The sequence below is a fragment of the Lactuca saligna genome, chromosome 1 (genome assembly GCF_052625555.1).
Source record: "Lactuca saligna cultivar CGN05327 chromosome 1, ASM5262555v1, whole genome shotgun sequence".
Classification (NCBI taxonomy): domain Eukaryota; kingdom Viridiplantae; phylum Streptophyta; class Magnoliopsida; order Asterales; family Asteraceae; genus Lactuca; species Lactuca saligna.
In genome coordinates, this window is record NC_136417.1 from 112,878,248 (window position 1) to 112,950,336 (window position 72,089).

The 72,089-nt window shown below is 38.5% G+C and overlaps 1 protein-coding gene across 1 annotated transcript; it reads right to left on the minus strand.

Annotated features, from left to right (window-relative positions):
* Positions 1–35,180: 35,180 nt before the first annotated feature.
* LOC145010592 (uncharacterized) lies at positions 35,181–39,900 on the minus strand. The gene is made up of 5 exons (XM_078969117.1): positions 39,601–39,900; positions 38,898–39,153; positions 38,271–38,327; positions 37,315–37,895; positions 35,181–35,411 (listed from the first exon to the last, which is right to left on the minus strand). The coding sequence occupies exons 1-5, from the start codon at positions 39,898–39,900 to the stop codon at positions 35,181–35,183; spliced, it is 1,425 nt and encodes a 474-aa protein (XP_078825243.1).
* Between the last annotated feature and the right edge of the window lie 32,189 nt (positions 39,901–72,089).

Genomic DNA, 72,089 nt, shown 5'->3' on the forward strand with positions numbered 1-72,089 from the left:
GAACATATTTCCATGGACTTTATCACCAAATTGCCGAGGATTGCGAGAGGCATTGATGCAATTTGGGTGATCGTTGATCGGTTGACGAAGAGCGCTCATCTCCTTCCTTTCAGTGAGAGCTCTTCTGCTGAGAGGTTGGCAGAGTTATAAGTGAGAGAGGTGGTATCGCGGCATGGAGTGCCAATCTCGATCGTGTCAGATCGAGATGTGCATTTCACTTCCAGATTCTCGAAGAAATTCCACGAGGAGTTGGGTATGAGACTTCATTTTAGTACCGCTTACCACCCACAGACAGACGGTCAGAGCGAGCGGACTATTCTGACGCTCGAGGACATGCTTCAAGCATGTGTGCTGGACTTCGGAGGAAGTTGGGACACGTAGCTGTCGTTGGTTGAGTTTTCTTATAACAACAATCATCATTCGAGCATTGGTATGCCTCCTTTTGAGCTATTGTATGGGAGAAGGTTTTGGACTCCCATCTGATGGGGAGAGGTTGGGGAGCATGTGATGGGCAGCATGGAGATAGTGCAGCAGACGACCGAGCAGATTCAGCAGGTTAGGCTGAGGTTGGTGATAGCTCAAAGTCGCCAAAAGAGTTACGCGGATAGGCGACGATCCGAGTTGGAGTTTCATGTGGGAGATTTCGTACTCCTGAAGGTATCTCCTAGGAAAGGAGTGATCCGATTCAGGAAGAGGGGTAACCTGAGGGCCCGATACATTGGTCCATTTAGGGAGATCGCGAGAGTAGGCAGGGTAGCTTATCGGTTGGAGCTACCTGTAGAGTTGGGCTAGATTCATGATACCTTCCATGTGTCTCAATTGAGGAAGTGTAGAGCCTATGAGTCAGTAGTGGTACCGTTAGAGGATATCCAGGTGGATGCGAGCCTAAACTATGTTAAGAGGCCAGTTACAGTTGTAGATCAGAGAATCGAGGTTCTAAGGAACAAGGAGGTGCCCGTGGTGCAAGTCCAGTGGCAACATCGGAGAGGGTCCGAGCTGACTTGGGAGCCGGATTTGGAGATGCGTGCGCAACATCCAGAGTTGTTTGCAGAGTAAGACTTCGAGGACGAAGTCTGATTCTAGTGGGGGAGAATTCTAATATCTGGGTTTTCAGGTACTATATTTTATCATTTATTTTGGAGTTTAAGGGAAGGACTCAACGAGTTGATGCTTAGACTTGTCGAGTAGGATCGCGATTTGTTGACTGGATAAATGAAGGGACTCGACTAGTCGCTAAGGGTGGACTCAACGAGTCCACGCTGTGGGTTGAAACCCTAAATCCCCGGGCTTGGGCCTCTATTTAAAGGACCTTATAGCCCATCATTGCGGCTACCAGTCCAGAGAGAGCTACCCTATTTATCTTGAGCAAGTTGTGTGAGTGTTTGAGCATTTTGGTTCGTTTTTGGTGTGGAATACCAAGGGAGAAAGCACTTCCAGCAAGGGGAGCTCAAGAGAATCACTTTCCACTGGGTTTTCAGCTTGGATCTTCAGATTTGGGGTAGCTTTTCGATCCTCTTCTTTTGTTTTACTTAAGAGTTGTGAAATTAGGGTTTTCTATGTTCTTTTATGGCTTGATTGTGGAGTATAGTGTCCCATTGGGTGTGAAGCTCTAGATTTGGACCTTTTGAGGTCCTGAGAACCTTGTTCGTATGGATGTTTGTGTTTCCATGGGGGAAATGGACTTAGGTTGCCAAGTTAGGGAGGATTTTACCAAAACAAGCTTAGAGTCCCTTGCATGTATAGCAAGATTTGACCTTTACGTGCTTATTGGTCATGGAGAAGTCATATCTATAGAGTAGAGGAATAGATCTGACCTCAGAAGGTAAGATGAGTGTTGTCATGTGAGCAACTCGCCGAGTCCATAGGTAAACTTGACGAGTCGAGTCGGCGTTGCCACGCGATTCGTTGCTGAGTAACTCGGCGAGTGAAGAAAGGGACACGTCATGAATGGGAGGCTGAGAAGGATCCATAGAACCAATGGGGACTCGCCGAGTCACCCATGTGAACTTGACGAGTCTGGTCAAAGTCTGACCGTTAATCGGAGTTCACTGAGTTGACTTTTAGGGTTTAGTCCATGTTTGGACTTATGAGCCATTGGAGGGGTAGAATGGTATTTTACCCTTCTTAGGGGACATAGAGAGGAATTAGACTAGCTTTGGAAGTAGTATTAATTCGAGTAATTATCTATGTGATTAAGTGGAGGCTAGTGCTTTATTTCCGAGTTGGAAGTTACGAGATTATCCGAGGTTGAGTCTTCTCACTATACTTTACCTTGAGTAGGTAACCAGATTTGTATGACAGAGTATATTGTGTGCTATGAGTATATTGTGTGCTATGAATGTGATGTGTTGCACTGTATTTACTCTATGTGATATATAATGTGCATGTTATAGAGTTACAGAGTTGGAACCAGAATGTTCACAGAGTTAGGACCAGAGGGTCCACAAAGTTATAGCCTCGAGTGGCTAGTATTTGCTTTTATAATATTTTGGGGAACTAACTAAGCATTTATGCTTACAGTGTTTGTGATATGTGTTTCAGGTACCAGTGAGGATCGCGAGAAGGCGTCGGCATGATCAGTACACACATGTGGAGTTTTTGATACATTATGATCTTGGGTTGTGTTTTGTGAATTTATATGTAATATAATGAGATTTTTATAATATTATGAATGAAAGTGTGTTTTTAAAAGGTGAAAAATTGTTTCAAATTTTTATGGTGTTACATCATGCATGACACCAATCAACATGAAAAGTCTTGATCTATAATATATGATGAGCAAGAGACCTCAAAGAGTCACAAATTTGCGAACTTTATCAAAACACACCATTCAAATCCACATATCATGAAGGAAATGAGCTGAAAACCTAGTTCTACAAAAGATGAACCATAAAAGAACTGTAAGAGTTACAAAAGTCTAGAAGATGCACTATGAGATGGAGATTAGTTTTCTAGCTAATACTTTGCTCAATAAAGCCTTCCTTCAACCTTCAAGTGACTAAAACACCAACAAGAGCTAAATGACAAGAGAATAGGCTAGGGTTTTGAAAAGGAATGATGGAGGACGGAGAGGATGCCCTAACTTTGGAGTTAATGGCTTTAAATATGGAAGAAACCCTAAAAATCATGGGCATGGGCATCAACATCCACCACGTTGTGGCACCCCTCTTGCTACGTCATGGTGTTCATCAGAACAAGCTATTTCTAATTGTCATGCCATGTTGTGGTCATCCATGCACCACGTGATGAACTAGGGATTTTTTTCCTCCAAAAACCTCATCTTTGATCCCATTAAGTATTTGGCTGATATATTCTAGAAAATAGGTATTACAATAAAACCATAGTTGATGTAGGGAAACCTTACATGTAGCCCTCACCTATAATTTTACTCATAACCCCATTTGGTGTTTGCCTCTCTCCAAAATCCGGTTGAAATGAGAGGAAACTATAGTTGTTATTTTTACCTATGGTCTTGTCCCAAAAAATTGACATTTTTTTATATTATAAGGCAAAATCGTAGATAAGTACCCAAACGGTACCCAAATAGTAGTAATTTTCTCTAAAAAGTTTTATGTATGATGTGAAATGTTGATAACAATGAAGATGTGTGAACTAGGAAAAGTTAAACGCATCTGATTTTATTTCATTATTATTTTATGATTATCAAATAAAAAATGTTACTTTGCAATTCTATTGAATATACCGAGAAATATACATTAAAATGTTACATGAAATATTTGTTACGTTCCTAAAATGAAAAGGAAAAAAACAATTTTATTTAACGAGTTATGGCAACCACATTAGTGAGCTTAATTTCTTGGTTACGTTAAATTTTAAAAGATCTTGATGCATCACCAATGCCTATTTATTGTGATAATCAAACTACCTTACATATTATACATATTATGAACAATCTTGTTTTCCATAAATGAACCAAACATGTGAAAATAGATTGTTATTTCGTTAGATTTTTGATGATATTAATACATTTCCCATCAACAATGCTAACCAAGATGCATACATTTTTGCCAAATCATTTGGCACCGAGTGTTATGGGGAGTAAAAAAATTACCTTGTTAATTGGATAATGATTGAAGGGTTTTTATTATTTCTTTTATTTTTTTAACATACCTTTATTCTGCTATAAAATATGATCAACTAACAAGATAAATTACAAAGTAAAGAAAGACATGAGAGTAGAGAGAACTTTTATTCCAATACTTGTGATGAAAATCATCAACATTCTAATACATATGGCTCACTATTTATACAACCAAAATAAGATGAAAGATGAATGCACGTTATAATGGTGCATTATTACACTCATAAAACACATTAAAATGGTTGTTAATAATGCTAAATAATGATAAAGAGTTATGAGAGAAATGGGAATCCAATAGTCAGTCACAAACGAATATTTCATAACACTCCCCCTTGAATGACGATTGTATCATGCCTCGTTAAAACCTTAATAGGTCAATGATTCGTGTACGAGGCTAGGTTAGCGATAGAGTTGTGACTAAAGTGTTAATTAGAGATAATTATCATATGTGTTAAGCGGAGGCTAGGTAAGTGATTCGTGTATGAGATTTATTTTCTTGCTTACAAGGTGAGTCTTCTCACTAAACTTACCTAGAGTGGTAATCTTTGTGTGATTGGAGGGTCTTGTGTGCTTATATTGAGTTATGTGATATCCTGCATTATGTCTTTGTGATTTATGTTGTGTATTATTTTGACCTTACTGAGTTAGGACCAGAGGGTCCTGCCGAGTTGTGGGACTGGAGTGTTCCACTAAGACACATTGACCGAAGGGTCTTATTCAAGTATAGCCATGAGAGGCTAATGAGATGTGTGTGGTATTTTGGGGATCTCCCTAATCTTCATGCTTACCGTGTTATGTGTTATGTGTTTTAGGTACTTCTCAGGATTACGGGAAGGCGTCGGCTCGATTGTACACATGAGATGGAGTTATGTTTTGAGAATTCTGGATTTTATTCAAACAATCATGAACATGTGTTTTAATAATCTAACTTTCAGGGGATTTTGTGAAATGTGTTAATGAGATTTACGTCATTTTAAAATGAAAAATTTATTTGAAAATTTACGGTGTTACAAGTTGGTATTAGAGCCTTGGTTTGAGGGATTTGGATGTACCTTCGGTTATGTCTGAACTTGAACTGAGGATTTGAGAAAGATTTTCAAAAGAAATGATTTTTCTAAAAACGAGTAATAGTTTAAAGAGAAAACGAGATGAAGCAGTGTGTACAATCAGCCAGAGCCCGAATGGTGATTTCCCAAAATACCCTTATTTGTTCATGTTATGAGATATTCATGACATGTTAGGGATGCATGATAGAGGATAGGCTACGTATTTCGTATTTTAGGGCTAGAGTTGCCAGATTTGTGATGCCTTAGCCTAGGAGTTGCTGCTATCTGTTATTTCTAGTGGAGGAGAATTGTAACATCCTAAATTTCCAGATATTATATTTAAATGAGTTATTTTCACATTGGCAGAGCCATCGACGATTCGGATGCCCAACTCCTTGAGTATAGACGGATTGGCCACGTGAGTTTAATGACCAACTCGACGAGTCTGAGGGACCAACTTGGCGAGTTGGCACTGTGAAAGGAAAACTTAAATATCCAGGGGTAGGTCCTATTTAAAGAACCTTAAGTTCTCATTTCTGCCTCACCAGGCACTTTCCTCCCTTGTGTGAACCCCTAATCGTCTATAGTTAGCTAAGAGAGAAAGACAGCTAATCTTTGGGCATTTTAGTGCACTAATTGAAGAGAAGAGAAGAGTATCAAATCAAGGAACGAGAAGGGACTATTGAATCTGGTGTTATTTCATTTATAGCTTTTGTTGAAGGTAAAAAGTCTCACCTTTCTGATTTTGTTGGTTAGATCTCTTGTTTATGGAGTTTTAGGGCATTTTCCATCTTTCCTTGAGATTTTGATTGTATTGAGCTTACCAAGAGATTGAGACTTCAGATCTGGACCTTGTGAGTCCCATAGAGTCCAAAGGTCCCAACTTTATCCAGCTATAGAATAACTTTTTTGCTTAAGACCCTAAATGGAACTTGTGATTGGCATTTCAAGCCCTAAGTGCCATGTATGGACGTAAAGATAGTAGCTTTATGTGGTATATTAGCCTTGGGAGGCTAGATCTATAGTTTGGGGTTGTAAATCTGCCATAAAATCTCTGAATGAGAAAAGATTCTGAAAGGACTCGCCGAGTCCGTGAGCTGACTCGACGAGTCGGCTAGGGTTTGTTGGGATTTAGTATACTACAACATCCTATGGTGCACATACAACCCTAAATACCTTGGATCTATGTTTTCACTAATTATACATGCAAATGGTTTCCAAGGTATTAATCTTACAACTAGCATGCATTTGACATAAACCATATGAGATACTAGTTAGCATAACATAACTTTTGATGGAGCTTGAAGTCTTGATGTATTTGGCCTTAAAGAGCTTAGCCCCAACAATGTGGAAGCCTCAAGTGGAATCACAACACATCACGAACAAAGGAGTAACTTGAGAGAGAATTCCATGCACCCAAAAACACCATGAACTCCAAGAATACACAAGTCACGATTTTGGGCAATGAAACATCTATTTATATGTGGGATTTCTAGGGTCATCGATATAACCCAAATCCATACCCATGGGTTTTATGATCCATGGTTCATGTGGCCGATCTCTTTATGTATCCATACATAAACTTGGTCTAACATGGATCTTAAGCCCAACACATATAAATATAACTAATTAACATAATTAGTCCCCATAGATTTAATTAGTCTCTTTTGACCACTAAATTAATTCCAAATTAATTCTTGATCAATATTAATTAAAACATATGATTTCATATTGATATATTATAACTTATAATATCTCAATAAACCATAAATAACCTTTATCTCAAAAGTCCATCCTAACAAATTGTCCTGATGACATGTAACCCAAATGGACCATGCTACTCTCGGGTCGAGTACATACCAATAATAGTTATGGGCTTAGACATCTAATCCAACAGGGTTTTCCATGATGAGGCTGGACATGAGTAACTCGACGATTTGGTGAGACAACTTGACGAATTAAGTTGTATTTTCGCGACATTTCTGAAGAAACAAGGTGACTCGACGAGTCACAGAGATGCACTCGACGAGTGGAGTCAACATGGACTATTGACTTGTGTTGACTTTAGGGTTTGGTCAAGACAAGGATTATGGGGACCATGGAGGGGTAAGATGGTCTTTTACCCATCCCAAGAGTTAGAAAGAGAAACTAACCTAGTTTATTTAGAGTTGTGATTGAAGTGTTATTTAGAGATAATTATCATATGTTTTAGGCGGAGGCTAGCTCAGTGATTCGTGTACGAGGTTTATTTGCTTGCTTACGAGGTGAGTCTTCTCACTATACTTACCTAGAGTGGTAATTTTTGTGTGACCGGATGGTCTTGTGTGCTTATATTGAGTATTGTAATATCCTGCATTATGTCTTTGTGATTTTTGTTATGTATTATTCTGAGCATACTGAGTTAGGACCGGAGGGTCCAACCGAGTTGTGGGGCCGAAGGTTTCCACTTAGACACATTGATCGGACGGTCTTATTTGAGTATAGCCATGCGAGGCTAATGAGATGTGCGTGGTATTTTGGGGAACTCACTAAGCTTCGCTCTTACCGTGTTATGTGTTATGTGTTTCAGGTACTTCTAAGGATCACGGGAAGGCGCCAGCTCGATTGAATACATGAGATGGAGTTATGTTTTGAGGAACCTTGATTTTATTCAAACAATCACTAACATATGTTTTTATAATCTGACTTTCTAGGGATTTTTTGAAAAGTGTTAATGAGTTTTACGTGATTTTAAAATGAAAATTTTATTTGAAAATTTACGGTGTTACAGATGGTTTTCAATTTTTTACTATAGATGGAGATTCATATCCAACATAAATTTTCATTCTTTTTTATGGTGGAGAAATGGGTACATAAATTGCACATCTAAAAGTCCTTAGATGGAAATATTTTGTTCCTGGCCACAAACCAATTGAATAGGGGAGAACTAATGATAACTGGTTGGCTTGATGCGTATAAGTTATGTTGCATGTAAAATTTCATGCTCTATGTTTATGTAGGAAGTTTAGAATGCATTAGTAATTGTGACAACCCGATATTTCGAGACAATGTAATGTAACACCAGTCAAATTTAGGTCAAAATATAACTTTCCTAAAATCTTATTTGGGTTAAATAAAGTGGTAGGAATCGTATCAAGGTTTTCATACATATAAAGAACACAAAAATCCAAGTTATAATGAAGAAGTTATGACCGTTCTAAGATTTTCGACAAAACCGACAACACCAATTAAACGAAAAACGTGAAGTTTCAATACAATAGTTTTTTTTAGCCTTAAGTATCTAAATGAAAGTTATAGATAACCTCAAACCGTGAGCATACATAAAAAGAACGTCCAAATCTGACTTCGTATGAGGAAGTTATGATTTTTCCAAGATTCGGGTATAGCAGTAGACAGCTAAAAACTCGAAATAGAGCTCGAGATACTTTTGACCAAAACAACCTAAATGAGAATCTAAGGTCTCAATATTAGTATCGCAACGGCGAAAAGTCTGACGAAAACGGACACCGGATGAAGAAGTTATGGATTTTTAACGGACTTTCTGTGTCCCGGCCCGTTAAAAATAAATAATTAAAAATAAATTCAAAATTTGCTGATGAAGTCTAAATGAGAGTTGTAGATAACACTTTCAGCTACGCGTGCACATAAAGAACGTCGAAAACGGAGCTCGTATGCGAATGTACGGATTTTACAAGTTCGGGGTCCAAAATCCGAGGCTGTCAGGCCCCCACGACGTGGCACAGCTTGGCCACGACCCGACAAGTGACTGAGGGCGTCCAATCAACGGAAGGGGATAAGGCTTTCTCCCCACGACGTGGCCAACCTTAGCCATGACGTGGCACACCAGAAATGCCCCTATAAATAGAACTCTTGGGCTGCCGGGTTTAGGTGCTCCATTCTTCCATCTCTCGTGTTGAAACTCTGCGGTTAAGCTCCCAAAGCCCTGGTTTTCACCTTCAAGTCCTGAAGGAAGGTTTTGTGTTCCCGAGATTCCCGAGATTCCCGAGAATCCCGAGATTTTCCCCTGCTTTCAACTCTTCCTGTCGAAGTTCTGCTCGATTCTTCTCTAGACTATTTCAAATCAACCACTTCAATCAAGTGAGTTCATACCCCTAATCAATGTTTTAAATGATTTTAAATGCTTTAATGGGGTGGGGGGGGGGGAATACAAGTAGAAACAAACATGTTATTAAATCATTGATATGTATTTTATAACTATGTTTGTCATTTAACAGATTTCACATGCTACAAAATGTGATGCATGAAATGGTTTTACATCTTAAAAGCGCATTGTTACCAAATGTTTTATCTTTGAAATGTTTATTAAAATGTCATCAAGTCATTGTTAATTATTGTTCAAAACCCATAAGATGTCTTACAAAAACCATTTTTCATTCTTGAACTAAACTATGCATATACACTTATATTCTTATATATGTATTGATGTTATAGTTTGCGTCTTTCATTTAGTTTCCCACACCCTTGAGTAGTAAGAGTGTGTAAACTTACATGATCAACTAGTTAGATTACAGTAAATTATCATAGGGATAATTTGAAGATAACAAAACATTATTCCTATTACAAGGAATCACACAAGAGTCAGTTCATTCATGAGTCTTTACTAGTACCTTACCTGATACATGAGTACCTTTACATATGTTTACCTGATACATGAACACATTACATGAGTACATTTACATTGATACCTTTACCTGTGTATACTTATTTGAATATTTGTATCACAAATTGCGAGGATAATTTATTAGTACCTTCTGTGTAAATTATCCTGCATATCCCCAGTACCTCGGGATATCTAGAATAGGGCTCTATCCCTAGTACCTCGGGATATATGGACGGGACTAACCATTCCGGAACCCATCTGTTAGAAACAGTTGGTAATGAACATATAAGGATGCCTACGGTTATTACTTATACTAGGAGTACCTTTACGGGGACTAACCCTTCCTCCCACCTGCTGCTGCTACAGAGGACAATTGGACAATCTTCGGATGTTCATTAGGTTATATAGGTAGTTGTAACCCAAGTACCTCGAGATAACAGTTACCTAGGTTGTGTTGGTCCTAGTACCCAGTGACAACACTTACAGTAGTACATTTTCCCGTTTACTTTATTTTGTGATACTTTCACATAAACGATGAGTTAGACTAAGTACTTTAGTACTAAACAATTAAAGGAAAACTATCATTTTACAAACAAAACATTCGGGTCTTGGTAGAAGACTACACTTCATACGTACAGAACATTCGGGTCTTGGTAGAAGACTACATTTCATACTTATAGAAAATAAGGGTTTTTCTAGGGATTTCATACTTACCTCAAGATTCTCATTTAAAGGTTTACATGGCCTTCATAACAGATTTTCACAAACAAGGAAACAACACTTATATGCTTATGAATTCACCAGCTTTAAAGACGATACTTGCTTTCAAAATAACTTGTATTCTCAGGTCGTCAGTAGACAGGTACGGAGGCCAGGTTTTGAGAAGACGGAGCAGACATGTCTCGTCTTTTATTTTGATTGTATATTTTTGGTGTCTTACTACAATGAAAGAACACACATGTATTAAAACTTTACTTATAATGCAATGGATGATGTTGTTGCTTGTTTATTATATTACACTGTTGTGATACTGTACATGACGTCCTCCACCCCTGAACGTTTCCGCCATTCGTGGTTTTGGGGTGTGACAGTAATGGTCTTTCAATTAATTAAAGGCATTTGATTAATGAATCAATTAGACAATTTTGTGTATGAACATGTTTAACAAGATGTTCAATCCAATCGACATGCAATAATCATTAATAGCTTGCAATGAAAATTTAACATTGTCAAGTTGAATTTTCATAATTGGGTTATCGGGGAAATGTGCCCTTAGGCTGATTATTTATGCAAGTAATCTTGCAAAAACCAAATTACAACTAGACAACAAGCACATGTGTGACCATCTAGTTGACTCATCAATTAAAACCATAAAATATCTAAATGGTCCACATGGTGGATGAATTGGTCCACATATATCCTCTTGAATTCTTTCAAATAAACTAGGACTTTCATACCCAACTTTGTTCAATGATGGATGAGAAATTAATTTCCCTTGAGAATATGCAACACAACACAATTCATTATGTTAGGGTGCAAAGTCACGCTAGATGTAGAGTTTTAGGCTTACCCCCCTTGTTTGTGTAAATGGGTTGAGTGTTTCCTATAAATAGGAAGTGAGTGACTTCTGTTATGTAAGGAATCATTTGGAGTGTTAGACTAGAGAGAGAATTTTTATAAGGCCCACTTTATATATTCTTTCTAGATCTAATATGAGCTTAAACAAGATTTATTTACTCCATGTGTTCTTTATTTGTATGATGATTCACTAGATCTTTTCTTATTCCACACATATCATCATAATCAACACCACTACAATTGGTATCAGAGCAGGTGTTCTTGATTGGATCAAGAATTGATCTTTGATGGCAATCTAGATTTGGTGATTCATTTTTTGATCTTTTGTCTCCGTGATTTTGAGAGATTTTTGATACTAGAAATCGAATTCATCATTGTTTCTACTCATAATTCGATTTTCGTCACTAGAATTCAAGTAATTTTTACGTTCTCTTTCTTGAAAACCCATTAAAAATCACTTTCTCTATCTAGAAATTTTCAAGGTTTTGTGATCATGGTGGATTTTCCGTATGATTTTTGAATTGTGATCGTTGAAGATATCAAATACAAAATCAATGAAGATCAATTTTATGGTTTGGTGTTCAGCAAATTGATTTCATGAGGTAATATGGTTTCTTATGGAGATTTGAAGGATGATAATGGAAGCTTGATTTTTCAACCATTTAGTTAGATTGTATGGTTGAATAAAATTGCCTTGTCAATATTAGTCCATAGTAGAAGTCAAAAGGAAGGAGAAGAAAGAGATTTGTTTAATGAGAAATACATTTCTCTAATTGAAACCTGAAAGTCCCAAATTTTGCTTGATGTATTAATCAGATCCACTTGATGGTGTGGATCCCAATCAAGTGGATGATGCAAGATCAAATATGGAAGAAGGAGAAAAAGAATATGATGAATCTATGATGTATTGATGATAAGATTGATGCTCCAACACAAGATTCACACACACACACACACTCTTCTTCTCTCTAACTTTCTCTCTCTATAATATGATTATGAATGAATGCACTCTTGACTCCTCACCCTGACATATATATATATATATATATATATATATATATATATATATATATATATATGAGCCGCAAACTCAACGCCCAAGACTAAAAATAATAAATGCTTAGAAAAGCAAAGTATAAACCATATTTTTGACCCAGCAATCTCCCCCTTGGTTTATAGCTTTCTTTTCTTTGACCCAACAAACTACCCCTAAGAATGTAGCTGGCTTTTCTTGTGAAACTTCATTTGGAGCTTGGCTTCAGTGTTTGTATTCTATTTCTTCACAACTTCAAGAGAAACAATTGAATCTTCTAGGTGCATGACTTCATCTTGAACAGTTGGGCTTTTCCTAAAAATTTGGCATTGAACGAATGTTGGGTGTGGAGGCTTCTTTTATGGATTCTTAAAAATATGTGCTTTCAGCTTGAGAATCTTCATAGAGAATATCAGAGAGATTAAATCTTCTGGATCACTTCAGCAGGTTCATAGATAGCAGCAAATTGATCGAGGAGGCTTTAATGCAATCTGTCACATAATCTTGAAGTATACCTTTACCTTGCTTTTGGGGTTGAAAGATTGTATGTTAAAAATGATCTTCACTTCTAGTTCCTGCGATGTTATTGAACGATCTCCGTTGCGCCTTGAAAAGTAACCGTGACAAAAAAAAGTCCTTGTGGATCACATAAATAATCATACAGACCCTTCTCACCACATTTGTTCAAGGATGAATCCTTGGCTCAAAAAGAGACGTCTCACAGTATCTGTGTGAACTCGGATGAACGCACTACGATTTATTGAGTATTGGAGAATTACTCGTGACTAGTTTTGATGTTAGCCCCTTTATATCCTTGATCATAGATCTCAATACAATTATCAAGTTAACGAGTTAACTTCGCCCTTGGCGAGATGTTCAGGGATACCTCTTTCCCTGTTGGGTGAATCGCCCTGGTGCCCTGACAATTCTTAGGTAAAGAAAGCTGACAACACCAATCTGACAATTTGTTTCGTTTCAGACTTTCAATTCCTTAGATACGACAGTTCTTTAAAAGAAACTGTCTGACTGCCATTTTGTATAATGTCACGCCAGGTATCAGCCATTATCCGTCAATTCATGGGTGAAATCTAGAACATATAAAATCCTCACCATCAATTCAGAGATAAATGGAGTTAGATTTTCGGTTCCACTTAGACTCATCGTGACAATGACATCTTAGATCATATGTCACACCCCCAAACCAAGGATGGCGGAAAAGTCCGGGGGTGGAGGACATCAAGTATAGTACCACAACAACGAGTATAATAGTTCTCAAAGGAAATACAACCATCATAAATATAATTGAAAAACTTACACCAAAGTATATGTTTACATGATTCAAATCAATTACATTATGATGACAAAATGAACTGTTTAACGATTTATCGTCCCATCCTCAAAACGCTGTTGATTTCCTGTTTCACTGAATTCTTGAGAATACAAGTTGTTTGAAAAAGTGTGAACACAAAGGTTGGTGAGTTCATAAGTTTTTGAGATAAGGAGTTTGGAAACCGTTCTTTGTAATGTGTTGTGTGTCACTTAATAATATAACCGTGGTTTTAAATCGGCAAAAAACCCTTTTTGATTTGAGGGAAAATCCCGTAATGAACGACGTGTAGTCTTAAATACCAAGACCAAAAGTGTACAGTAATATCCGTATGTATTGAGGTAGAAAGTGATTTTAAATTGATATAAAACCCCTTTTGATTATGAAAATTCCCATAAACTTTATGAGTTGTTAACTTTCTATGTGAGTCGCTATAACCATACTATGACTGAATGAACCTGCCACGACGTTTCTCAGGCGTCGCGAAACTGATATGACATTTGTCACCACAGACCTACTGATTTAGCTGTTGCATGTGGCTCAGGTGTGGGGTGTCTAACCCAATATAGATCTATACACCACTATCACGTTCTCCCTACAAGAGACTCTGTATATAACTACTTGGAATTTGGATCCCGCACTCGGATGTACGGAAAGAGAATGTCTCACAAGTTATGTTAACAAGTTTACGTTTGGTGTGTGTGAGTGTAACCCTTTTTCTATGGGAATAAAACCTTCCAAAATGTGTTTGATGTGTTAATGGAAACATAAACCATACCTATTATAGTTTATCAAAATGTCTAAATGTAATAGTTATAACTTTGTTTATTATGGTTAACTACTGTATTTGTGAAGGTAAAAACCCTTTTGTTGACCAATATGTAAATGTACTTTTTACTAAAGTGAAGCAACATGGATTATAGCAACAAATTAATTACCACACTTTTGTAGGTAAAAATCCATTTTTTTCTGATGTATGACTATATACTAAGACAAAATGTCATCTATTTGTAAGAACATATTTTCACATAAAGATATACACCTTGCTCAACATGTTACAAGGTGAAATGAAATTGATAGCATTTTTCTGTTGTTAATATTTTCATTTACTGTTCTTAGAAAATTTATAGAAAAATCATAAAAGGTCCAAATCAGTATCCGTAAATTCTGAGAGTTTGGGAAATGAGTCTATTTTGTTCATAAATTTTATTATGAATTTTTAATGACCTCCAACTTCTGTGAAAAATTCCATAATCACAGACTGGTCCGGATTGATGTTTGAAATGATAGACGGTTTTGTAAAAATCACCATAAATTGTAGAAAAATCTTATGGAGATGTGTAAGTAGTCCTTTTAAAGCTAAGAACCGGAAATACTTGCATATAAAACAGTTTTGAAAACAAAAATGTTTAGGTTGTCCAAAACAGTTCGTGAATGGAGTCCAACTTTTTTGATGAAGGCTGTTAGAAAAGTTTAGTTATGTTCTTTGTGTTTTAACTTCTTGTCACAACTAGGAATTTTGATGCCTTGTAAACATTGAACAATGATAACAAATGTGAACCAACAATGTGAAAACATGTAAGATGCTTATTCAAAAACAACAGAATTTCAATCAAACACTTCATACAAGCACTACAAATAGTCAACAAATAATTGGAAACCCTAGAAATCCTTGTTTAAGTCCATTTTGGACTAGGATTTCCTTATTGGGCCCAATGGACCAATAAGCTTCTAATTGAACTGTGTTGGGCTTAGAACTCTTGAATGGGCTCTAATTGGACCCACTTTCATTTATTTTAATATTTTGGGCCATATTGGGCCTGGAATGAAACAAAATATTTAAATGGACCTTATTGGGCCATAACTAACCTAATTTAGCCCTATTAGGTCATAAAAATCATATTTATATTTATTTGGACCAAAAATCACTCAACATAACCATGAAATTGGGCTTAAGCATTTAAGGCCCAAAAATTCTCTCTTCCCTCTCCATTCTCGGCCTAAGCCCAACCCATGAAGAAGGGTTAACTTTTGCTAGCCTCCTCATTGTTATTTTGTGGGTAACCAGGCAATTATTCATCATACATCCAAGCCCTTACTCATGTTTCCATGCACCCTCCCCTCTCTCTTTTTCCTTCGGCCGAGAGCAAGAGAATAAACACACACACCTCACAAAACTCTCTCTAAATCACTCAAGAATCATCCACTCTTCTTCATCCAAAATCTCGAAAATTTGGCTTGAAGTCTAAGGATTTTCATCAAGTAAATCATCATTCAAGGTAAGTTGGTGCTTAAATCTATGATCTAACTCACTTCTTTTCATCAAAAATCATATCTTAATCCATTCAAGTTCATGATCTTGCATCTTAGAACCCACTAAGTTCGAGATCCATCCAAGGAACTTGATAGGGCCGAAAATAGCACCAAACTTCTCCAAATCTTCTTCAAAATCCGAACCACAACTCAAAGTGAGTTTCATACCCCTTTCTTTTTGGTTTTTATGAGTTTTATGGGGGAGAATACAAGAAAATGTGTAGATCTATGTGTAAATGTATGCTATGTGTGATTTGATGCATGTATGTGTGTGATATCATGTATTTTGTGATGAATATGTTATCAAAAAGTGTGTAAAGCCGAGATCTAAGAAATGAGAAAGGAAATAAACATAACTTAAGCTATTTTACACTAATCAAGTCAAAAAAAATAGTTTATAAGGTTAGGATGAACATACTTGAACATAAAACCCATCTTTGGGCTTAAATTGTCAAAAATACAAACTTGGGGTAAAAATCAACAAGTCACAGTTTATTGAAGGTGAAAAGGGGCCAAAACAGTCCCATAAATATTTTTCTGATTTTTAGAAATTTTTAAGGACTTAAAATGTAAATTTTTAACCAAATGGGCTAACTATGGGCTTCTCGGCCCAATAAGCCTTCAAATGCGAAATTTTACAAATTAAGGGGCTAAAAATGTGACTTTCTATAAAACAGGGGTTATTTAGCATAACTAAATGTTTATAAGGGTCAAAAAACGCTTTTCATTATAAAAAAGGACCAAAAATGCAAAGTTTTTAGATTTTGGGCTAAAACTATAAAAGTTGTGAAAAATGAGTCCTTAACCGAGAATCACTATTCTAGAGGGGCTGAAGCTGTCAACTAAGTGAACTGTGGCTTAAAAATCTTGTTTTCATCAAATAAATAATACAAAAGTGTCAAGAAAAGTATTTTAAGGACTAAAAATGAAACTCTTTTATATAAAAGGACCAAAAGTGTTATTTTTATAAAAGGAGGGCAATGAAAAGGATCAAACTCCATTTTCAAACAAATTAAGTCATAAATACAAAATACAAGATCCACGACTACTGACGAAACGGAAAAAAAATATATTCTCAACAACAAATATCGTTACGAAACGAATTGATTCGGTCTCGAATCAATAACAAAACAAAATCATAAAACCAAAGCATTTCAATAAACACGCGATAATTACGATGAGTTAACTTACAAACTTTGGGCTTGGAAGTTTCAAATTATGCTTATTGGGCCTTGCTAGCCCAATAACATGATCTTTTGGCCCGAAGGGAATACGCTTACGTGTTATTGGGCCTCCTATGACCCAATTCCATGTAAAAGGACTTTCAATAGCTCTAATGTGCTATTGGGCCCTAGTGGCCCATTAGTACTACTAGTGAGGTCGAGAAGTCAAATGCGAGTTGGGCCAAGTGTCTTTCACATTCCCGATAGCCTTGAATAACTCATGGAAATAAAGGGGGCTTCTTACCCTCCGTTCTCCTCGGTTGTTGGGCTTATAAGAAATCAAAGTAAACAGATTCAGGATGATAAACAATAGTAATCAGGGTGGGTGGATTAAGTGAGTAGTAACGGCCGACGCCTTTAAGGATTGTTCGTAATTTGTAGTTTTAAACTAGTCATTTTCTAAATGCGTGATTATAACAACTCACAAACCCTAATTAATCCAACACCACCCGGGTAATCAAAAACATTTGACGTATCGGTATAACAAGAAACAAGTCATGTATTTTACGTATTGGGAAAACATTGGGTTTTCCTGGGAAGTTCAACATTTTCACTTGTGTGATGTATACAAAGTTCAACAATTATACATGTTTTGAAAATCAACAAGCATATTTACGGATCTTCACACTTTTTATAAACAAATACTTTTTTCAGAAAATATCGGATTTTTTGGGTTTACGAACTACACAAAATCATTTTACCACAACATTACTTATGAACTCACCAACATTTCATATGTTGACGTTTTTCAAAATCACTTAACAGATAAGCCGAAGAATAAGTAACAAGTAATGTCATGGTGTTTTGCTTAGGTTATCTGTCAGGCAGTTATGTTATGAAATTGTAATGTCTGAAACAATGTACAGAATGTAAACAATTTTAGTTGTAATATTTCAATGCGTGGTGATGTATTATGTTATGATTCATGTATATTCATTGTGATGGTATTCAATTTAAGTGACAAGAGCCCTCAGACGTTTCCGCCGTCTGGTTCGGGGGTGTGACACTTGTATTCCCCCCCCCCCCCCCTAAAAAATTAACAAAACATAAAAATATAGGGGTATGAACTCACCTTATGTGATTTCAGTAGATGAATGTTGGAGAAAGGAAGTGTTCAACCCCAGAACACTTGAAGATGCCTTGAAGATTTTCGAGAATCTAACATCAAAGTGATGGAGTTTGTGTAAGCAATCAATGATTTAAGTAGAATGAAGTGCAATAATCTTAAGGAGGATGAATTATACTTACCAAGATTATAATAAAGCTTGATTATCAATGTGACACCCCAAAACCAGAACGGCGGAAACGTTCTGTGGTGGATGACGTCATGTCAAGTATCACAACACATGCATTATAGTAATCAAAGTACAACAAAACATAGCATTAATAGTAATAATTTTACATGGTTACATTACAGTACATCAAAGTAATACAAGCAAATATATATAAAGTACAGCAAGGTACTTAAGCCATCTTCATCAACAGCTCCGGGGGTGTACCTATCTAATTTCTGACCTGAGAATACAAGTTATTTGAAAAGCGAGTATCAGCATTTTTACAAATGCTGGTGAATTCATAAGCATTTAGCGACATTTAGCGAGTATCAGCATTTTTACAAATGCTGGTGTAGCTACAAGGTTAGGGTTCTCAATGGTTTCTATCAAGATTAGTGAGGCACGAAGAGTGAAGTCGGGAAATCACATATCAAGTCTAAGAAGTGGATCGACCGGGTGTGAATCTTGTGGTATATCCGAAGGTAGTAGCGGCCTGAAAAGGGTTGGACCAAGTCTCCATGGGGATTCTCATATGGTCATAAGCTCTCGGAATGGTAGAGCTTTTCAGTACGTAGAACATAGTGTACTTCTATGGAAAGATCATCACTAGCGTGATCGCCATTCTGAAGTTCCTAACGTTCTCACTAGTACTGGATGTGTAGTCCTGCAGGTTGGTTTTTAGGGAGCTTGGGTGGTCTTTGGTTTCGCGTTTCCTGTCAACTGGCTGATAGAGACTTTCTAGATCGTCGAGTGGGTTGCGTGACTATGGTTATTCATTTGCTATAGAGCGTCTATCTCAAGCTTGTGCAAAATGAATCTGCACTAAGGGATCTTGAGATACGGAAACCCTGAGGTTCGGGGAGATAGGGTCTCACCAGACGAGTGTTGTACTATCTCGGGAGGTGGTTCTACTATCTCAGTGTGAGGTAGTATTCGTGGAACACCTAATAGTCCAAGGATTCTCCAAGACTTTGGTTTATCCTAGTGTGGAAAGTGCATGTTTCTGCATAACCCTTTGACTAACACCAGGGCTGGTGTCAAGTCTATAACCTCTTCGGGATCTGGGTCATGAGGCTTGATGCAACTACTTTCGCACTTTGATCAAGTATTCTTAGCTGCGGAGGTTACCCTGTGGTCCTCGGTATCCTAGTGTTCACTTCGGAAAGTGTAATTCATCTTCTACCGGGTGGACGATAAGCTTGAGTAGTGCGAGCATCTACTGAGGTTGATAAGCACCACTTGTCTATAACTGGGTGGACAAGGTGCCTGAGTAGTGCGAGCATCTACTACAACTACTCTTCCGAAGGTTCTGAGTTTTCTCGGTCTAGGTCAAATCTAGCGGGTATAGGGTCTCATCACTCGGAACTTTACTGGCTCAACCCGCAGTGATTCTCTTGACTCCGACTCCTATGTTATGGAATAGGCTGAAGGGATTTTCTAAGAGGTTCATGGTAGAGCTCATGCTTAGCCTAACCACCAATACTTGGTGTATGCAAGCAGTATACAATTGAGGCCGGTAGGGTGTTCAGCTGTGCGACTCCAACCCAAACCCACAACCCGGCGAGGAACAGGGAATAGGGAGGAAACACACACCTTAAATCTTTTTGATATCAATTATATGCCACCGTTATGCATATACCTAGTTATGGTGGTCAGTCTCATGAGTTCTGTTCTCTGGGTTCACGAACCGGATGTGCGAGGTGCGAAGGGTCTCCCGGGGGAATCTACGGAGTATGCTTCGGTTGGTTCTCGTCTACTGGAGTTTCTACAGTGTCCTTCGCTTCGGTGTTCATCTGACTACGAGGGGTCGGTCGACGGGGCGTGGTACCCTCTCTTGGGTACTTCGGAAGGTTTGAGATAGGAGAGACGCTTGACGGATTGAAGTAGGTTTGATTATTTGTGTTAGGTTTAGGTTCGGGAGAACCTTTATTTGCCGATATGGCTATGGAGAAAGTTCTTTTTACACAGCACTAAGGATGTACACATGGTTGCACTAAGTCAAACAATGATCAATAGAGTCGTCGAAGTTGGCACACTCCGACATGATATACAATGAGGATTGATAGAGTCATGTGCCGAACAGGCACATAAGTTCTAGGCGTCTCGAGTTTCGTCCTGTGTATCACTACCGCGGATACTTGGACTGATAGAGTCGACGCGGAACTATAGAGGGTCCTAAGTGTTTCCGAATAGAGTATCTTTTTATGCATGGATTCTCACGAGGCATTTCTATAATCGCCTCACATATACTAGTCATGTATATTTAAGGTGGGGAGGACTGTTGACTGAGCGACCCCGCCCTAAATCCACAACCAAACGAGGAACAGGAAATGAGGCGGCATTTGCTCACTCTAGGTCTGTCCATCTTAAATATACATGGCCGTAACATATATGTTTAGCCATTATAGTTTTACCTGGTGAATTTTTAAATTTTATAACAGTGCTGCAACTTTCGCCTTACTGGGAAGAATTTACATTTTGAATTAAACCTTTATTGTTTTTAGTTTAGTTAACCGAGATCGAGAGACGATGGCTAGCCTGGACATATCTGTCCTGACTGCATTAGGCATAAACTTTTCCCGTGCCTTAGGTACTGGTTGTATGAGTGTCGACCTACATCCCTATGATGTAGTCCTGGTAATCGAAGTGGGTGTATGAGTATCGGAAAAAGGCCATAAGATGCGAGTCGTTCCTACTAAGTTACCTTTATACTGGGAAAGGTTTCACTCTCCAGCCTGGAGAGATTTGAGAACGGTTCAGAATGAAACTGCAAAAAGAGAGGCTCACAAGGGCAAATGACTAAATTCTCTCAATAGAGATGCGGGGATCCGCCCTAATCGTGTATCTGGCAACAGGAAACGACGATTTACCTAACACATAGCGTGAGTAGTGTAACCACTAACTCACTAAATTGTATTATTTTATGGGTGTATTAGCGTGACGAACACGAGGAAAAAGACAATTCCCGGGTTCCATGTACTGGCTCCCTCGGTCTGCCTCGTATCTTTGACTAGAATCGGCGTTGGTTTCCTTCGGATAGTTACCTAGGGTTCTCTCCTCGTATGGACATATTGAATTTCTACTCCACCTTCCTTCTGATTCCGACTCTGGGTGTCACCACTTCATGATGGATGACTGGGAATCTCCGAAGTTTAGGCGAATCTCTCACCACTGTCCCTAAAAGATATAGGCACTTGGTGAATTCAATAGTGTCGACCCAGTTCATTTATTTCCGAACATGAAATATTCTCAATGAACCTCCTCGGGGTCGGAATCAACTCTTCTGTCAAGCACTGAAGTTGATAGGGTTGTCTACAGGGTTCGTGCGAGAATGGAAATGTCTAAAGAATCCTAAGAGATTATTAACATTTCACTGGATGATCCATATCGAGTCCTGCTACGATTACACAGGGTATACAAATCATATGTAGCTTAGATCCGATAGGCCTTTGAATATGTGACACTACTCTAGAACCACATCCCAACGAGGAAAAGGAAATAGAGCGAAACCACACATTCTTAGCCTATGGGATCCTTATTATATATAACCTCGGGAGTACACCCTCTGTAGTTGTAGGTATATCAATAGGGATCTCTTTAGTTATTCACGCAAGGTTGTTTATGTGTCCTAAAATACCCCTATGGTATTTTAATTCTTGTTTGTTTCCTTATCTTCGGAATATGAATTCTGGGATTAGTGTGAATCTTTTAGGGTTCCAAAATACTCCTATAGTATTTTAACTTTATGTTTGGGTCTAACATTCCTAGTTGGTAAGTTTCAGACCTGTTGTACACCACTATCACTCCCAAACACACGTTCATCGCATCTCGGATAAATGTAGTTGATCAGGTTACATTTATCCCAACTTACGATTACATAATTGCCCAGGTTTGACTGTCGTGCTCAACATCCGAAGACTTATATTATTGTTCTTCTTGTGATACTTTTGTTCGAGTGTTTAGATTCTGGATGTTATTATACTTTGGTAACATATGGTTATATTTTAAATTATAATTCTTGGTCAGATTGTTTTATCCCTTTGTGTTTATCGGTTGTATATTTTTTATGAATTGATATACTTGGCTCACTATAAACAATGCTCTGATACCAATCTGTCACACCCCAAATCCGGAACGGCGAAAACATTCTGGGGTGGATGACGTCATGTCAAGTATCATAACACATGCATTATAGTAATTAAGGTACAACAAAACATTGCATTAATAGTAATAATTTTACATGGTTACATTACAGTACATCAAAGTAATACAAGCAAATATATATAAAGTACAACAAGGTACTTAAGCCATCTTCATCAACAGCTCCGGTGGTGTACCTGTCTAATTTCTGACCTGAGAATACAAGTTATTTGAAAAGCGAGTATCAGTATTTGTACAAATGCTGGTGAGTTCATAAGCATTTAGCGACATTTATTCAAATAACTTTATAAAGTAGTAGTTTAAGTGTTTATTGTGTATTAGAGTTCATTCCAGAAAATCCTATATTTTCTTTAATAAAGCAACCTTCTACCAAGACTGGTCAGTGTTATGTGGTAAAAAGTCATTTTCCCTAAATTGCTATCATTTTCAAAATACTGAATTTGATTATTGAAGAAAGCAAACGAAATCAGGGAAAAACATATGCCTCAGCAGTGAGGACTGCTGACTAAGGCAAGGAATCATAGACTCCGGGAGAGTATCGAACAAACGACACGCCTGGTTTGGTCTAACAAATACAGACTCAGACCCCAGAAGGTACGAAATGAAGGGTACTGCTAGTAAGGTCTAAAACAGTGAGAAACAGACCCCAGACATTATCAAATGAAAGATACGTCTTGTAAGGTCAAAACAGAGGAAACAGATCCCAGACAGTATCAAATGAAGGGTACTGCTAGTAAGGTCTAAGACAGTGAGAAACAGACCCCAGACAGTATCAAATGAAAGATACGTCTTGTAAGGTCAAAACAGTGTGACTCTGAAAAAGTGTTACCAGCATACAGTGGAAATTGCCGGTGTGATACCGTTACCTTAAGGCCAAAGAATTATAAGGTAACCCGGGATACTCGTAACCATACTGACTAGAGTACCATACGCCCTACAAGCGTCTAAAATATGACATTTGTCACCCGTTGGCTTGGTAGGCCGGAACTGTAGCTAGCAGTCTGGGTGCGGGGTTGTCAATCCCGCATACATCTATACACACAATGTCCGCTCTCCCTATAGGAGATTCTGGTTACCAACTAGACGACGGAGAAGGCGGTGTCCTGAAGATGCATTCCAAATAGTGGGTAGAGACTTCCAAATAGTGGGTAGTGTGTAAGTGCTGAACTAGAGGTAGAGACTTCCAAATAGTGGGTTTCTAATGTAAGTGTAGGCTAGAGGTAGAGACTCTTAACTGAACTGACTAGAGAATTTCCTATATGTCCATACTCATATACATAATATATAACTAATGAATCAAATAACCTTCGGACGGCCATCCGATCCCACAAGACCACATCTCAACGAAGAAAAGGAAATAGGTGGACGAGCCTTCCTAAGTCTTTCAATCATGACTTATATGTACCTATATGAGCACAGACATACATCTAACTACGACTGAGTGTGTATCAAGTAGAAGTGCTTCTTGTGAAGTAGAAGTGCCTAACAAGTGAAGTAGGAGCGGTCGCAAGTGAAGTAGGAGTGTCGGACAAGTATAAGCGTATCACGAAGTAGAGACGACAATAAGTGAAGTAAGAGCGTATCGACTATAAGTGAAGTAGAGGCGATATCAAGGATAAGTGAAGTAGAATCGTATCACTAAGTAAGAGTGTGAATAAGTATAAGCTTCCATCAGGTATAAGTGTATCACGAAAGAAATGCGTTATCAAGTAGGAGTTTTAAATAAGTAAAAGCGAAGCAGTAGTTACAAACAAGTAAAAGTATACATCGTGAAAGGAACTTTGGTGAAAACCTTGGAAACCTTTATATTTAGGAAAATCGCATTTGGTGTTCTTGGTAAAATAAGTTTGAAAGCCTTTAAAATCTTTTGAAACTTTTATAAACCAGTTTAAAATGAATTTAGCTAAAACAGTGTAAGTAAGAGTTTTGAACAATTGAAAACCTTTTTGAAAACCATTATAGTGTCCTACTCGGTAAAACAGTGTACAGTGGTAAAATCTTCTGCATGCGGGTTATCAATCACATGTGATTGATATGATAACTGGCATGTTTAACTTGTATTCCCCCCCCCCCTTATAAAACATGTAAAAACATTTAAAAGGTTCATTCAGAGATATGAACTCACCTGGTGTAAGTAGGTCCGACGAAGGTGTCGGTTGGGCGTTCGGTGTCATGCAAGGACTCGAACACACACAATGACCTATTTAACATATGATAACATATATTCACATACAATTAGTATATTTAATACTAATTTAACAAATATATGTGCTCAAAGGAGCGGAAAACAATTTGGATAAGTGTTTGGGTGTCCCGGGTAGCGTCCAAAGGTGTGTGTGGCTTAGGAATGGAGTTTACTCATCGAGAGTAAACCCCTAATACCATGTTTACGGCCCAGGGACATCTCACCATGAGTTTACGGTTGTAAACTCATGGTGAGGGGATCTAGTGTGTTTAAGGTTTCTAGCTTGTTCATGGGATTTTTCTAAGTACACTTCCAAAAAGGCATGAGTGGGTTTAACGCTTCTAAGGGCATCTTATAGGAGTTTACGGCCTAGGGACAACTCCGAAGGGAGTTTATGGCCGTAAACACTCATTCCTTGAGTTAAGTGAAGTTTTAAGCTCCTAATACCTTCCTAGCAATTTATAATGGAGTGTGATGCCATTTTGGGGGATTAAAACTATCATTTGGGTGTGTTTTGGGGAGTTTACGGCCTTGCCACAAGTCTGGTCCATAAACTCCTTTAAATCCTCCACATCCTTATGTTTAAATGTTCTAAACCCAAAAGGATAAGCCCCTAATTTATGTATTAAGTCCAAGAGTGTTTTAGGAGTGTTTTTAGGACCTTTAGACATGATTAAGGGGTGTTTACGGCCTTGGGATATGCCTGGGCCGTAAACTCCCTTTTATACCCCAAATTGATTGTTTTAATTGATCAAACACTCCTAGGCTAATCCCTTAATTTATTTCCAAACCTTTAGGGACATTTTGGGGTCAATTTGGCCTCATTTAAGGTGTTTACGGCCTAAGGAGGAGCTTAGGCCGTAAAATCCTTTTCAACAGCTTCTAAGTTTGATTTTTGGGCTATAGACACGAATCATAATGTTTAGAATAAGCTAGGGTAAGCGGACTTACAATTTGGAAGCGTTTGGTTGCAGATTTGGTGCGAAAAACGAGTCTAGAGACAGAGTATAGAGAGAGAGGGTGGAAAAGCTCCAAATGGAGTTTACTCCCATATATATATAGCTGGGAGTTGGAGCTCAGTGAAATTCTACCCGATACTGTCGTTATACGGGGATTTTGGTCGCACACGATTTAGTGGTCGTAATAATAAAAACTAACTTTTCCAACTAAATGGAAATGTGTAATACGGGTTTTTATTTCCTTTTATCACGAATTAACGACATAGATAAATGAAACATCTGGGATGTTTATTAAATGGACGACCTCAGTTAACGGAAGTTTTTATAAACTGGAATATTCTGTTAACGGTAACGGGCAAAATGTAACGGAACAACTTGGGTTCTCACAATCAGCCTTGGATCTCAAATTTTAGAGAGAGAGAAAATGAGAAAAAATGAAGTTTGTTCTTGATGGAAGAATGAGAGGAAATGAAAGAAATGTGAGCAGAGAGGAGGGTTTTCTAACTCTTGACCAAGTGGGTGGCTGAAAAATGGTGGGAAAAGTACCATTAAATAACTAGGTATGGGCTGATGGTGAATACTGACATGGAGTGGGTATGGGAGTGGTTGCTTGTGTCATAGAATAAAAAAAAGTCAACACTCAACCTTTGTACTTCACCCACTCTTCATGGATAAGGTTTTATCCCCAAAAACATGGGTAATTAGTATATATGGGTCCCTAAATGTTAAAATAAAGTTTCGGGTGAAAGTCCTGCGTTAAAACTATGAAAAACGAAGTCGGAATCGAAAACCGAGAAGAAATGTGCTTTCCTGCGAGACCTCTCGGTCCTAGGCCGAGGTTCGGTCCCTTCTGCTGCTGGGCCGAAGGCGAAATGGAGCGAAAGGGTAGTAGTCGAAATCGACCGAAGGTACCTTCGGTTCCTTGTGCGAGGTTCGGTTCATCATGCGAGGCTCGGTCCGAAAGGGAAGGTTCGGGCTCGGTTTGCTGAGCTTCGGTCCGAAGGGGTTCGCTTCTGACAAGTTCGCTTCCTAGGAGGGTTCGGCTCCTTAAGAGGGTTCGGCTCCTTAAGAGGGGTTTCGAGTCCTTAAGAGGGGTTTTGGGTCCTTAAGTCTATTTTATCCGTTTTTACCCCGTTTTAAGCGGTTTTTGACCTGGTTAAGGGCCGGGTTGGCCCGAAAGACTACAAAATGTTTAAGGAACTTTTGAGAGAGATTTGGGAGAGATTTCACATTCTTGGAGAGACTTGGGAGAAATTTCACGTACTTGGAGAGATTTCTCATATGGAGAGAGATTTGGGAGAGATTCCTCGGTCTTGGAGAGATTTGGGAGAGATTTGACATACTAGGAGAGATTCCACATACAAAGAGAGATTTGGGAGAGATTCTAGTTAAAGAGAGATTGAGTGAAAACGATTGAGAGAGGTTTCATGTGTGACAATTGCGAGTGTTTGGCTCCGCAACGCAAGGTCCGTAAGTCCCGTTAAGCCATGTTCAAGGACCTTACAGACTCCCGATGAGTATGCAACATTGTTTTCTCATTAGCATAGCGAGTTGTATAGCAATTACCTAACGTAAGCCCTAGTACACAAAGGTTAATTGAGTCGATCGGTTTGACATGTTGACTTTGGTTGACTTTGACTTGACTGCAATTTGACGGTTGTCACATCATCCCCCCATTAGAGGGAATTTCGTCCCGAAATTAGCGCTTTGACTGGGACTTCAAGAATTTGGAGAAAATATGGGGAAAACTTCTCGTAGAACAAGAAATTAATATGGCGGGGCCAATCTGCCTGATGTTAAATGACGCCTTTGAATTTCTTATTGTAACTTGAGTTAAGTCAAGTTAAAGGAGTTATTATTTTGAAATGATAGTGAAGACTCTCGTTCGTTTCGATTTCGCCAAGTGGTAAGTGAGCACACTCACGTTTTACCGAAGTTAATCACCCAATCTATTAACATGTGGCCCAAGTTTTGAACAATCCCTTCTGTTCTGCCCATTGGTTTGTTGTTGGTAGGCCATGCTCAAGTATAACCTAGTTCCCTGCAAGGGTCGCTAGGGTCACGAAACGAATGTACTATCTCTGATAGGGATAACATATATTAATAGACCATGTGGTCGCATAATCTCTTTGATGTACGTTTTAATCGATTCCTCCATCCTGTCGGTTTCTCTGATTAGTAGGGAGTGTGCATTTTCAGCCAGTCTGTTAATAGTTTGCCTTGGGTAGCTTGGTTATGACGCCCATGGTTATTCGGTCCCCCTTCCTTTCAGGTATCACTGGTTGTTGTAGGAGACGCGAAGGCTTCCTTTATTCTCTCTTGTCATTGGCACAAGTCCGATACTTGCCCACATGTGCAGGGGAGGACACAAGATAAGTAGTAGTAGGTGCACAAAAGAATTCCGACCGAATATAACAAAAAGAGTTATGAGTGCATTAAACATAACAAATTTCTATAGACAAACTTTGTGAAGGGCAAAATGTTCTTTTCATGGGCAGGTTCTTGGTCTCGTGGAGCTTGTTTCTGTTTTTGTTGTGGTCGTTCAAAGTTTTGAAGGCTTATTACCAAAATTTCATTCCGAGTTAATGCATTTTTATATGTTAAAACGTTTAGAGCAATATATATATATATATATATATATATATATATATATATATATATATACACACACACACACACACACAAATGCCAACTAATAAATGCATTTGTATAAATTCGATACATTTTGCTTGACAAAACAAACGAACCAATTCAAAATATAGAATGACACATGAATTAAGTTAACCTAAATTTTAATAATTATGAAGAGAAGCAGTTGTTTAGTTAGAAAGATATGTAATGCATCTATACACATATGTGCGTAATGTGTATGAAACCTTAGATACACAACATATTAAAATTACGTAGTTTCAATCCATGAATATATCGACAAATTAACGCTTTTTAAACATAAAACTATTCTCACAAAATTTATCATATTTTTGTATTATTGTTTTATCATTTTTTTGTGATGTAAAAGTTATTACATCGAAAAGAAATTAAATAGAAAATTATAACAGGTCATGGGTCACAAAGAATTTGTATGTAGCTCTAACATATCCAATTATGTTTAAAAATATATATATAAATATGAAGAAGGTTGAAATGATTTTGAGTTGGAAGCATATGTTTGCTAATGAAAAAAAATGATTTTTACTAAATGCTTGTCAAGTTAATGAAAAAGCAAACGATTAATATATGAATTTTAAACGACGAGGAAAGTGATTTAATTGAGGTTTACTGAAAACTGCTTAAGTTTTAACAAGCTATATTCACTAAGCCGTTTTTGTTGGCTAGATATTTTTTAGGGCTAATAGCAAATTGTACATAAAAGTGGAAGTAAATGTAAAAATAAAAAAATAAAAAAAATTGTCGTGGGCAAGGAAAAGTGAATGTAAGAGTAAATTAAAAAAAGCTTATTTTTGCCATGATTCGATCTTGAGATATTTCCCATAGGAGAACATCAGTCTACACCTTTGACCAACTTAACAATCATAAATTTTTATAATATGTATGAATTACAATAATAATAAACTTGTTTCTTTATAGGTGCATAATAAAAAATACATTTTTTTTACATTAATACAAAAAAATCAAGTAGTTGCTAGTGCAACCCCGTGCATCATTATAGATCTGCCCCTGCACATGTGTAACGATGTCTGCTTTCCTATTCACCTACTGAGGGTGCTTTCTGAGGTACAGACACATTTTGTCCGAGCCTGGATGAAGGGGAGTAGCGAGTTTTCATGAGCTTCGTTCGTGCATTATTTCTGAATCCATCAACCTTGGTGTCCAGATCCGGTTCGTGGGATCACATGCCCTGCCATCCGTGCCTTTTAGGTTCTTATGATCGGCAAAGATTGTATGCTTCGTGTTGTGGAGATAGTGCCTCCAGACCTCTAGGGCATACACTATCGCTCATAGTTCATGCTCATGAGTGACCTAGCCGACCTCGTATGTCTTTAGCTGTCTTAAGCCATAAGTAATTACTTCTCCTCGGAGCGTTGCATAGGGCCTGTTGTAGTGTTCCTCGATTACTTAGCTCGGTAGGAAGCATGTGGGTTTGGTTTACGCGACTAGACTTATTCGGATGGTAGGACGTTCACTCGACCTCCTGGACAACCTTGTCCCGAAGTTCATGACAGGACTCATATCCGGTCCATCTATCATTAACTTACGCATATAAGTCGTATGTACTTAAGGTTGGCAAGACAGTTGGATGGGTGACTCTGCCCCAAGTCCACAACCAGACATGGAACAGGAAATAGGGATGAAGCACACATCCAATGTCCGTAGAATCTTAATTATACGTTTTCCTCGCATATACACGTAGTAGTGCTAGACTTATCCGTACCAAGCTTCTGTGCTTGAACCTTGTCTGCTATATGCATGACATTCCCGAAGGGTCTCTTGGAAATACTTGTGATAAGGTTTCGGGAAGTATAACACTCCTCTGGTGCGTGTTTTGGGGTTTCACAGCGAGAGATGACTCGGAGGTCCGTGCTGGATGTGTTTTTTGGAGACAAAGGTTTCGATATTCGGTGGGTTAGGTGAAGGGTCCTTTCGTAGCCGTTAAATCGGGAAGATGAGGACTATACCAATCGAAACTGAATGGTGACAACAGTATCTCTTTTAGGTAAAACATGTGTTAAGTTGTATTAGTATGAAGTTCTCATTAGAGTGATAGATATCTGGTGTTTCTTTTCAGGGTGTTTCGTTTTGTTCGATGTTATTGTTACTGCAGATGGTTCATACCACAGTTTATAGCACTGGTAGTGGGTGTGTTTCGATAGCTAGTAATGATACTTGATATCATGATCCCTTACAGGTCATTTTGTGATCGAGTGGTATATGTACGTCGTATGTAAGTTGATATTGGTGGAATCGTCGAGTGGGTGGCTCCACTCAATTCCCATTACTTGACATGGAACAGGAGTCAGGTTGGAATTATTTGTTTCAAGACTTTAGTATTTTGATTATAATTAACCCCAGTGTATATACAAAGTTGGTGGTTGTCGAGGCCAACACAAATAATAACCCTAAATATTACACACTAAAATAGTGTATAGTGGTAAAGGGATCGAATCCACGGAGATTGGTTCAATTTATAACTCTATGAAAAATCTCTTTGTAAAAGTACTTGTAAAATGACAATAAAAATAAAATGGGGGTTTTGGTGTTTTGAAATACTTGAAACAAACTAGAATTAACTATGATTTAAATAGACAAATGCAACAAAAATAAGAGTTTGATGTAAAATCAATGAGGGAGAGATGGTTGACTTAAAGTTTCCTCACTTTGACTTTTGATGAACATATCATTAGAATCCAATGGTGCAATACTTTGATTTAAATCCTTAATTTGGCTATAGTAATCCAAGGAGCTTGAGATTACCTAGACTTTTCTTAATTGTTGAAATGGCTAGAGAAGCTCATAACAATTTCCTTAGTCAAAGTCACTAATTCCAAATAGCATGTAATTAGTGAAAGTCAACTAGCATTAAGAACCAAAAAGTCACCAAATCCAAGAGGGGTCAAATGCTTTCACCACCATGTTGGAGGAAATGTTTTTATGATTGTGTGAAGCAAAAACAACACAAAAATCATTTGTTGCTTGCTAATTTGAGGATCCTTTACTTAATCAAGAAATTAGCCAACTAATCACCACAAACACATTTAAACTCATGAACTAAAACATACAAGTAGTGATAAGATGTTAAAACACAAAACATTCCCATAAAGATTTAAGAAGATGTTCATGGATTCTTCAACATTCAACAATAGTTCAAAGGATTAACCAAAAGTCATCCAAGATTAGTTTAGCCAAGCATGGCTAAACCCAAAGAAACAAAGTTAGAGAAAATTGTACCAAACATTAAGCAAGAATCAAGAGGTAAAAATATGATGTTCTTCAAGTGTTCTTGGCCTTCAAAAGTCTTCAAAACTCCAGAGAGAATCTCCAAAAATCGGATGTCTAAGAGTCTCCAAAAGATGGGCACCAACCTTCCTCAAATAGCCTTCCAAAGTGATTTCCGAAAATGCCCCTGCAGAGCCCTGCGCGACCCGCGTGCTGCTGCGCGGGTGGTGCCTGACTTGGGCTTCTTTGAGATTTTGGGCGTCCAAAGCATATCCCACTAGCCCAGATCGAATCCAATCACCTCCTAGCGCATTTTCTTCAAGTTTTTCTTTATTTAAAGCCCAATTTCACCTCCCCACATCCTCCAAAGCTCGTGCACTCTCCCGATTAAAAATCTACGTATGCCCGCATTTTGCAAATTTAAAGTTTATTTCTCTCCAAACCTTCAAATAACCATCAAGCTCGCTCCATGCACCATCTCCACAATCACCAAGCCTAACATCCTTTTTGCCTATCAAATCTCATCGCTTCCCATACTCCCGAACACTCCCGCTAGACCCAAAAACCTACAATTATGCTCACAAGATTCAAAAGTACCCGAAATAGTCACAAAATAACAAAATGGAAAATATGCATGGAAATTATCTAAATTATGAATGAAATATGCTAAAATAAACTATAAAAAGAAGTAAACAAAACTAACTATCAAATCACCCCAAGCATAAACCTTACTTGTCCTCAAGTAAGACAAGACTAAAATGAACTTGGGATGAACTATCCTAGAGAAAATAAAAAGAATGGATAGTGCCGCAGAACCTGATCACCGTTAGTCAACATGGTCATAATTGATCTTGCTATTACGTCACGAATTTTTCATCCGATGACAATGGTACCATAAACCACAGCCAGGATAACTCCTTTAGGTGAGTAAGGAGGGATGAGCAGTCGCAGCCTCAATGGAACATGCATACAATGAAGAATATCTGTAGTAGGGAGAAAGCAGCTGGATGGGCTCGGGTGGAGCTCTTCTTTAAGTGTACACTCTGATCTCACGTTTACCGGTTTCTCTCATGTGTAACTTGGTTTAATCGCTCAGGCACCATTGTAGGAATCGGTTCACTTGGTGTTGGCCCAAACCTCCCATAGTATCCGACTCGACAGTCTCCCTAACATCACCAATTTGCGAAAAACAACTTGATCTATAGACACTAAAACATACCTAAATAAATGAATACCAAACGCCGGGTGACCAAAATGTTGGAAGATTTAGTTCAATAATTGAACCGGTCACCCTTCTCAGATTTCTGCAGCTGGGAACTTGCCTGCCCCTTTTTTTTTTTTTTTTTAAATGTTAATGTAATAACAACCCTTTGACTCAAAATTTGGTTCCTAAAGTGTGTAAGTGGAACCGAAAGGGTAGTAATATAATCCGAATGGTCTAAGCGAGAAAATGACCATGTGTGGAGCATAAAGATATAATGTAAGCTCCTCTTCAAATTTGTGAATTATTTTATTTTATTTTATTTTATTTTTTTTTCAAAAAAAATAATGAAAATGTCCACATGCAGACTAAAAGAGTTCTCTAAAATCCTAAGAAAATCTCAAAAAGATATGGTGATGTAAAGAGACCGGATATGGATTCTACTCGGGGACAAGCACTAGTGCTTCATCCTAACGGTTCAAACGTGATCAAGTGTGATCCTCTCGGCGGTAGTGACCGCAAGGCTAAGACATCCATTGCTATAGTATATCCTACAGTCATTAGTATTGTATGCATAATTCTTCATGAAAACTACCTATCCATGATCACTTACCCCTTTTAAGCTACCAGCATCTGATCCCAAGTATGAGATCCCAAACTGCAGCTAATGGTCCCCGTTCGATGGGTGAGGTAACAACAAGATCCTGGACCAATAATGATACAATAACTGTGAACCTATTCCATGGCATCCAGGGGGTGAGAATAAACGGACAACAAAAATGCATGAATGTTAATGCCTAAGCTAAATGTTATGCAAAAATATAAAAGGTGAAAAAGAAGAAAATAAAATCTTTTTGGAATTTTAAATAAATAAAAAAAATGAATGAAAATTAGCTTAAAACTAAAATGTTATGCAACCTAGTTAAAATGCATGAAAAAATAGAAATAAAATAAAAGATAAGGGATATGCCCCACCCCAAGCTTAAGAACAAGAATTGTCCTCAATGCTTAAGGAAAGGGCGGAAAGGACCTAAATCGGGGGGTCGGGCGGCGGTAAATGCCCGTGGCGATAGTGGTAGTCCCACATATCCTGGACCTGGCGGGAAGTGTGAGGGAAGGACTGCTCCAATCGATCAACACGGCTTGCCACATCTTGGATGGTTCTCGTATTCTCTTGTGTTTGGGCGTCGATGCGCTGCACTGTGGAGAACATTGTGGCAAATTGGTCAAAGAACGTAGGGGGGAAATATGGTGGGAGTTCGTGTCTCCCCTGCTGATGCGGCTGGTCGAAACGTTGTGGAGGGACCTGGAATTGATCATGCTGAAACATCGGCTGCTGCATCGAAGGCTGGTCAAAATGGTCCTCAGCTTCGGGCATCTCATCGTCCTCTTCGTCATCTTCTTCCTCTTGTTCCTCCGCGTCGTCACCCTCATCATCACCGAATTCTGGGAATACACCTGTTTGGGTTAACTGGTCTGGAGGAAGCCAAGTGTCGGGGTCGCCTGCATCGAATGAAGAACCGATCCAACTTGGCAGGATGTAAACCGGGGCTTTGTCCGAATCTAACCAACTGTACGTGCGGGTTCCCCGATCGAGCAACATCTCCATCCGGATGAGAGTGTCACAATCTAGCAGGAAGTTTGGTGGGGTGTCGACAGGTATGTACTCGGGATCCGGGAAGTCTAGGCCGACGGCTCGACCTATGATCGTGATAAGTCCCCCGATGAAAATTTCCCCTGAGGAACGTTGGCGTATGGAGTCACATTTGTCTAAAAAGAAGCCTGAAAAACTGAGGGAGAGTGCACGCCTCATGCTTCGGAGGAAAAATAGCTCACATCTGTTGATTTGACCGGGCTCGAGACGCCCGAAGATACTCGTCGTAAGGACTCGGTGAGCAATTCGCCAACAGGGGTGAACGATGTGCTTGGCTCGCTGTCGGCTTGGGTTGAAGGTTGGGAGACCGGAAATTTTCATCCAAAAGTTTGCATCAGGGCAACGCAGAAAATCTTGGTACTCTTGATTTTGGGGGCTGATGCGGAATGGATCGTCTATACCCATGATAGAATCAAGCTCTTCGTATGTGAGTCTATGATGCTCCCCTTTCAACTGGAATGTGAGGACTTCCGTGTCATCATCTCGTGCATATGTGCTAAGAAATTCCATTGTGGGTTCCTCGTAAGTTCTGTCACAAAGTCGAAGAAAACCACGCCAACCGAGTTTTATGAACAAATGGTATACACCATCATGCACCCCAAGCTTTTTCATGGACTTTTTATGGTAGAATTTTGTCGGCCGGATTGCGCGACCCCGAAGATTGGAGCGATAGGTTTTGATCTCAGCATTTGAAAGGAAAGGATCGCTTCCCTCTTTTCCTCTTTTTTTCGTTTACCGGCTGCTTTGCGTGATGGACCGGCGACATCCTTTTGCGGGTTAGGATCGATCGATGATCCATGGGTACGTGTCCGAGCCGTGGTTTTGCCCATTTTCAAAATCTACAATATCAAAAACAACTTCACCAACGTAATCCCTCACCTCACCACTCTCAAATTAATGCAACTATCTTTAGACTGAACACAAAAAAAAAATCCAAGAAATAATGACACCCAACTTTTGACAATGTAAAATGATTTCAACAACATCACTCGGTTAATTTGATAATCCCAACAAAAATTCGGCAGCAATACGAGACAAAATGAGAAAATCCCAACCAAAGTTTAAACAATTTTTGAACAAATTCCCAAGCAAATTAACCAATCTCAACCTTTCTCAAATCAATGTTTCCAAATAAACCGGGCAACAACTAACGATCTTAGGCAATCTCCAAAGCATAATTGGATGCAATTATCGAATTGAAACAATGCAATGTAATAAAAACCAAGGAAAGAGAATACCCGTATTATCCCAAAATTGAACTTGAGCCCGGAATCCGCTACCGTGCACCCCAAGCTTTGGTTATTCGTGGGTGCCTAAACGCAACACTTATTCATTGAAGGGGTATTTTCAAGTTGATTTGTGTGAAAAATCCGGCGGCGGCTCGTGGTGGCTCAAAATTATGGGAAAATTTTTGGTGAGATTTTGAGGTTTTGTTTGGTTAGATGTAAAGATCCCTGAAAAAGAAACACTTTGGTGGTGTCGGAATTGCGAGAGGTGGTAGGAGTTGGCCGGAAAATGGCCGGAAAGCGGCGAGTTGGGTGGTGGTGGCGCCCCTAGACCCGGTGATGGATCGGAGTAAACTTCAGGTGGGGTTTGTAGAGCACGGAAAATGGTGAAGAATGGTGGTGGTCTCGTCGTATTCCGACCGGTGGAACTCCGGGAAATCAAATTTTTTTGAAAAGTGGGTGTATGTGTTCCTGAGAGTTTGAGAGAGAATGAGAGGGTTTTGAGAGAATGAAATGAAGAAGGAGAGTTGCTGGAGGTTTTCAATCCATATTCAAGTGTGGTCAACACCCGGTCAATGTTGGTCAACTCATTAAACCACCTGGTCAACGAAAGTCAAAGCTGGTCAACAAATTATGGGATGATCGTCAAGGCAGCACGCGGGTCGCGCAGAGGGGGCGCGCGGGTCGCGCAACACATGCAGTTTGGTCCCTGGTTTTTGTTGCAAGTTGAAGACCGGCCGCGCATACCAGCCGCGCACCCGTGCGCGGGTCGCGCAGATCCCTGCTCCCGGAAATCGATTTTTCTCTGTTTTCTTCTGTTTCTTCACTAGTTCTTGATCCCAAATGCCCCAAACACCTAGGAACTCTTGGTTTCTTCAAAAATGACTTCAAAAGACACATCAAAACATTTTCAAAACTTCTTTATTCGGATGTAGAAACACGAATGCATAAAGCTTTTCCAAAAATGCCTCTCTTTAACGTCTTAGGCGAGACGTCCTTCTAGCTTGGTTCAACACTCCGGGACATCCAAGTGGATGACTTCAATAACACTTGCATTAAAACTTTCATAGAACGGCTTTAATCGGTGACCGTTAACTTTGAAAATATGTCCCGTTTCTTCACTTTGGATTTCCACCGCTCCATGGTCAAAAGTCTTTATTACAACAAATGGGCCAATCCACCTTGATCTTAATTTGCCCGGGAATAACTTCAACCGTGAATGGTAAAGTAAGACCCTATGTCCCGGTTCAAAATTATTCCGGGTGATGGACTTGTCGTGGAAGAGCTTCGTTTTCTCCTTATAAATCCTTGCGTTTTCATAGGATTCGTTTATCAATTCTTCTAGCTCTTGGAGTTGAGGTTTCCTATGCCTTCCAGCCTCGTCAATGTCGAAGTTGCATTTCTTGACCGCCCAAAATGCTCGGTGCTCTAACTCGACGGGAAGATGACAATGTTTTCCGAAAACTAATCTGAAGGGCGACATTCCAATCGGGGTCTTATAAGCGGTCCGATATGCCCATAAGGCATCGTCAAGTCTCAAACTCCAATCCTTCTTTGTCGGATTCACTGTTTTCTCTAGAATAGACTTCACTTCACGATTCGAGACCTCCGCTTGACCATTCGTTTGAGGGTGATAGGCAGTGGAGACACGATGAGTCACGTGATACTTCTTCAATAGAGCCTCCATCATTTTGTTGCAAAAGTGCGTCCCTCTATCACTAATAAAAGCCCTAGGCACACCAAATCTCGCAAAAACATTAGACTTTAAAAACTCAATAACCGTTTTGGCATCGTCCGATCTTGTGGCTTTGGCTTCAACCCATTTAGAAACATAGTCAACCGCGAGTAAAATATAAACGTTGACAAATGATATGGGAAATGGGCCCATAAAATCAATCCCCCATACGTCAAAAATTTCACAAACAAGGATTGGATTTTGGGGCATTTGGTTCTTTTGCGAAATGTTTCCCGTCCATTGGCACCGCTCACAACTTTTGCAAAACATATAACAATCGCGTGACATGGTTGGCCAAAATAATCCACATTCAAGGACTTTTCTCAAAGTCCGGCTAGGTCCGAAGTGTCCCCCACAAGCAAATTCATGACAAAATTGCAAAATGGATTGGTGCTCTTGTTGGGGCACACATCGCCTAATGATTTGATCGGGACAATGTTTCCACAAATAAGGTTCATCCCACACATAGTATTTTGCATCACTTTTCAACTTGTCTTTTTGAGTACGTGTGAATGTGTCGGGATACCTTTTTGTGACCAAAAAGTTAACGATATCGGCATACCAAGGAATAGATTGAGTAAGGGAAAAGAGATGCTCATCCGGAAACTCGTCCCACAATGGGAGAGGAGTTTCATTTGAAATGATCCGGCTTAGATGATCGGCAACGAGGTTCTCGCATCCACTCTTGTCTCGGATTTCCAAGTCAAATTCTTGTAACAGTAGGATCCACCGGATGAGTCTCGGCTTTGCATCTTTCTTCGTCATCAAGTACTTAAGTGCTGCGTGATCCGAATACACTATGACCTTGGTACCAAGTAGGTATTGTCTAAATTTCTCCAAGGCAAACACTATGGCCAATAGCTTCTTCTCCGTGGTAGAGTAGTTGCTTTGAGCATTGTCTAGTGTCCTTGATGCATAATAGATCACGTGGGAGGCCCTCCCATTCTTTTGACCCAAAACGGCGCCTATCGCATAGTTACTTGCATCACACATGATCTCAAAGGGGAGATCCCAATTTGGTGCTTGCATGATGGGAGCGGATGTAAGCAACTCTTTGAGCTTGTCAAAAGCTTCTTTGCACACCTCATTGAACTCGAAATCGACCTCCTTTTGCAAGAGTTGGCACATTGGTCTTGTTATCTTTGAAAAATCCTTGATGAACCTTCGGTAGAAACCTTCATGGCCCAGAAAAGAACGAACTTCCCGAACACAAGTCGGGTAAGGTAAGCTTTGAATAACATCAATTTTGGCCTTATCTACCTCAACTCCTTTTCTAGACACAATGTGACCCAAAATGAGACCTTGACTCACCATGAAATGACATTTCTCAAAATTCAAAACCAAGTTTGTTTCGATGCATCTTTTTAAAATTTTTGTGAGGTTAGTCAAACATTCTTGAAAGGAGTTGCCATAGACCGTGAAATCATCCATAAAAACCTCAATTATGTTTTCAACGTATTCCGAAAAGATACTAACCATACAACGTTGGAAAGTGGCCGGGGCGTTACACAATCCAAATGGCATTCTCCGGTAGGAAAAAGTACCAAATGGACATGTAAATGTCGTCTTTTCTTGGTCTTCCAGTGCCACCGGGATTTGGTGAAAACCGGAATACCCGTCGAGGCAACAATAATGAGATTTCCCGGCCAACCTTTCTAACATTTGGTCAATGAAAGGCAATGGGAAATGATCTTTTCTTGTGCTTGCATTGAGTTTGCGGTAGTCAATACATACTCTCCACCCGTTTTGCACACGAGTGGGGACCATCATACCTTTGTTGTTCTCGACCACCGTGATTCCCGTCTTCTTTGGAACGACTTGTACCGGGCTCACCCACTTACTATCCGAGATTGGATAGATCATCCCCGCATCAAGAAGCTTTAATATCTCTTTCTTCACAACTTCCATCATTGGCGGATTTAACCTTCTTTGCGTGTCTCTACTTGGCTTGCATTCATCCTCCATTAAGATCTTGTGCATGCAAGTGGAGGGGCTCAAACCCTTGATATCCGCAATCGTCCAACCCATGGCTTCTTTATGCTCCTTCAACACCTTGAGGAGTTGCTCTTCTTCGAATTCGGTTAAATGAGTTGAAATGATAACCGGAAGGGTTTCATTCTTTCCCAAGTAAGCATACTTCAAATGTTGGGGTAAGACCTTCAATTCCAATTCGGGTGGTTGAACAAGGGATGGCGGCAATTTTGTGTGAGTTGGGGGCAATTCAATTTGCTTGACATCTAATCTTGTGAATTTTTTCATCTCCATTTTACTTACCAACTTCTCAACTTCCGGATCCAAAGAATAAAGCTTGAATTGTTCGGCTAGCTTCCCACAATCGAATCCTTTGCTCAAGATCATTTCCAACATATCACCGTTAGACAACTCAAACAATTCTTGAGTAATTGGCTCAACAACATCAACAAAGTACAAAGATGAGATGTCACTAGGATATCTCATGGCATCATAAATATTAAAACTTATTGTTTCGCCATCAAACTCCATTGTCAAACTTCCCGCATACACATCGATGTTTGTCCTAGCCGTCTTCAAAAACGGTCTTCCAAGCAAGATTAGAGCCGATTTGGAGGACACTTTCTCATCTAGATCAATCACATAGAAATCCGCCGGGAAGACTAATTGGTTCACTTGCACTAGGACATCTTCTAAAACACCTCTAGGAAAGACACTCGATTTATCCGCAAGAGAGATTATGACACCGGTTTCACTTAAGGGTCCGACATTTAATGATTCATATACCGAATAGGGCATGACATTGATAGAAGCACCAAGATCAAGCATAGCACTACTAAAAGTGACATCCCCAATCTTGCAAGGAACCGTGAACATTCCGGGATCTTTGCATTTGGGTGGAAGTTTCCTTTGTAAAACCGCGGATGTGTTTTCATTCATCAAAATTTTCTCATTTCCCTTCAACTTCCTCTTGTTGGTACAAAGTTCTTTCAAGAACTTTGCATATCTCGGGATTTGCTTAATTGCGTCAAGTAGAGGGATGTTTACTTCCACCTTTCGGAAGGTGTCCAAAATCTCTTTCTCCTCCATATTCTTCTTTGAAGTTGAAAGTCGGGAGGGGAACGGTGGTTGAGTGGCTATTGGTGTTACTAGAAGGGCAGCCTTCTTTGGAACTCCGGCTTGTGCATCATTCTTGATTATAGGTACTTCAACGGGCATAACTTCTATCTCTTCCTCTTCTTCCCTCGGCTTCTTCTTTGAACTACTTTCTCCGGCTTGTTTGCCACTTCTCAATGTCACCACATTGACATTTGGGTTCTTTTCGGTTTGAGAAGGGAGTTTACCACGGGATTCCAACTTGCTTATGGATGTAACTATATCTCCCATTTGTGCTTCAAGGTTGGAGATACTAGTCCTTGTTTCTTTTTGGAATTGTTGGGTACTAGTGGCTAGAGATTTAACAATGTCTTCAAGAGACATTCCGGAGCTACTTGGTTGGGATTGAGGAGGTTGTTGATGATGATGTGGAGGGTGCGGTTTGGGTTGATAGTGTGGTTGTTGATGTTGGTAATGAGGTTGTGGTGGTGGATAGGATGGTCTAACCAATGCATTTTGAGGCAATGGTCTTGGGTTGTAGCTCATGTTGGGATTTGGCTTCCAACTTGAGTTATATGCATTTTGGTAACCGGATGGTTTGTTGTGGTAGTTTTGGAACTCTCCCGTGGCATTCACATGCTCCGCATCTTCTTGAAGGATGGGACACATATCCGTAGGATGTCCTATTGTTGCACATATTCCACAAACCATCACTTGTGGAGTTTGTCCCATGGCTAGCTTTTGGACAACGGAGGTTAGATCTTTGATTTGAGACTCGAGATTTGATGTTCCCACTTCATTGACTTTGTGTTGTGTGTCTCTTTTCATATCTTGGCGAGGGCCAAAATGTTGTGAATTCGCGGCTATGGTGTTGAAAAGTTGTCTTGTTTGTTGTGGGGTTTTACTAAAGACATCTCCACCACTTGAGGCATCAACTAGTCTTCTCTCCATCGGCAACAATCCCTCGTAGAAGTGTTGAATGAGGAGTTGTTCCAGAATTTGGTGTTGTGGGCAAATATAGCACAAGTTGTTGAACCTCTCCCAATAATCATGGAAAGTCTCATTTTGACCTTGGCGGATTCCACAAATCTCATTTCGAAGACTTGAGACTCTTGAGGCGGGATAGAACTTATCAAGGAAAGCTCTTGCCATGTCGGTCCATGAGTTGATCGACCCCGGTGGAAGATAGAATAACCAATATTTTGCTCTATCGGCCAATGAAAAGGGGAATGCCCTTAGCTTGATTTGGTCATCGGTTGACCCTTGTGGCTTCATGCTAGTGCAAATAATGTGGAACATCTTCAAGTGCTTATGAGGGTCTTCGTTCTCCAATCCATGAAAAGTTGGTAGATGGTGGACTAAACTTGACTTCAATTCCGAACCTCCTTCCAAAACCGGGTAATTGATACCGGTTGGAGTTTGTGTAACATCGGTCTCCATCATTTGCCTCAAGGTTCTCTCGGGAACTTCTCCTCCGTCCGCCATTACAATTGGTTCAATAATGGGTGGATTTTGTTGTAGGGGTGGTGTTTCGGGAATTTCTTGGCGAGGTTCGGGACTAGAATCGGGTTCTATATCACTTAATGAAGCGGTTTCAACCTCCGGGTCCCCGTGGGGGTTAGAAGTTTGACCACGTTCAACTCGTTTTTCCTTAGCCAAACGCCTTGCTTCTTTTTCGATTTCGGGGTTGTAAATCAAGTCACCTGTACGCTGAGATCTGGGCATAGAGAAACAAATTGATTAAAAATAAACCAATCCCCGGCAACGGCGCCAAAAATTTGGTGGTTGTCGAGGTCAACACAAATAATAACCCTAAATATTACACACTAAAATAGTGTATAGTGGTAAAGGGATCGAATCCACCGAGATTGGTTCAATTTATAACTCTATGAAAAATCTCTTTGTAAAAGTACTTGTAAAATGACAATAAAAATAAAATGGGGGTTTTGGTGTTTTGAAATACTTGAAACAAACTAGAATTAACTATGATTTAAATAGACAAATGCAACAAAAATAAGAGTTTGATGTAAAATCAATGAGGGAGAGATGGTTGACTTAAAGTTTCCTCACTTTGACTTTTGATGAACATATCATTAGAATCCAATGGTGCAATACTTTGATTTAAATCCTTAATTTGGCTATAGTAATCCAAGGAGCTTGAGATTACCTAGACTTTTCTTAATTGTTGAAATGGCTAGAGAAGCTCATAACAATTACCTTAGTCAAAGTCACTAATTCCAAATAGCATGTAATTAGTGAAAGTCAACTAGCATTAAGAACCAAAAAGTCACCAAATCCAAGAGGGGTCAAATGCTTTCACCACCATGTTGGAGGAAATGTTTTTATGATTGTGTGAAGCAAAAACAACACAAAAATCATTTGTTGCTTGCTAATTTGAGGATCCTTTACTTAATCAAGAAATTAGCCAACTAATCACCACAAACACATTTAAACTCATGAACTAAAACATACAAGTAGTGATAAGATGATAAAACACAAAACATTCCCATAAAGATTTAAGAACATGTTCATGGATTCTTCAACATTCAACAATAGTTCAAAGGATTAACCAAAAGTCAACCAAGATTAGTTTAGCCAAGCATGGCTAAACCCAAAGAAACAAAGTTAGAGAAAATTGTACCAAACATTAAGCAAGAATCAAGAGGTAAAAATATGATGTTCTTCAAGTGTTCTTGGCCTTCAAAAGTCTTCAAAACTCTAGAGAGAATCTCCAAAAATCGGATGTCTAAGAGTCTCCAAAAGATGGGCACCAACCTTCCTCAAATAGCCTTCCAAAGTGATTTCCGAAAATGCCCCTGCAGAGCCCTGCGCGACCCGCGTGCTGCTGCGCGGGTGGTGCCTGACTTGGGCTTCTTTGAGATTTTGGGCCTCCAAAGCATATCCCACTAGCCCAGATCGAATCCAATCACCTCCTAGCCCATTTTCTTCAAGTTTTTCTTCATTTAAAGCCCAATTTGACCTCCCTACATCCTCCAAAGCACGTGAACTCTCCCGATTAAAAATCTACGTATGCCCGCATTTTGCAAATTTAAAGTTTATTTCTCTCCAAACCTTCAAATAACCATCAAGCTCGCTCCATGCACCATCTCCACAATCACCAAGCCTAACATCCTTTTTGCCTATCAAATCTCATCGCTTCCCATACTCCCGAACACTCCCGCTAGACCCGAAAACCTGCAATTATGCTCACAAGATTCGAAAGTACCCGAAATAGTCATAAAATAACAAAATGGAAAATATGCATGGAAATTATCTAAATTATGAATGAAATATGCTAAAATAAACTATAAAAAGAAGTAAACAAAACTAACTATCAAAAGTCATCACAGCTTACAGGTAATGATCCTAGGGTCATATATAAGTGTCTTCGGTTTGATTCGAACGATAGAGTATTATAACTACTTTTAGAGAAACGGTGATTTTAGCAAGCATACAATTTCATTACAAACAATTGGTACTTAAACGTTTTTGTCGTTGGAAACATTACAAAAGTCCTTTATTGGTTCCCTTGCTACTCCTGCTAGTGTGTTCGTCACACTCCTCCGTCATTCCTCTCAGTTGGACAGTCTCTTTTGAAGTGTCCTGTTTCGCCACATAGGAAGCACACTAGACTTACATTAGTATTGGGGGTTGAAGCGATGTGCTGAGTCGGGGTCTTACAGAAACGGACGGTATGCCGTTTCCTGTGGCAGTTGCTATAGTGTAAAATCCGGCAAGCTCCATTGTGATGGAAGCCCCATTGGTTACACTTTGGGAGTGATCCCTTATATGGTTTGGCCGGCGTTTGGGTGGCAGACCCCATGGCTAGTGTCGAGGCATGGGTCGTGACTGCTGTTGTAATGGCACGTGCAGCCACCAATTGCTTTCTTCCAACAAATTTTTGAGGTAGGTTAGACTTCTTTTTGTCCTAAAACATTCGCTTCTTATTCGTAGGTTTCTGGCCTGAGGCGCCTTTGTTGGCAGACACCCGCCGGTGTTCCTGAGTGTTACAACAATTTGTATTGTCGATATCGCTCCCATCTCTGCTGGCGTTGTTAGCGTTGAGTTGCACCATGACGGCTATCACGGCTGCCGTGACTGCCGCTTGAAAAGTAGCAGAGTCTATCTGCAGGGTTGGGGCCTTGCTAGTTGGCTGGTTACCTTCTTATGAAGACATAATCCTGTTGCATGAGGAGAAAAGATGTCATGAGTAGGGATAATTATCTCTAGTTATATGCTTACCATTTATATACACATATATAAATTTCTCACTTTACTGAACTATTCTTGGTGTTTCTACTAACGTTCCTGAGACAGTGTATGGTAGTGGGTAGGAGTAGGTTTCATATGGGCGTTTTAAGCTTCACTCATCTTGGGATCATGTTTTTCCAAACACACTTGGCTGAGGAGTTTTGATGGGACCCGGTGTATTAGTACTGGTATGATCGCACCCCATAGGTCTACGAAGAAGGAACCTCTTAACAAAAATGTTTAAAGGTAAGACGGAAATAAGTCTTTAGAATGGCTATACGTTGCGAGTTTTCTAACTATGTTTATCTTATATCAATTTGTAACGTAATTCGGTTGTTAAGGGTTTTCTGTAAGAAGTTCATAACGAGAGTCTTTATATGATAAACTCATGTGTTTTAGTAGTCCTGTATCCCAGTGAAACCTTGTAATTTGACCCAAACTAGGTCCTTAGCCCATCTTGTTAATATGATTCTAGTAATTGTGGTTTCAGCGAACATTTTTGACCTCGACGCAGGTCTGTCTCACCTCCATGCAAGGAAAAGTTTTGATAGCAAATAGATGTCTCGATTAGTATAACCACTTAAATTGCAGTGTCATGCTTACGCTTAGAATAGAGTAGCACCAACGCATACTCAAAATCTTAATTTACCAAGTCTTGTGAGCGGTATGAACTCTACTCATGACAATTCGTCCCTTGTGATGCCTGAGGCAAAGTCGATGCATCTTGCGGCTTTGCCAATCGACGCTTGGCTGCAATCATCCTCTCTTTGAATGTTGTGTGTCTACCCTGTTACTCTCTTTCTTCTTCACGAGTGGCGATAAGGTCCTAAAAGGAGAGTTGGTCTTGAAAATAGTAGTCTAATTCCGAGTCTCGGGTACGTGAGACGGTAGGGTCTGTAGTAGCGTGTAGTTTCCAAACTCAGGTTGTAGTCTTCCTGTTTTAGTCCCTGATGTTCGCGATCTGCCAGGTCTTCGCCGGAAGGGCTGTGTCAGTCGATCCCCCGTGGTTCAGGTCATAGCACCCTCATTGGTCCCCATATAGTGGTTGTTGTCATTGCTGTCGACATTCAACCCTCAATCACGGTTGCCCAACGGGGCATAGGTTCGATGTAGTTGAAATGGTTCGCAGGAACCCTTGCTATCCATGGAGGATTGATTACTTCCGGTTCCGCTTCTGATTCACCTCATAACCATCCATCATTTCTCTGATTGGGAAAGTACGGGTCGTCCGGTAAGTAGGATCTTACTATGTTGTACGTGCGAGAATAGGAGTAAGAAGATAATTATTGGACGAACTATCTAGATAATTATTAGATGATTTGTATCAGTGATGTCAATACTTGTGTAGTGTATACCTGTTATATGAAATCAAGGCAGGATAGTCCTTCGAATAGGTCACTCTAACTCTAACTCCAAATCCACAATCCAACGAGATCAGGAAGTAAAGCAACAGTCACAAATTCTGAGTCTATAATGCCAAAATTTCGTATAACCTTAGTGTATCCACTTAACAACTATTGACCTAATTGATAGTGACTTGTTTATTTCTTATGTAAGCACTTATAGTAACACAAAATACTCCCATAGTATTTTAAACTCATGTTATGTTCTAATGTTCTCATTGTGGTAGTGTTGGTAAGTTTGTTGACTTGTCGCCATATCACGACCATTCTTAGGCATGAGCTAATCACTTCTCGAACCAGCATAGTTGATTAGGCTATGCCACTCCCAAGACCGACCATACATCCCCGAGCTTACCTGTGATATTCAACAACCATTACTTTTGTTTTGTTCTAGAATGATGCTGACCTTAGTATGTATGCATGCATGTATACTTGTAAAAAGAAACTATTTAATTCTAAAAGTATAGTTATTTTGAAAACTTTAAATCAGAGACCGTAGTCCCAATGTATTTATAGTTTGTATATCTTATGTGGTTCGATGTTCTTAGCTCACTATAAACAATGCTCTGATACCAATCTATCACACCCCAAACCAAGGATGGCGGAAATGTCCGGGGGTGGAGGACTTCATGTATAGTATCACAACAACGAGTATAATAGTTCTCAAAGTAAATAAAACCATCATAAATATAATTGAAAAAGTTACACCAAACTATATGTTTACATGATTCAAATCAATTACATTATGATGACAAAATGAATTGTTTAACGATTTATCGTCTCATCCTCAAAACGCTGTTGATTTCCTGTTTCACTGAATTCTTGAGAATACAAGTTATTTGAAAAAGTGTCAACACAAAGGTTGGTGAGTTCATAAGTTTTTGAGATAAGGAGTTTGGAAACCGTTCTTTGTAATGTGTTGTGTGTCACCAAGAAAAATCCAATATTTTCCTTTTAAAAGTTATGTGGTCCTAAATCTCAGGACCAAGAATAAACAAGTATTTTCCATACTTAATAATATAACCGTGGTTTTAAATCGGCATACAACCCTTTTTGATTTGAGGGAAAATCCCGTAATGAATGACGTGTAGTCTTAAATACCAAGACCGAAAGTGTACAGTAATATTCGTACGTATTGAGGTAGAAAGTGATTTTAAATTGACATAAAACCCCTTTTTATTATGAAAACTCCCCTAAACTTTATTAGTTGTTAACTTTCTATGTGATTCGCTATAACCATACTATGACTGAATGAACCTGCCACGGTGTTTCTTAGGCGTCGCAAAACTGATATGACATTTGTCACCACAGACCTGCCGGTCTAGCTGTTGCATGCAGCTCAGGTGTGGGGTGTCTAACCCAATATAGATTTATACACCACTATCACGTTCTCCCTACACGCGACTCTGGATATAACTACCAGGAATTTGGATCCCACACTCGGACGTACGGAAACAGAATCTCTCACAATTTAAGTTAGCAAGTTTACGTGTGGTGTGCGTGAGTGTAAAACCTTTTTCTATGGGAATAAAACCTTTTGGAATGTGTTTGATGTGTTAATGGAAACATAAACCATACCTATTATAGTTTATCAAAACATTTAAATGTAATAGTTATAACTTTTTTTATTATGGTTAACTACTGTATTTGTGAAGGTAAAAACCATTTTGTTTACCGATATGTATATGTACTTTTTACTAAAGTGAAGCAACATGCATTATAGCAACAAATTAATTACCACACTTTTGTAGGTAAAAATCCATTTTTTTTTCTGATGTATGACTATATAATAAGTCAAAATGTCATCTATTTGTAAGAACATATTTTCACATAAAGATATACACCTTGCTCAACATGTTACAAGGTGAAATGAAATTGATAGCATTTTCTGTTGTTAATATTTTCATTTACAGTACTTAGAAAATTTATAGAAAAATCATCAAAGGTCCAAATCATAATCCGTAAATTCTGAGAGTTTGGGAAATGATTCTATTTTGTTCATAATTTTTATTATGAATTTTTAATGACCTCCAACTTGTGTGAAAAAGTCCATAATCTCAGACTAGTCCGGATTGATGTTTGAAATGATAGACAGTTTTGTAAAAAATCACCATAAATTATAGAAAAATCGTATGGAGATGTGCAAGTAGTCATTTTAAAACTAAGTACTAGAACTACTTGCATATAAAACAAATTTGAAAACTAAAATGTTTAGGTTGTCCAAAACAGTCCGTGAATGGAGTCCAACTTTTCAGATGAAGGCTGTTAGAAAAGTTTAGTTATGTTCTTGGTGTTTTAACTTGTATTCCCCCATAAAAACTTAAGAAAACATGAAAATATAGGGGTATGCACTCACCATATGTGATTTCAGTAGATGAATGTTGGAGAAAGGAAGTGTTCAACCCAAGAACAGTTGAAGATGCCTTGAAGATTTTCGAGAATCTAACATCATAGTGATGGAGTTTGTGTAAGCAATCAATGATTTGAGTAGAATGAAGTTCAATAATCACAAGGAGGATGAATTATACTTACCAAGAGTATAATAAAGCTTGATTATGAGCCTTGGATCTTAAATTTTAGAGAGAGAAAATGAGAGAAAATGAAGTTTCTTCTTGATGTAAGAATGAGAGGAAATGAAAGAAATGTGAGGAGCAAGGTGGGTTTTCTAACTCTTGACCAAGTGGGTGGCTGTAAAAATGGTGGGAAAAGTACAATTAAATGACTAGGTATGGGCTGATGGTGAATAGTGACATGGAGTGGGTATGGGAGTGGTTGCTTGTGTCATAGAATAAAGAAAAGTCAACACTCAACCTTTATACTTCACCTACTCTTCATGGATAAGGTTTTATCCCCAAAAAACGTGGGTAATTAGTAGATATGGGTCTCTAAATGGAAAAATCAAGTTTCAGGTGAAAATCCCGCGTTAAAACTATGAAAAACGAAGCCAAAATGAAGTCGGAATCGAAAACCAGGAAGAAATGGGCTTTCCTGCGAGACCTCTCGGTCCTAGGCCGAGGTTCGGTCCCTTCTGCTGCTGGGTGGAAGGCGAAACGGAGCGAAAGGGTAGGAGGTGAAATGGACCGAAGGTACCTTCAGTTCCTTGTGCGAGGTTCGGTTCCTCATGCGAGGCTCGGTCCGAAAGGGAAGGTTCGGGTTCGGTCTGCTGAGCTTCGGTCCGAAGGGGTACACTTCTGACAAGTTCGCTTCCTAAGAGGGTTCGACTCCTTAAGGGGGTTCGACTTCTTAAGAGGGGTTTCGGGTCCTTAAGTCTTTTTTTATCCGTTTTTACGCCGTTTTAAGCGGTTTTTGACCCGGTTAAGGGTTGGGATGGCCTGAAACACTACAAAAAGATTAAGGAAATTTTGAGAGAGATTTGGGAAAGATTTCTCATTCCTGGAGAGATTTGGGAGAGATTTGACATATGTGGAGAGATTTGGGAGAGATTTCACATACTTGGAGAGATTTCTCATATGGAAAGAGATTTGGGAGAGATTCCTCATTCTTGGAGAGATTTGACATACTTGGAGAGATTTGTCATGCAGAGAGAGATTTGGGAGAGATTCTAGATAAAGAGAGATAGAGTGAAAATGATTGAGAGAGGTTTCGTGTGTGACAATTGTGAGTGTTTGGCTCCGCAACGCAAGGTCCGTAAGTCCCGTTAAGCCATGTTCAAGGACCTTACACACTCCTGATGAGTATGCAACATTGTTTTCTCATTAGCATAGCAAGTTGTATAGCAATTACCTAACGTAAGCCCTAGTACACAAAGGTTAATGGAGTCGATCAGTTTGACCTGTTGACTTTAGATGACTTTCACTTGACTTGAATTTGATGGTTGTCACATCATAAACACAGACATTTTGGTTGTCACATCATAAACCGTCAGCCGAGTTGTTTTATACTCGAACCTCATGGGGTACCGGTACGTAGAAATGAATTGATGGATAAGTTTTAGAAATGGGTGAAGAATGGTTGGGTGTTTTATATTGGTCATGGTGAAAATGACCTTTGATCATTAACATTTGATGTGAAGACTCCTATTAATACTGATATATGTCTCAATATGAAAGAGTCTATCACTCACATTTGAGTCATCCGTCAATTCCTTGTAAAAGTAGTGTGAAGTGTAATGACTGTCAATTCCTTTCCACTTTCAGGTTTCTTCTCCTTACTCAGAATATTTCGATACAGTCTCCTTGAGTCTCATCTTCTCCTGAATTTACTTTTCAAGACAAATGAAATTTTGAGAAAACATAAAAAATAAAAGTAAACTTACCACACTAAGAAAAAATAAAAGTATAAAATACACCCAAAAACAATATTTTTTGATTTTTCTGGAAAATAAATAAAAACAGAAAGAAACATATTTTTGTATTTTTGAAATTTTATAATTTTTTGTTTTGTTTTTTTTTAATTCTCCCCCTAAATTTGTGCTATAAGAAAATATGAACAACTTTAATAAAAAACAAAAGTAAAATACAAAAACTTTTGGGATCAAAGTTCTCAGGAAAATTAACTTGCCCTTTATCACTAAATCTCATATCATTTCCCATATGATTACCTACCAAAGAAAGAAATATTTTTTTTAATTTTTGATTTTTGGTTTTTTTTTTATTTCTCCCCCATAAGTTGAGTATAGGGAAGAAATAAAGCAAATTCGTAAAATTAAAATGATATTTTGTCTTTGAAAGGAATTATTTTAAGAGAAAACTCAGGAGCATCGAAAGAATTCAAACCAAAAGTCAGCAACTGAAGACGCAAGCATCAACGAATTCAGCCTTAGTTGTGTTTCAATCTCGGAACAGATCCAAAAATTCTTCACATCATTAAGCACAAACCCCATGTGTGATCCTTTATTTTCTTCCTTTCCCATAGAGGACAAATACTCTCAAACAAAGTTCTGAATGTCTATGGTTGAGAGATGCCTCCTATCAAGTGCCAGGAATAGCTACTATTAACAAATTGAATTCTGATGATGTGCCTCCATAGCTGCTTTGACACTGAGCGGGATCAGTTGGTCTTTGGAACCCAGTCCATTTTAAAACTGGGTTAATCTTTGTCATCAATGAAAGGTACTATCTCCCATGACATATCTTGCTTATCACAAACAAAAGATGAAGAAATATTAGAATCATTAGAAAATTTGGGAGAGTGAACCTTCGGTACCCATCTATAGTCGGGTTTAAGCCATTTCTTGTTCGATCTGTTGGGTGCCTTGTCACTTGCTTTTTGACTTGAAATCGGATGCCGGGATGATTTTGACCTAATTGGTCATGGTTTCACTGGAGCATCTCTTGAGTTTTGCTTCTGGGCCAACTTTCCCTTCTTGTCCTCGGGGTTTTGATTCTTGGCCTTTGGAGTTTGATTCTCGCCCGTTTGTGCATTTCATCACCATTGCGCGATTGTGACCTTGAAGGGTATCTTTTGGCGGATCTCCCACTTGTGCGTAGTAGGGAACGTATGCGTGATTTGGAGAATTTCTGGCTATGTGTCCAGCTGTTCCACGGTAAAAAAATGTATTTTCCTTCATGTAGGAATTGTTTCTGCTTGCCCTGGTGGCGTGCCTTTGCCTCGTTTCTGATTGTTCCCATAAGCACACTTGCAACAAGCAATTTGTTTCACTTGTTTTGGTGGCCTGTATTTACCAATAGCAAGTTGATTAGAAGCAACTGAGTTAGAAGCAATAGACTCAGAGTTCGTGGAAACATTGGTTTGACAATCAACATAATCAACAGAACTAGGATTAATTCTCTTCTCCTTGTCCTCACCCTCTACTACTTTACCTGCACATGAAGTAGAAGCATATGAAACATTCACCTTAATAACCTCAATAGGCCCATGTGGGTTTATCTTAACTAAAGCTTGGACAAGGATTTGGCCATACTCAGCAGGAATTTCTTCATCGTTGGTCTCAAGGGGTGGGTTATAGTTTTCATTAAAGGGAGGTGGCACACTATTATACCCTAGACCCTTGGTTTGGTTATCTTTAAATTTTAGTTGTTTTTCTATCATGGAAGCAACTACCTCACTTGACACATCAAATTTCTTAAAGTTGAATTCAGCATCATTATATTTAGTTTTCAATGCATCAAGTTCGACAGTTAAGCTAGCAAGTTGTTTCTTAACATAATTATAATTCTCACATTTGTTTCTATATTCCTCCTGAAGTTTTCTAAAGTCCTTGGTTTTGGCCTCTAGTTGTTCTTTTAATGGTTTTTGGTTCGGTTTTGCAAGTTAGCCAGGTTGAAGTTTAACTTCTTAATAATTGCTTTGATAAATGTTTGTGCATATACATGGAAAGGAGTTACCTACGTGATTATGAAGTGTAGCCGCATTTCAAGAGGTTGTGGACTTGAACTTGATACGATCATGAGAGGATTGGGACACACAACTTTATAATAGTGTCAAGTTGTAATTTGCTAGAAATTCAATAAACTAGTATGTATTTTACTTTCTGGTATTCAATTGGGTTAATGGGTTGAATTCTTAGAACACCCTGATTCTCGAGAATTTGCAAATGTTTGATACTAACTGGAAATTCAATCTTTTTGATATTTTCATTATGTACTAGTTTGGTTTGTTTGACAAAGTTATGTCTATTCAAGGGTTACACTAAATTGGGGGAGGATTGTTGGTGATTTTGGTGTCACCATGTCATTTTATGTAACTGGAATTACCATGTGAGCTAAGGGGCTTCATAATTTGTATTGTAATATGTGTATGGGTTGGTGCGGAGTGCACACATGTATAAGATTAAATTAGAAGATGATTCGATGACTAGTTGGGGGTCCGGGGCAGCGCCCCTTGGTCTGGGGTTTCCAAAGGGGCAACGCCCCTTTGGCGGGATCTAGGGGCAGTTCCCCTAGCGGGGTCGAGGGGCAGCGCCCCAAAACCTCTCCGAATTTTAGTTATGAGAACATAATGGAACATTTGGATTCTTGATGATGATTATGGTAAAACTAATGAAACTCGTTAGCTTTGGTAACCCTAAATCCTCATTAAAGGTCCGGTTTCCTTGTCTTGTTACCTAAGAAATTAAATGAGGCCCAACCCTAATGTAACCCTAAGATCGTTTATTATATAAACGACTCTTCTTTACAGAAGAAGAACGATCTTAAGATCTCGTTTTCCATCAAACTCTCAAAATCCTTTAGCATATTGGCTTACGTTTTCTGTGCCTAGAATCGTAAGTGTCCACTTGGATTATCTTAGGCTGAATTTCTTGTAACCCAGGCATTGGGTAGAAATATTAGTTCGGAAAGTGATATCACGATCCAAGTTGGTATCCATATCTCCACCACAAACCCTATAATTCCCAGCAGTTGCAAGATTTGAACCCGGGTCTCTCCCACGCACAACCCACGCCTTACCACTTGGTCTAGCAAGCCTCACATTAAACATCTTCCCTAATTAAATCAAATAACTTTGAAATTTCGCTCCTATTTTCAGATTTTTAACAATTTTATCCCATTTTTTTTTAAAGTTTCATTTTCAACCCAAAACTTTGACTTTCAATTTTTGACTTCCTAATTGACTTTTGACCTTAAAAATTTGACTTTGACTTTCAAATTTAGCCTTTGACTTCAAATTTTGACTTTGTCGTTTAACCTTCAAAATTTCACTTTTAGCTTTTCGGTTTGACTTTTAAGTTTGACTTTTCAAGTCTAACTTTTCAAGTTTGAATTTTTAAATTTGACTATTAAGGTTGACTTTCTTTGTTTCAAGTCAAAGCATATTATTGGTAAACAATGAGTTCTTCAAAGACCAAAGTCAATGAAGTTTCATGTTCTCAATCTTGTGAAAAAAAAATTAAACTTTATCATGATCAATATGATTTTCTAAAAAAGAAAGTTGTGGACCTTAAATATGAAGGATATACTCTTAGGAAGAACCTCCGTGCTTCTCCCCCTTAATCAGACGAAGACGAGCACAGGAGAATCTTCACCTTGGTCTCCTTTGCTGCCGACGACTGGAGGTGAACGAAGGGTTGCTGCAAAGCCCGCTGTGTTCGTTCATCGATTCGCTTCTCGTTTTCCTCTTGCCATCATCAGCTTCGTATCGCCTTTACGGCTTTACCCGATCAAAAAAATAATGGACTGATGATGGTTTAATCGAAGAAATCTGGATGGTTGTTGAAAGTTGGAGAATAAATTTGGATGATGAATGATGAATGGATTTGAACTACAGATACGTATTTGATATTAAAGGTTGTTCTCATATTTACAAGTTTGCCACTGTGTCTTTTTATGCTTGAATAAAATGAGTGACTGAGAATGATTCCCTCATTCTCAACATTTTCTATTTTTTCAATTGAACCCACCTCTTATATATACATATGTGATATATCATATACTTATTTATAGCTATGTTTTAAAAGTGTGTGTCTATATATATATATATATATATATATATATATATATATATATATATATATATATATATATATATATATATTATTGAAGGACGATATATGTAAAATCTAAATTGATCATATATATTTATATGTATACGTGTTATTTGGATAGTAAACTATCCATAACTTCCTATTTGCTGTAAAAGAATTACAAGTCTATGTCAAAACTTTAGAATACGTGGCAAGATATCGCACAATTTCAAGTAATTAGAAGGCGTACGTGTTGAGTTTTAAGATGACTTATCTTTTTGAAACTTTTAACCTTATTCGTAGCTTTTGAGTATAAATAAGAAAAAACCTCAACAGTTTCTAGCAAACAAATAAATAAATATTTTGAGAAACCAAGGAATATAAACAATGATAAGGTTTCGAAAAGACAATAAGTTGGAAATCAGTGCTAAGCTTGATGCCACGACAATAGTTAGTCTTCAATAACTAGCCAAGTGAGTGCATAGTTACTTTCATGAACATGATTTTAATACAAGTATTAATTAAAATTTTAAATATTTGTTGAAAGTTTATATGTCAGTTATATATGTTGCTTGAAATATGTGTTAGATATATATTTGATGATATACAATGTGCGAACCACTTCTGGTTCTATATGTGTTAAGATGTTTGTATATGATATTGTTACATGATAATAATAATAATAGAAGTATTATTTCTAAAAAAAAGTAAATTAATACTGAAAACTCTGTGTTAAGTATACACTAATCAGTGTTTCTTAAACGGAGATGGTATTGAAAATTGATTATAAGCATTGTAGATTTTCCTAGTGATGAGATAAGACTTAAAAGGGGATGCTTAATTCAATTAAGTGTGGACATTGGGTAGCTTCTTATTAAGAGTATGTGTGTGCTGAGATTGATGATCGGTGGAGTACGTCCTACGTACGAAAGTACATTTTATGTACGAAGTCTTTTTGAAAGCTATGTGCCTCGGGTGGTACTTGTGCCAGAGTATTATTATGTTCTGGGGTACGAGTCCTACTCATAACTGGGTACTATAATATGCCAGAAGTACTATCATGTACAAAGTCTTTTTTGACACTATTGTGTGTCGGTTACGAGAGCGTACGGGAGTACTTTATTTGTATTTCTCCATAATTTTATTTCGAAGAGCTTTGGAGTCATCGTTTCTTTTATGAAGTGATCGGATGAGCTTCATGTGTCAGCATTTCCTTTCACAAAGTAATTAAGGGAACTTTGTACGCTGCCTAATGAAGTGTGTCGATAATAGACCACTACTAGGTATGGATGGTGTTATATTGCTGGATAGGGTGAGTCTGGGGGTAAATACCCCATGGTGTCAGACCACTGCTAGGCAAATTTATCTAGATAACTACCCCTGACTTAATTGTCTTGTGGTTTTTACGAACGGATGTTCATGGTGAAACTTATTCCATTCTCTTCATTTGATGTCTTTATTGATCTTCGTTTCCTGCCAGAGAATTTTCGAAGCAGTGTTGTTAGTTTGTTGTTCACATTTATCCTTTAGGCTAGATCTTTTAAGATCATTTTATAGGATCAGTACGTGGGCATCGACGGGATGGGATAGATTATTTTAGAGATATGATATATATGTGTTAAGGATAATAGTGGTTTTGTAGGTTTGAGATATACATTATTATCACATTGTGGGATTGAAAATCGTATGTATCTCACCAGGTTTGCCAACATGACCCACTCAATTTATATGCATCACAGGTAGCAGTGTGAGACTATTGAAGACTCGAGTATGATGCTGAGAGAAGACCTGTAATAGAGTTTAGGTATCAGTTATGACATCCCAGGAGTTGTATTATTTTGAGACAATATTTTGTACTCAAATTGTTTTAATATACTGGGAATTTCCGCCATAAAAGTTATTATGATTTTTAAAGCATAAAGGAATAATTTTTTTTTTGGTTCTGAAAATTGGGGGTGTCACAGTTGGTATCAAAGCATTAGTTTAGGTGAACTAGGAGCAATGATTTATTTGTAGACTTAAACTCAGATTGCTAAGTGATAATGGTGAGGTGTGTGTCTACTATACTTTTGGTTGAATACCTAAATTAAAATTAAATAGACACAAGCACTAAAATATATGAGGTTAAATGCCTTAACTAATATTATGTGCTAATAGAATCGTTTTATAGCATGTCGTAGGTTTAATACCTTACTTGCTATAGTGTGCAGTAGCATACTTTAGGAGAGATGCCTTATATGCTAATATGTGCTAAATGGTAAACGATATAGCATGCTTTAGGTTTCTTATCTATATTGTTCTTACTTGAGGAAGTTTAAGGTCTGTTGCCGATCTTGGTTTAGAAGAGGAAATTTTGTGTGTTCAGGATTCTAAACGTTTAAGTATTGTATTAGAACTGGCATGTAACTTTTCGAGGTGATAAGGAGACTTACGATAGTTGACATCGATAACTTTGTAAGTAAACTAATCGAGTGATATTGTAAAATAATACCTATCAAGTTATACCATAAATAGTGTATTAATACCTATAGAACGGTATCGTGTCTTTAGAGTACATTTGATGATAGTAATATCGGAGGAGTATTATACACGTGAAGTACACTTTCAACTGGCGGGATGATAAAACTATGGTGTAGTCCATGAAGTTGTCTCACCGCTTCGTGATTCCACCACCGACTAGATTGAAGCAATGATTGCTTACGGATTCAGAAGAACTAAAGATGGTGATGAATACTTCACCAATACCAAAATTGATGTTGTGCAAGATTTAGAAGAATTCAATGAAGATTAAAGGAAAGGCTATCAGAGTTTTCAGCCAATACCTTGTCGAACGTTGTGATGTAGTATGCAGTTCGAGTGGTGTGGTAAGAGCTTATTTGTAGCTTATACAGGATGCTCAGATTTAGTATTTAAATATACAAAGCGACAATCGACTTGTATCTCATCCTTATGATGTTTCGTGGTGTGTTAAGATGACTTTAACATACATGATTAAGGTGGTGAAATGAGTCATTTGGTTGTGAAAGGCTCAGTGACTTACTTGTCTAAGTAAGGTAGAATACTTAGCTGAGGAAGCAATACGCCCATAGTATTGCATCTAAAACGCAAACTTCCTAGGATTCACTCTTATGAAGTAGACTTACTAGATATGAGAATGAGAAGAAAACTTTCTCATATAAAGAAATGATGATGTCATTGAAGGATAAAGAAATGAAGTAATGGAATGATATCCATGGTGACTTGCATGCGTTGGAAAATGAAACAAGTAGTTATATAGCATTTTTCTCCATACCACTAGAGTAAATTTTGGTTTAGTGTGCCTTGTAGACTGGCCACTACTCGATAAAATTTTCTTTGTAAAAAGTTTGGAAGTGAAATTTCTAGAGGCCTAAGAAAAGTATGAAATATGCTAGATCGAGCATATGTGTGAGGAGGGTCCTAGAAGGCAAGTCTGGGAAAGCCAAGATGTGCTTGATAGAGAAGAGAAATCCCAAGTTGAGTATAGGAGAAATTTTCGTATATGCTTGTTTAAACACACTCATGTGTGATAAGTTGCTTTGTGATTTTTTTTATACGGTGACTTGGGGACTGCAAGACAATTCTTGGAACGAGTATGAGTAGGTGTGAAAGGTAGTAGAGGCCTATACTACCCGAAGCATAGGACTCGCACTTGGATCAGGAAGAGTCACAAGGTTGCTAAGGAAGTAATAGTTGAGTTCATTTTATTTTTGTTTACGTCGTTACCATTGTTTCAGTGATGACTAAGAAGATGATTTTTGTTCAGACCTAAGAGGTCATAAAGAATCGAGTCTCATTAATATAAATATGTGAAGTGAGTTGATTTGGTTAAGAGAACCACATCCTATGTGGTGACCGACTTTAGTTGAAAGATTAAAGGAGAAGATAATTGGGGCGATCGACATAAGGCTTGTAGTCTTCGTTAAGACTGAGCAAACTATAGCTAGAAATGCTACCCGTTCTGAAAAGGTTATATCTCATTAGAACATAAAGGAAGGTTTCTTCAGTAATAGTATTTTACTAATAGAGACAAGAGTCTGGTTCATTGTGTGTCTTTTGCGTTATGGAATCGAAGGTCATTAGAATATGGCCATTTGAGTTGTTGTTGTAGAAAAAGTGAAGACCTTATCTTGGGTTGCGTGTGTGACCCAAGTATAAGACGGAGTAGGAGTCTACAATGATATTTGAGTTTTCACTCAGAGATTAGGACCAAAGGTCTAATAGAGAATGAAAAGTGGGTGCAAGTTTGATCACCGCCACAAGCTAAGAAGTCTAAGAGTTTGTTTAACAAGTCATATGAGTTGTGATTTTTGAGGAGAGGGTGAAAAGATGCATAACGATGATTGTTGTGTGTCAGTTTCTAAATACTTCAGATATGGTCAAGATGATCAGTTGGAACACCATAAGAATAATCGTCTCAAAGAAGAGGTGGGGATAATATTAAGTTCAACAACCTTCGTTGTTGCTAATAATTTCTAATACGGTAGTAACACCATCATATACATCGGTAGAAAACTAGATGCTAGGTGTGATCTTTATCAATATGTGTTCACATTATGCAAGAAGATCACATGTTGTGGGCACAATCAGCGATACTACATTGGGAATATTAAGGTCATTGATATGATCATCAGCAGTTTATTCCAAGAAGAAAGGGAACAACAAATCATATACGCAGAGCTAGTTAGGGCTTTGATCGGTTGTGAGTAGCAACAAATGGGAGTTTAGGCCCAAGTGAGGAGAACCAACCATTGAGGTAAAAGAGTGAAAGGCAACTCTACTGCTGTTTTGTTGTCAAGGGGTTGAAAAAAAAACAAGTGGCGTGGATCGCATATATTCACCGAGTTTGTGATTTCGGGGACGAAATCATCCTAAGTGGAGGAGAATTGTAACGTCTGTGAGTTAAGGCTAGATGTTAATGGTATAATAATAATAAATATTCATTTTATTAAATAAATAAAATCCTCGAATACGATAATTGTTCGTCGTACGCATTACGAGTTATATAAATACATCCAATGATGAACCTAAGTAGTGAAACGGTATTTTTCGTATTACACCTGTTTTTTTTATGATAGTTATCCATATATTTTTACAGCATTAACACTAGGTGATTGACATTAATATATCGTAAAATAATAATAATAATCAAACTAGTTGTTTTTATAGATGATGATAAAATAAGTACTATATTTATTGTGAAATAAAAGTTGATATATGATTTAAAATGTTATGTGATATATCATAAACATATTTATAGCTAAGTTTTAAAAGTGTACATATATATATATATATATATATATATATATATATATATATATATATATATATATATATATATATATATATTATTGAAGGACGATATATGTAAAATGTAAATTGATCATATATATTTATATGTATACGTGTTCTTTGATACCTTCGTATTTGCTGTAAAAGAATTAGAAGTATATGTCAAAACATAAGAATACGTGGCAAGATATCGCACAATTTCAATTAATTAGAAGGCGTACGTGTTGAGTTTTAAGATGACTTATCATTTTGAAGCTTTTAACCTTATTCGTAGATTTTGAGTATAAATAGGAAAAAACCTCAACAGTTTCAAGCAAACAAACAAATAAATATTCTGAGAAACCATGGAATATAAACATAGATAAGGTTTCGAAAAGACAATAAGTTGGAAAGCAGTGCTAAGCTTATGCCACGACAATAGTTAGTGTTCACTAACTAGCCAAGTGAGTGCATAGTTACTTTCATGAACATTATTTTAATACAAATATTAATTAAAATTATAAATATTTGTTGAAAGTTTATATGTCAGTTATATATGTTGCCTGAAATATGTGTTAGATATATATTTGATGATATACAATGTGCAAACCAGTTCTAGTTTTATATATGTTAAGATGTTTGTATATAATATTATTATGTGATAATAATAATAATAGAAGTATTATTTCTAAAAAAAAGTAAATTAATACCTAAAACTCTGTGTTAAGTATACACTAATCAGTGTTGCTTAAACAGAGATGGTATTGAAAATTTATTATAAGCATTGTAGATTTTCCTAGTGATGGGATAAGACTTAAAAGGGGATGATTAATTCAATTAAGTGTGAACATTGGGTAGCCTCTTATTAAGAGTACGTGTGTGCTGCGATTGATGATCGGTGGAGTACGTCCTACGTACGGAAGTACATTTTTTGTATGAAGTCTTTTCCAAAGCTATGTGTCTCGGGTGCTACTTGTGCTAAGGTATCATTATGTTATGGGGTACGAGTCCTACTCATACCTGGGTACTATAATATGCCAGAAGTACTATCATGTACAAAGTCTTTTTTGACACTATTGTTTGTCGGTTACGGGAGCGTACGGGAGTACTTTATTTGTATTTCCGCACACTTTTATTTCGAAGAGCTTTGGAGTCATCGTTTCTTTTATGAAGTGATCAGACGAGATTTATGTGTCAGCGTTTCCTTTCACGAAGTAATTGAGGGAACTTTGTACACTGCCTAATGAAGTGTGTCGGTAATAGACCCCTACTAGGTATGTCTGCTGTTATATTGCCGTATAGGGTGAGTGTGGGGGTAAATACCCCATGGTGTCAGACCACTGCTAAGCACATTTATCTAGATAACTACCCTTGAGTTAATTGTCTTGTGGTTTTTAGGAATGGAGGTTCGTGGTGAAACTTACTCCTTTCACCTCATTTGATGTCTTTATTGATCTGCGTTTGCTGCCAGGGAATTTTCGAAGCAGCGTTGTTGGTTTGTTGTTCATATTTATCCTTTAGGCTAGATCTTGTAAGATCATTATATAGGATCAGTAACTGGGAATCGACGGGATGGGATAGATTATTTTAGAGATATGATATATATGTGTTAAGGATAATAGTGGTTTTGCAGTTTTGAGATATACATTATTATCACATTGTGGGATTGAAAATCCTATGTATCTCACCAGGTTTCCCAACCTGAACCACTCAATTTATATGCATCACAGGTAGCAGTGTAACACTATTGAAGACACGAGTATGATGCTGAGAGAAGACATGCAATAGAGTTTAGGACCAACAGGTCTTTACGCTGTAACATATGTTCTATATCAGTTATGACATCCCAAGAGTTGAATTACTTTGAGACAATATTTTGTACTCAAATTGTCTTAATATACTGGGAATTTCCGCAATAAAAGATATTATGATTTTTAAAGCGTAAAGAAATATTTTTTTTCGGTTCTGAAAATTAGGGGTGTCACGACATCTCCTCCACCGACTGATCGCTCACTCATGCTGCAATCCCCCATAAATGCCTTCCCTACTAATCCCTGAGTCTTGCGACTACATCTGAGATCTTACCAATAATACTCTGAAATGCTCTCGACCTCCCTCTCAAGGGATGCCTCTTCGGACTCAATCATGGCCCTCAGGCCTAAAACCCCATCACGTCCAAACTCCACCAATCAATCCTGACCAGATAACCGGAGAATTACAAGCATCATTTGCTAAGAACCATGTTACTCATCCCATGACATCTCTCCTCAATCGGCTACAGTGCATTGCACTAGAACTATAACATCACCCCTCGATCTGCTAAGAGGCATAGTACTCAAACCATGGCATCACTTCCCAATCTGCTCCGATGTATGGTACTCGAACCATAACATCACTACTCAATTTGCTCTCGAACCATAACATTATTCCTCAATCTACTCCGATATCTGGTACCCGATGTTGGATAAGGTGTCTAAGTCCATAACTATTTCTGGTATGTACTTGACCCGACCCGGCATGGTCCATTTGGGTTGCATGGCACCATGCAATTGGATAAACTAAATGAGAGAAATAACGCTTGGAGATTATTAATATATTATAAGTTCTAATATATTAATAATATTATTTGATTAGTTTGATCAAGAATTAATTTAGAATTAATTAAGTGATCAAAAGATAACTAATTAAATATATGGGTTGATTAAGTAAATCATCCATATCTTGTATAGTGGGCTAAAAGGCTCCATGGATCATCAAGTTGGGTTCCACCCATAGGATGCTCCATGGATGCTCCATGAGAGTTACAAACCCATGGGTCATGGAAATGAAGAGTCATGACACATTAGGGTTTAACCCTAGATGTGTCAACACTATATAAGAAGCATAATCTCCACCAAAATCGGTTGCAACAAAGAAATAGAGGGCTTGGCCGATTTGGAGAAGTGAGTATTCTCTCATAAGTTCTTCCAAGAGTATTTGGTGTTGTGTGAAGCATTTGAGGCATCACCACTTGAGGTGCTAGGCTCACAAGGTTTCAAGGAACACAAGCAACAACAAGGTAAGTTATTCTATCTATACTTTATGTTAAAATTGTTCCCCATGTATGCTAGATAGGATATAACCTTGGAATTCAACTTTGCATGACAAATTAGACAAACATAGATCCAAGGTTATTAGGGTTGCATGTACACTTAGGAAGTGTTAGTATGCTCAAAACCCATCAGTGGTATCAGAGCCTAGGCTTGTTTGTTCTTATTTGTTCTTAAAAGTTGAAAACAGAATCGAAAATTTGCTGTCTGCGATCGGACTCACCGAGTCCATAGGGGGGACTCGCCGAGTCCACGAGTATCTTCAACCAACTCGGCGAGTCATGTTCATGCACTCGGCGAGTAGGGTCGAATGAGTGCAGAATTTCGATTCAGTTGCTGGAAAATGAATTAGAAACATTACCCTAAACTGTTTTAGTAAATATAAACTTGTTTTTGGTGGTGTAATGTTTTGCTAATTCATTTACAACAACTAGTTATCAAAATTACAAAGTTTTATGTAATTTTTGATTATGTTCATATTCATGTTCTTGTTCTTATGATGTTTTAGATGATCATAGGAATTATTTGTAACCTATTTGGTAGTTTAATTCTTGATCATAATGTGTTTTGATGGAGTCCATAACTTATCCTTAAGTTATGGAAAACCAAGAGTCACACTTGAGTTAAAACCATTAAGAAAACACAAGAGTTATAAAAATGAAGAGTCTTCATTTTATGACTCTATTAAACTCATAAGTTACAAGAAATGAAAAGTTTTGAAAGTTACAAAACTTGCCCTCAAGTTTTGGAACAAGTAAAGTTAAGTTAAAACTTTAGTTCCAACCCCTAGAATTTTAAAAGTTAAAATTCAACCCTTATACTTATATTATGATAATTTAATAATTATATATATATGTATAAGAACAAGTCGTCTTACCGCTAGTACGCCTCATTCACGAAGCCGGTCTATAAGGTGGGTATAAGGTTGTTGCCTATAAAATGGTAACTTAATGGGTGTATATTCTCACCCACCGCTTGCTTGACTGGTGGAGGGTCGTTAGCCGAACGGGTAAGACAAGGACTTATAAATTCTCATTCAAAGTATGATGAATATATAAAGTAACTAAATGTTTATTAAATTCCCAATCTTAGTTACTTTAGGAAAAATGTGAATAAGGTGCTAATCCATGAAATTACACTTTACACTTTGTCTGAGTCGTTGGTGGAGCGTGTGTGGTTAACCGGCACACTAACTTGGACTTAACAAGGTAGGTAAAGGGTGACTTAAGGTTTATTATAGTATCGGTGGAGCGTGTGTGGTTTACCGGCACATCGATTGAGTGATAAACTTTAAGGGTACCAAGTGATTTGCATGGTTACTTCACACCTCGTTTTGTGATCCTCGGCATCCCAGTCACAAAACCTGGAGGGCACTCCCGAGATCGAAACATGCCTTTGAAAAGTTCATTGGATCTCAAAGAATCTAGGAATTTCTAAAACCAATAAAAACTAAATATTTATTATTTTGGTTTTCGTGGTGGAAATTGGTGAATCGTCATTCACCTACCTTTCAAATATGGTATAGCTTAGATTACGGCATACCTCTTCTAAGTTATACTATATTGTGATTGGATTCTAGCCTTAATATTACATTTGGGTGTTTTATTAAGGATTCTCTTAAATCTAAACTAAACTCGTTCTTCTTTTCAGATGTCTTCAACTAATGCTTCTGGCTCGAATCCTAATGGCTCCTTTACTCTTATGAGTCTATGTGGGAAAGTCACCTTTGATGGATCCAACTTCAATAAGTGGATCAGAAACATCAGGATGATTACTCGCTACGAGGATAAAGAATATGTCCTTGACAAGGAGCTTAAGGAAATTGACGAGTCCACTGCAACTCCCCAGGAGATCGCTGACTTTCATACTCATGAAAGAGATGCAACCAAGGTGGCTTGCATCATGTTAGCCACCATGACAGCTGAACTCCAAAAGTCTTACGAAGACTTCTACCCTTATGAAATGCACCAAGATTTGATGGAAAGATACCATCAAAGTGCACGACAAGAGAGGTACGAAGTCATCTGCTCCATGATAACGACCATGATGAAGGACGGAGAGTCCGTCACGAGCCACATGCAGAAAATGCAAAGGTATGTGGATCGGTTGCTGAAGCTCAATGTGAACTTCCCTAAGGAGCTTGCAATAGATATCATTTTGCACTCCTTACCATCGTGCTATGATCAATTCCGCATGACATATCACATGAACAAGGAAGAAGTCACTCTCAGCAAACTTCAGGGACTTCTCAAGACCGCAGAAACAGGTCTTAAGGGGAAGTCGGTTGCTATCACTCCTACTCCAGAAACAACTCCGGTCTTGGCAATCGGGCAGAGTCGAGGGAGGAAGAGAAAGAGATCTTCAAAGGGTACCAAGGCTCGGACCCTTGATGGCTCTTCTTCAAGTGGAACCAAGAAAGGTTTCATTACTCCTTCTTCTGACCCAAAAGAGGCTGAATGCTTCTATTGCCACGAAAAAGCTCATTGGAAGCGGAACTGCCCAAAGTACCAGCAAGATGTAAAGGATGGGAAAGTCAAACCCAACCATGCAGGTACTTACACTATCATTTCTAATAACTCACCCCATTCGAAATCTTGGGTCCTTGATACAGGTTGCGGAATTCATATTTGCTGTGACTTGCAGGGACTAGGAAGAAGTGAGAATGTGGAGCAAGGAAGAATAAACTTAATCATGGGGAATAGGAAAGTTACACCTGTCACCAAGATTGGAGTTTATACTTTATCGCTAAGTAGTGGGTTAAATTTAGATTTGAATAAGTGTTGTTATTCGCCAGAAATGGCAAGAAATATTATTTCCTTTCATGCATTGTACAAACAAGGTTTCACCTTTTCATTTGATAATGAAGTTGGTTCGATTAATGCTTTCTTTAATAATGTACTTTATTTTAAAGCATTACCTTGTGATGGTGTGTATGAAGCTGTATCTATTGTAGATAACTTAGGAAATAATGTTTTGTGTATTGATTCTACTAATAATAACTTGGATAAAGCATCGTTATGGCATTGTCGTCTTGGACATATAAGCAAGAAACGCATAGGCCAACTCCAAAAGGATGGAGTCTTGGAGTCGTTTGACCTAAAGTCAAATGATAGTTGCGAATCATGCTTACTTGGAAAAATGACAAAGTCACCCTTCACAGGCTCATGTGAAAGAGGTGAAGGTTTGTTGGACCTTATACACACGGATGTGTGTGGACCATTCAAACATGCCACAAGAGATGCTAATCGTTATTATTTGACTTTTACCGATGATTACAGTAGATATGGATATGTCTACTTAATCAAGCATAAGTCAGAGACTTTCGAGAAGTTTAAGGAATTTAAACAGGAAGTCGAGAATCAATTGGGCAGGAACATTAAGATGCTTCGATCCGATCGAGGTGGTGAGTATCTTAGTTCAGAGTTCCTCGACTATCTAAAGGAATGTGGGATTGTCTCACAATTGACACCTCCCAGGACACCGCAGTTGAATGGTGTGGCTGAGAGGCGTAATCGAACCTTGTTGGACATGGTTCGTTCCATGATGAGTCGAGCTTCGCTACCAATCTCATTTTGGGGGTATGCCTTAGAGACTGCCGCCCATATCCTTAATCTAGTCCCTACAAAGAAAGTTGCCAAAACTCCTCACGAGATGTGGACTGGTAAAGTACCTAAACTAGACCACATCAATATTTGGGGCTGCGAGGCTTTCGTGAGACGCGAGACTCATGATAAGCTCGAACCCCGAAGCGAGAGGTGTATTTTCATCGGCTACCCACAACATTCCTTTGGTTACCTCTTCTACAGACCTAGTGACAACGTGGTCTTTGTAGCAAGAAGAGGAGTCTTTCGAGAAGGAGAGTTTATAAGCCAAGGAGACATTGGGAGGCAAGTTGATCTTGTAGAAATTCAAGAGTCAAGTGGTGAAGGAACTTCAAACTCTAGCCCTCAACTTGAGGAGGAAACTCCTGTTGAGCCAATTGACGAATCTGTACCTCTGAGGCGTTCCACGAGAGTTAGGAGTGCACCTGAGCATTACTATGGATTCCATATTACTGCAGAAGGTGAGACACTTATTAGTGATGAGACACTAGTAAGTCAAGATGACCCTAACAGCTACGAGGAAGCCATGGCAGGCCCCGAGTCTGCTAAATGGAAAGAGGCTATGGATAGCGAGATACAATCCATGTATGACAATCAAGTTTGGAACTTGGTTGAGAATGTACCAGGTCGAAAGACTGTAGGGTGCAAATGGGTCTTCAAGAAGAAGACCGACATGGATGGTAAAGTACACACTTATAAGGCTAGACTGGTTGCAAAGGGTTTCTCTCAAATTCCTGGAGTGGACTATGATGAGACCTTTTCTCCGGTAGCCAAGATTAAGTCTATTCGGGTTCTGTTAGCCATAGCCGCATTTCATGACTATGAAATTTGGCAAATGGATGTCAAAACCGCCTTCCTTAATGGGAAGTTGGCTGAAGATGTTTACATGAGTCAGCCAGAGGGTTTTGTCAGTAACGAGTACCCTAATAGAGTGTGTAAGCTTGAGAAATCCATTTATGGATTAAAGCAAGCACCTCGCAGATGGAATCTTTGCTTTGATGAAAAGGTCAAGGAATTTGGCTTTTCTAGGAGTGAAGATGAATCTTGTGTATATGTCAAGGCTAGTGGGAGTATAGTTAGCTTTTTGGTATTGTATGTGGATGACATACTACTCATAGGAAACGACATTCCAACCTTGCAGGAAGTAAAAGTGTTTCGCTATGAAGGACCTTGGTGAAGCTGCCTATATTCTGGGGATAAGGACTTTGAGAGATCGGAGTAAAAGACTAATTGGACTTAGTCAAAGTACCTACTTGGAGAAGATTCTGAAGAGATTCAGAATGCAAGACTCCAAGAAAGGAGAGTTGCCCATCCAGAGTAGCGCCAAGCTGAGTAAGACACAAAGCCCTAGCACTGAGGCTGAGATAGCAGAAATGAGTCGATTACCTTATGCTTCGGCTGTAGGTTCGATCATGTATGCTATGACGTGTACTCGACCTGATGTAGCCTTTGCCTTGAGCATGGTTAGCAGGTTTCAGGGGAACCCTGGCAAGGCACACTGGATTGCGGTAAAGAATATTCTCAAGTACCTACGAAGGACTAAGGACTGGGTTCTTACCCTCGGTGGGAGTGATGACTTGAGAGTTGTAGGGGGGTGATGCTAGCTTCCAGACTGATAGGGATAACTTCCGCTCTCAGTCGGGCTGGGTCTTTACCCTAAATGGAGGAGCAATTTCTTGGAAGAGTTCCAAGCAAGAGACAGTGGCAGATTCTACTTGTGAATCAGAGTATATTGCAGCTAGCGAAGCGGCAAAGGAGGCGTTATGGCTGAGGAACTTCATTGGAGACCTTGGAGTTGTACCAGCTATTAAAGAGCCGATGGAAATTTTCTGTGATAGTGAAAGTGCTGTTGCCTTAGCCAAGGAACCAAGGGATCACGGGAGATCCAGACACATCGACAGAAAATACCATTTCATCAGACATCGGATCGAAGAAGGACTCCTCGTGGCAAAGAGGGTATCATCGGATGAGAACCCAGCAGATCCCCTCACGAAGGGACTGACTTGGGTTAAGCATCTCCAGCATGCTCGGAGCATAGGGCTGAAGGATGATATTAGATTTAGTAGTTAGATAATCTCGAAATTTGTAAAGTGTAATTGACATTTGATGATGAATAAAAGTGTTTTATTTATGAGTAAAGTGTTGCTATCTCTTGTCGATCGTTTACTATATTTCTTTTGCATGTTTTGACTTCCAGAATAATTTTGTTTGGTATAACATATTATTCAAACCTCCACAGTCGGTCATATGTCGGAAGTAGGTATGAATCAAGACTGTCATGTTTGGTTGTAGAGGTCTGGGACAAGGCTACAACAATCATGAGTGCTCATAAGTTCTGAGCATTGGACTCAACCCACGCTCACTGGAATCACTTCATGGAATTCTATCTCGAGTGATCGTGAGACGGTAATATCATATAAGTCTTTAAACCTAGAGATATGATTTGTTACTTACGAGTTGGTTATGCATTAATTGTACGAAAAACGCATTGGTAACTCGATGTTATAAAATCGTGCTCTTATGTGTAATTCAATGAGTAGTAGAACAAACATATGAGTCGAAGTTTATCTGTTCCTTCTTGGATTAGAAGCTGATATCTGGGCCCCTCGATGATTTTGTTTTGACCTATGTACCGGGCCCGGTCAGAACTAGATTGATGTGTTCAATAAAGTTCTTTGTCAAACAAATCGGAAATCGGGAAACAAATGTTGGACAATAAGTAAGACATTGTTCCATGTATTTGTCTGACTGATATCTAGAACAGAGGATTATATGATCACTTATCTTAAATGGCGTACCATCATCTTCTCAAGTTTCGAGAAACCTTGTAAAGAGCTACGATTGCCGATCGGTTCCTGAAGTCATATTTGCAGTAATAGTTACTAGACTTATCCAAGTGGGAGACTGTTGGATAAGGTGTCTAAGTCCATAACTATTTCTGGTATGTACTTGACCCGACCCGGCATGGTCCATTTGGGTTGCATGGCACCATGCAATTGGATAAACTAAATGAGAGAAATAACGCTTGGAGATTATTAATATATTATAAGTTCTAATATATTAATAATATTATTTGATTAGTTTGATCAAGAATTAATTTAGAATTAATTAAGTGATCAAAAGATAACTAATTAAATATATGGGTTGATTAAGTAAATCATCCATATCTTGTATAGTGGGCTAAAAGGCTCCATGGATCATCAAGTTGGGTTCCACCCATAGGATGCTCCATGGATGCTCCATGAGAGTTACAAACCCATGGGTCATGGAAATGAAGAGTCATGACACATTAGGGTTTAACCCTAGATGTGTCAACACTATATAAGAAGCATAATCTCCACCAAAATCGGTTGCAACAAAGAAATAGAGGGCTTGGCCGATTTGGAGAAGTGAGTATTCTCTCATAAGTTCTTCCAAGAGTATTTGGTGTTGTGTGAAGCATTTGAGGCATCACCACTTGAGGTGCTAGGCTCACAAGGTTTCAAGGAACACAAGCAACAACAAGGTAAGTTATTCTATCTATACTTTATGTTAAAATTGTTCCCCATGTATGCTAGATAGGATATAACCTTGGAATTCAACATTGCATGACAAATTAGACAAACATAGATCCAAGGTTATTAGGGTTGCATGTACACTTAGGAAGTGTTAGTATGCTCAAAACCCATCACCCGAACCATAACATCACTCCTCAATCTGCTCCGATGTATGGTACTCAAACCATGACATCACTCCTCAATCTGCTACTTAGAACCTTCAGAATACTCCCTGTATCAAGTGGGGGGCCTCTGCTTTCGGTAGTACGAGCCCATACTACCTGCCACATCTACCCATACTTTCCACATGGACCATCCCAGAGCTCCTAAGTAGCTGCTCAACCGTCTCGTTCACCAATTCCGTCACGCGTGCTCGCTCCTCGGCGAAATGCTCTACTCCGCCAGCATACTCATCTGGCTAAGGTTACTCCCTACGCTCTTACTTGGTCCTCCCACTTCTCCGCCATCAGCTGCTTAAGAGATCCTAATGATGCCAACCATCTACCTCTTGAATATCATCATATTCACTCCGTAGCTGACTCCCATCATCGAGAGTTCCATAAAGCACGAAGCAAGCAGCATTCGGGCATCGAAGAATACACAGAACTCACTATGGGTGATAGCTCCACTTTCTCTGCTCATTCTCCAAAGTACCTCTGAACTCTGCAACTCTACCCCTCGCGGGTTCTAACTATTTCCTCGATAAGCACCACAATACTCATCTAGGCGTGTCTCCTAGATTATTACTCTACTCAAATCCCCTAAAAGGATTCCAATTGAATACTCTCACTCATACTTAAAAGCGCATCAGATATAACAGCAACTCCTAGGCTAAGGCATCACAAATCAGGCCACTCTAGTCCTAAGATATGAAATACCTAGCCTGTCTTTAGCATGCATAATATCTCATAAAATGTATCATAAATATCTCATAACACAAAAGTAGGGGTATTTTGGGAAATCACCGTTCGGGCTCTAGCTGATTGTACACGCTACTCTTTCTTGCTTTCTCTTTGAACTCTTATTCACTTTTAGAAAATGATTTCCTCGAAAACTCTTCTTACTTCCTCAGTTTGCGTCCAAATTACCCGAAGGTGCATCCGAATCCCTCAAACCAAGGCTCTGATACCAACTTGTAACACCGAAATTTTCAAAACAAAATTTTCATTTAAAATAGTTTATCTCTTTAACACTTTCCATAAACATCATCTTTTTTTTTTAATTACAATACATGACTCTTTTGATCAATCAATTAATAAACCAGGATCCTCAAAACAAACTCTTCCTCTGGTGTGTACAATCGAGCCGGTGCCATCCCGTGATCCTGAGAAACCTGAAACATGTTACACAAAACACTATAAGCATGAAGCTTAGTGAGTTCCCCAAAATACCACACATATCACATACCATCCACTCGAGGCTATAACTCTGCAGGCCTATGAGCCCTAACTCTGTGGACCCTATGGTCCTAGCTCTGTGAACCTTCCGGTTCTAACTGTGATATACTCTGATACACACATGGCATAAATCACATAGAAATAATAAATCCCAACACATAAATTGCATACAAATACACTGGCACATCTAACTCTGTGGATCCTCTGGTCCTAGCTCTGTGAACCTTCTGGTTCTAACTCTAATATACTTTGATATACACACAACCTAAATCACATAGAAATAATACAGTGCAACACATCATATAAATAGCATACAATAACTCTGTCACATAACTCTGTTACCACTCAAGGTAAAGTATACTGAGAAGACTCACCTCAGATGTCTCGGTAAATCTACGACTTGGTAGAAATACGATGTAGCCTCCGCCTAATCACATAAAGTAAATACTCTCATAAATATAACTTTCAGGACTAGACTCAACCCTCTCTTGGCACCCTCATAAGGGTAAAAGACCATTTTACCCCTCTCTTTGCTCAAAG

Coding starts and splice junctions, on each gene's coding strand:
- LOC145010592 (XM_078969117.1), bottom strand. CDS start 39,900: ATGTTGGAAATGATCTTGAGCAAAGGATTCGATTGTGGGAAGCTAGCC. Junction 38,328..38,897: donor TAACCTCACAAAAATTTTAA/AAAGATGCATCG, acceptor AGGTCATAGTGT/ATTCGGATCACGCAGCACTT. Junction 37,896..38,270: donor GAAAGATGCAAAGCCGAGAC/TCATCCGGTGGA, acceptor TTTGTCATGAAT/TTGCTTGTGGGGGACACTTC.